At 39.2% G+C, this 71,383-nt stretch overlaps 5 protein-coding genes and 1 long non-coding RNA gene across 10 annotated transcripts; 4 read left to right on the top strand and 2 right to left on the bottom strand.

Moving 5' to 3' along the window:
- Window positions 1-17,402: 17,402 nt before the first annotated feature.
- Window positions 17,403-38,063, top strand: LOC144050960 (chromodomain Y-like protein 2). Its single transcript, XM_077564662.1, has 7 exons — window positions 17,403-17,718; window positions 23,775-24,345; window positions 30,381-30,598; window positions 33,166-33,338; window positions 34,529-34,739; window positions 34,837-34,980; window positions 35,057-38,063. The coding sequence occupies exons 1-7, from the start codon at window positions 17,695-17,697 to the stop codon at window positions 35,213-35,215; spliced, it is 1,500 nt and encodes a 499-aa protein (XP_077420788.1). The 5' UTR covers window positions 17,403-17,694; the 3' UTR covers window positions 35,216-38,063.
- Window positions 38,064-40,302: 2,239 nt separating this feature from the next.
- On the bottom strand, window positions 40,303-42,404 carry cmc2 (C-x(9)-C motif containing 2). 4 transcript variants are annotated; one of them, XM_077562664.1, is made up of 5 exons: window positions 42,163-42,404; window positions 42,032-42,079; window positions 41,839-41,936; window positions 41,687-41,758; window positions 40,303-41,596 (listed from the first exon to the last, which is right to left on the bottom strand). In XM_077562664.1, exons 3-5 carry the CDS (start codon window positions 41,917-41,919, stop codon window positions 41,486-41,488), a joined length of 264 nt encoding a protein of 87 aa, XP_077418790.1. In that variant the 5' UTR covers window positions 41,920-41,936; window positions 42,032-42,079; window positions 42,163-42,404; the 3' UTR covers window positions 40,303-41,485. The 4 variants fall into 4 exon arrangements, with proteins under 4 accessions (XP_077418790.1, XP_077418794.1, XP_077418791.1 ...); XM_077562668.1 differs by having other exon boundaries at window positions 42,036-42,079; XM_077562665.1 differs by having other exon boundaries at window positions 41,839-41,933; window positions 42,036-42,079.
- A 434-nt stretch (window positions 42,405-42,838) lies between these two features.
- cenpn (centromere protein N) lies at window positions 42,839-48,550 on the top strand. The gene is made up of 10 exons (XM_077564025.1): window positions 42,839-43,126; window positions 44,233-44,278; window positions 44,367-44,426; window positions 45,077-45,150; window positions 45,256-45,429; window positions 45,510-45,611; window positions 45,825-45,879; window positions 45,993-46,102; window positions 47,220-47,343; window positions 48,195-48,550. Exons 1-10 carry the CDS (start codon window positions 42,956-42,958, stop codon window positions 48,314-48,316), a joined length of 1,038 nt encoding a protein of 345 aa, XP_077420151.1. The 5' UTR covers window positions 42,839-42,955; the 3' UTR covers window positions 48,317-48,550.
- A 439-nt stretch (window positions 48,551-48,989) lies between these two features.
- On the top strand, window positions 48,990-57,553 carry atmin (ATM interactor). Its single transcript, XM_077563855.1, has 4 exons — window positions 48,990-49,268; window positions 51,882-52,007; window positions 53,829-54,028; window positions 54,102-57,553. The coding sequence occupies exons 1-4, from the start codon at window positions 49,035-49,037 to the stop codon at window positions 55,873-55,875; spliced, it is 2,334 nt and encodes a 777-aa protein (XP_077419981.1). The 5' UTR covers window positions 48,990-49,034; the 3' UTR covers window positions 55,876-57,553.
- Window positions 57,079-64,786, bottom strand: LOC144050519 (uncharacterized). 2 transcript variants are annotated; one of them, XR_013293860.1, is made up of 4 exons: window positions 64,614-64,786; window positions 64,110-64,375; window positions 58,619-58,798; window positions 57,079-58,524 (listed from the first exon to the last, which is right to left on the bottom strand). It is a non-coding gene; the product is annotated as an uncharacterized LOC144050519 (long non-coding RNA). The 2 variants fall into 2 exon arrangements; XR_013293859.1 differs by having other exon boundaries at window positions 64,110-64,742.
- On the top strand, window positions 59,682-68,575 carry LOC144050515 (protein phosphatase 1 regulatory subunit 3E). Its single transcript, XM_077563856.1, has 3 exons — window positions 59,682-59,931; window positions 62,138-62,270; window positions 64,727-68,575. The coding sequence occupies exons 2-3, from the start codon at window positions 62,164-62,166 to the stop codon at window positions 65,835-65,837; spliced, it is 1,218 nt and encodes a 405-aa protein (XP_077419982.1). The 5' UTR covers window positions 59,682-59,931; window positions 62,138-62,163; the 3' UTR covers window positions 65,838-68,575.
- Window positions 68,576-71,383: the final 2,808 nt, after the last annotated feature.

Raw genomic sequence — 71,383 nt, 5'->3', positions numbered from 1 at the left:
ACTGTCGGGTTGTTTTTTGGATAGCATGTAGCAGTAAAAGAGTTAAATATCTTGAACACTCGTGGATTATGTTCGTTCATAGGACAGGGACAAGAAAAGAAATGGTGCATATTATGTGGCACGGACATTTGGAGCGCACCATCATTCTTTTGTTTCAAGGTGCAAGGCTGCTTAGAGTGGATCTAAATCCAGCCTCTAAAAAGCTGTGCGAGACGGAGATGTTTCCTGGGTGATCTGACAAAGGGCATGATGAGTGACAGATCACTTTCACATCCATTTGCCCTTTTCCACTTATTATTCTATTCCTCCTTCTCTTTACAATAGTGAGTATAGCCTACACTATATACAAAACTGTTACTGTACATTATGTGTTACCTTTACTATGAGTTTGAGCAGGGCTGACCAAGATCCCTGATTAATATTATACTAACACAGGCATGTAAATGGTGTCTGGTTATTGTATTAAGCCTCGGCCTCCTGCTCTCTTTACTGGTCCCAGAGGAGGATGGGCATTGAGTACTAATTGGTTCCACAGCGAACCATAACACACACCCCACCTAAGTCTGCCCGCCCAGTTTTTTTTTTTTTTTACAGGACTCTTTAACGAGTGTTTTGCAAACAAAATAAAGGGGTTGATAAGAGGTCGGGTAGGCAATTGATGTGGTTACTAAGTGGTTAATTTGCATTCTTTGAGAATATTCAACAAGGAGAGATGGTGAGTAATTTGGACAGTGCTTGGGGAATTATGGTCATAAATGAAAACATAAACTCAGAAACACTTTTATTAAAGGTTGGGTGTTTGGCTACGTTTGGCATATGTTACAGTTTAGGTTTTCACTTTTGTCAGTTTTGATGGTTCATATATGCCAAAATATTAGCTATTAAAAGTTTACAATTTTTTTGTATCTTAAATTATGTCCATGAATGCAGCGAAACATGTGTGTGTGTGGGGGGGGGGGGGGGGGGTATAAATAATTTTGTTAATTTATCTTGTTGACTGGAAAAGGTGAAAAGCATCTGAGTTGATAATTTAGTGATGTGATTTGCTGCAGGGCAGGATTTCACTGCAAAATACAAGTATACAACATATTAAGCCACGCACTGCTTGGATAAAAACTTCCTTGGCACTCTTAAGATAAAATTAAGATGAAGTTGCTGAGCCTCCCATATGTAGCTGAATCTCAAGAAAATCAAAACCATCTATTAGTGTAGCAGCCACTCAACTTATCAAACTCATCCTGCCGCCTCCCCATTACATGATTCAAGCCAAAGCACACTGTCAGTCTACACAAAGAGATCAGATCCATCAATCAAGGATTTAGAGCAGAAATGAAGCAACATTTGCTGCCCCAGCTGGCCGCCGACAAATTATTATGGGAGCTTTTGACTTGAGGGTAGGTGCTCAACTTTCAGTGCACTTTGCATTATTTTGAACAGCACTAACTTGAATGGATACACACTATGCATTTTTTTCACTATTTAAGACCCCCACGTGTCTTAATAACATTTCTGTACCTATGTCAAAATATAATGATCAGGAATCCCGAAGATATTTTTAGAGCATATTTCTTGCCATGGTAAAAATCACATTTTTTTTCTTCTTTTTTTATGTGGCTCTGTCTTTGGCATCTTCCGGCTCCTCTTCCGCCTTTGCTGTTTTGCATCTGGAGAGAGTGTCCTTTTGATTAACTCATTCACTGCCATTGACGGCTATAGACGTCAAAAATTCATTTGAACTACTTCTTCTAGTTTAACATTTTTTTTCCCACTTTTGTCAACTAGAGTATGAAAACTTAGAATTTTTTTATTGTACATTTAGAACAGATATAACATTTGTGATTAATCGTGAGTTATCTAATGAAGTCATGGAATTAAACTTGATTTCAATAGTTAACTCACGATTAATCACAAATGTCGTATCTGTGGTAAATGTACAATATTTTTTTCTAGGTTTTCATACTCTTGTATGTGGAGAAAAAAAATAACTAATAGAAATTGTTAAAAGGAATTTTTGACGTCTATAACCGCCCGATGCCCCTAATTTTTTATAATTTTTTCTTTTCTTTTTTAAATCGCGTCAGGCGATTATTTTTTTTAAATTAATCGCTTGATTTCAATAGTTAACTCACGATTAATCACAAATGTTGTATCTGTGGTAAATGTACAATATTTTTTTCTAGGTTTTCATACTCTTGTATGTGGAGAAAAAAATAACTAATAGAAATTGTTCAAAGGAATTTTTGACGTCTATAACCACCCGATGCCCCTAATTTTTTATAATTTTTTCTTTTCTTTTTTAAATCGCGTCAGGTGATTATTATTTTTTTAAATTAATCGCTTGATTTCAATAGTTAACTCACGATTAATCACAAATGTTATATCTATGGTAAATGTACATTTTTTTTTCTAGGTTTTCATACTCTTGTATGTGGAGAAAAAAAAATTAACTAATAGAAATTCTTAAAAGGAATTTTTGACGTCTATACTCGTCAATGGCAGTCATTGTGTTAAATATGTCACCCTATGATGTCTGGAAAATACCATTACTACTGTTAATAATTATAACGACTACATAAAAAAACATGCTGTTGTTAAGTACATTCATGAAAAATCTAACTGAACATTAAAGCTCACAAATTGACATGATAAGCCTGTTGCAAAATGCTGCCCCTCTTTTTTGTCTGTTTCTCACTGATCTCACTGGTGATTCTTTACTCCGCTTGTCATTTGAAGAGCCAACAGCTAAATAAATCCCTGTCAGAAGTGAATGAGTGATTCCTACACAGACTCCCGTCCCCTGTGGAAAATTTCCTAAAACATACATATAATTCAGGAGATAATTCTCATCCGATGTGTCCCTGGGGGAAAATTATGCTATAATATCATTAATTGCAAGCATGAAAGTAAGGTCGGTAGTCTGGTTTTAAAAACGTAGCATGATATGTTGATGTAAATGATTGATAGTAGCATGTGCCCGCTTCTTTTTCATAGTTTTACATCATATCAAATTAGAGCATGCAAAGCGTTCTGAAGGTACACCGGCAGGGTAAGTCAATTATTGACAGACACTATGAAAGCATAGAACTGCTAATGCGGAGTAAACATTTCTGACTGGCTAATAGGTTTGAACATATTTGCAAATAAACATATTTAAATGTGTTCAAACGTATTTGCAAGCACATCCGAACGTACTTGTAGGCTAAATGCTAAAAACATTTTTTTTTTTACCATAATGCCATGGCTTACTGACATGCACATGTGCAATTTTTTTTATGCTTTTATTTTTATAGCATTTGAACTACATTTTATCAATACGTCCAAAAATTCCGAAAAGTAACCATTGTTATTGTCATGCAGTGCATGATTGCCATTAGGCATTTTTCCCATAATGCAACTGGGTATGCACATGCACATGTTAACACCCTGCTGCATTGTGGGAAAATGCTATGTTTTTAGCATTTAGCCTACGAGTCACAACTTTTGCAAATACATTTGAACATATTTAAATATGTTTAATCGTATTTGCAAATACCTCCAAACATATTCAAACACATTCAAACATATTTGCAAATACATTCAAACGTACTTAAATAAGTGTCAACGTATTTACAAATGTTTTCAAACGTAGGCTATCTGCCAGTCAAAAATATTTACTCTACGTTGTCAGTTTGGCGCTTCCGCACTACATAGTGTTCTCTACAGTGGCCTGGAATTAAACTTCCCAAATGTAGGAGGAGCCTGGGGGGGGGGAAAAGGAAGTTATTCCTAAACGCTACTTTAAAAGAGAACATGGGGACAAGTTAGAAAGTGGCGTAACGGGACATTCGAAGCAAAAGACAAAACGGTCACATTACGACGTACAGTACAGCCTCGTTCCAGCCGCAACCTCTGAGATTTGGTAATTTTGGAGCCACTTGTGTATTGTTTAATCAGCAGCGTTATCATCACCACTAGTCCTCCTCCCCTCCACAGCAAAAGTGCTGAAGCAGGTGAATTACTAGGCAGAACTTCACGGTCCTCTGGTGCATCTGTCAATTGTGCTACTCGGCTGAATCCACAACCCCTCGGTAACCTTTTATGACCACCTCGACCGCAATATTGCCCCTAAAAATACATGTACCTTGCAAACGCAGCTCTGCCATCGGTATTTATTTTGGATGCCTCATATATTGAACCCTAATTCTGGAATTAATTATGTTTATTGCTTTTGCATGGCTGTGATGTGAGACCATGTTAGTGGTTGGCGAATCATTCAGGGCAATAGCCGCATCTAATGGGGCTATAATGCAGGCTTGATTGGCTCTATCTGTTGGGGGAAATGATGGCCCCCTCCGCGGCCCCTCAGGCCACCGCCTCAGGTTTATTTCGGAGACTGCGTTGCATCATTTCCACTTGTTTTGCATCGCCGACCTACAGGATGATGTCTTTATTGCTGCTTATTTGACAACCCAGATCATATCATGTGTTCTGGTCCTTAAAATCATCCCCCTGCTTCTAATGGGGGGGAAATGGACAGTTATCTTGTAAATCATGTATGAGTGTGACTAGTGTATTACAAAACTACTCAGGCAGACATGATCAGGGGGAAAAGGCAGCAAAATCCCCACTGTGTAAAGTGATGTTCCATCGACAGTGCACTTAACCCTCGAGCAGTGTAGATAAACATGAAATGGCTCCTTTATTTCATTTTGTTTTATTCCTTTATTCGTGCGCCGCTCTCAGAGGAGCGCTGGCATCGATTGCTGATTTAATGAAAGCGGTCGGCCCTTCCTTTCCACCATTCCTCACTCAGGTCTGCTTAAAATGCCTCCGTTAATCAGATTTCTGTTAAAAGCCGTAAATAGAATCAGAGCGTGGTGGTGAGACAAATTTGCTCTCAATGTTCTTCACGGTCTTCATTCTGTTTTGTTTTGTTTTTGGGGGGGGGGGGGGGCATGCGTGTGTGTGATTGTTTATAGTAGGATTCCCCTTTTAAAAGTAACAATAGAAATTAAATGAATAGCCATTTACAGTATCCTGAGGGATACTCTTTCAACTTTTGTGTATCAGACAGTGTGTTGTTGTTTGTTTATTTTGGGACATGCTGAATTAAATGTGGCATACACTCCAGTTAAAATGTAATAGATTTGCATTTAGAACAATTATGTATAAAATTTTAGGATTTTTTATATCACACTCTAAAACCAGTTGGGTCAAAAAATAAACCAACTATGGGGGAAAAAATGGACCGATCCTCTACTTTGAGTCAAGAAATGGGTCTTTTAGTGTAAAACAACTCCTAAATATTGGTCAGATCCTTTACTTGGGTCCAAAAATATGGTCATTTTGTATAAAGCAACCCCAAAAGTTGGGTCAAATTGACCCATAAAGTGGATCAGTTTATTTAGATCCATAACTTTTGACCCAATTGTTTTTAAAGTGCACTTTTTTTCAGACTGATACCAGAACGAGTACTCAACTCTTGAATAGTCACTGATAAAAAAAATATTATTTTTTTTAAAGGCATTTTCCCTTAAAATTTGATTAAATTAATACCCGTATTATTCTTATTTCCTGATACCTTTAAATAATATGGCCCAATACTGATACCTAGTATCCCTAATATTATCAATTTAGTAGCACTCACATTAATGCTCAATTTTAAGCAATTTAATACGTATTACTGCCTATACAGTATAATCAAATACTGTGCTGTGTCATAAATTCTGCCTTTAAAAAGATAATAACGCTCAGCAGTGTCTGCCACTGTCAGAGAGGTATTTAACAACATATTTAACAATGATTGTGGCTCCAGTATTCACTGGTATAAAATTGCACAATATACTTCTATTGTTTACGTTCAAGCATAATTTATGCAAAATAATGTAATTTAAATGTTAGATAAGGCAGTGTTTTGTTTCCAGTATATAAGCAGCTCTTCCATTTTTTTTTCTATATAGGACTAATCATCACATCGTTTCTGATGAATAGCCAGGCAAAATGACCATGCACTACATTACAAAAACTCTTAATTAGCAAGCGCTTCCTCAATCAAGTATCTAAATTACATTTGTACAGTCCAGTGATTACTGACCAAGGCGGCTTCTTAAGCTGCATAGAATAGGCAAGGCCAATAAATGGTCCCATCGAATGAGTGACCACTCAGTGAATGAATCATGTCCTAATAATTAAATTGTATGGCATAGTAGAGTGTTAAGTTTAGTGGATGAGCATTGAGCTGCTCTGACTTCTCAATTGGCTTTTAAAGAAATTAAGGGATGGATCTGGACAATAATTACTCTTTGCCGGATCATTTATTCCAACCAACGCCACCACTCTTCTTCTTTTGCCTCTTCCGGAGCCACTACAGACTTTAATCACTTTGAAACACTCACATTGTGTCTGAACCAGCCATTCACTCAGTAACTTGATAACGTCAGCAACAACAAATGCAACGGTTCTGTTTGTTTCTTTATTGTATATCGTCGCTGTCCTGTGAAAAACACTTATGTCCATTTTTGTCTTTTTTTTTTTTTACATTTTTATGTTTATGAGATGAAACTGGATGCAGACATACAGAAAATGTCAAATAAATAAATAATGGACATAAGTGTTTTTCACAGGACAGCGACGATAATATAGTCTATTATAGTACTTAAAATGTCAAAATAGTTTTCATTGTTTGTTGGCAGGATAGCGCAAAACCTACTTAATTGATCTCCACAAAAGTCTATACAGTGGTGCAGGGCATGAGCCAAGGAAAGAACATTACATTTTGGTGAGGATCCAGGAGTGTCTCAGTAAATAATACATTCATCTTAATTAGAAAATTACAGCACATCCAGGAGATTGGTGTGTGGGAATGCGTACAATTTGTTGGTGATCAGTCCTTCGTGAGATCTTTACTTGACTTAATTCATGCACATCTTTACTCTTTTTGCTTTTCTTTATTTATTTATTTATTTATTTATTTATTTTATTTTTTATTTGTTTTTTCTAACAATTTCTGCATTTACAATTTGGATTGATTTTATGGAATCTCTCTGGTCAATCAGTCCTCCAAAGAAGACTACCTTCTTTGTTGAGTGCAGATTTCCCGAGCACTCTGCAGTCCAAAATTACTCATAAATACTGCTTGGGAAAAAAAAAAAAAAAAAAACAGTGCCATCCACTCCTCAATACAGTACATATCATAAAAAAATTGACTTCCCCAAGTCAAGCAGCCTTATGATAGACGAGCACCTCTTTGCACGAGGCCGCTGTATTGTGCATGCTGTGAAGTTTATTTTATAGTGTCCATGATAGATGTTGTTTAGAGCGATTTAAGCGGCCCTTATGCTGGTGTCAGCATCTGACCCCTCCGCAGTGATAAAGCTATCAGTAAGAGAGAGCCCAACCAGAAGTGAAATATGGAGGGAGGGACAAGTGTGCCAGATAAACTCCTGCATACTGGGCACGCGCCAATTGTGGGACGGGAAAGCATTCGCTCTTATCTGCATAAAACTTGGGGAGTCAGTGGGGGTGGGGATAGGGCGGAGGGAGCAGTTAAATATCCTCTAGAGATGTATTAAAAGGAGGTGTACAGTATTTCAAAAAGAGGACTAAGCATAAACCAAGTCCTCAACATGTACTGTAGCCAGCTGATATTTAAGACAGAATGTTTGTTTTACTGATTCAATAATAGCAAATTGTAGCATAGCTAACGGTGCTCACAAAAATGACCTCATAAATAAGAATGTTCAATTCCACTTTTTTCACCGACACCGGTATGTGTACTGTACTCAACTATAGAGTAGTTACTTATATCCAAGTACGACACCACTAGCACTTTGATGCACATAATTTCCCCCAAAAAAACAATGACAGATAATTTAATTTAATAAAAGAAAGATCTATAAATCCCATTATAACCTTTTTTTCTTAAAATTGGATGAAATTAATGGCAATATTCTATTCTTCTAATTTGCAGCTCCTGATCATAAATCAATCATCCTTGCTCATTAGCATAGAAAATTTATATAGTGCTACCCAAAAAAAGACTGTACATACATTAAATACAGACCATAATAGCCAATGTAACATGTTCATATTGTACACAGAAAATATGGTGTATGTTTTTAATAAAGAACATGATTTTTCTGGATTTTTTTCCAGAAAAAATAAAAATAATAATAAAAAGATGATGGTGAATGTAAAGTGGGAACAATATGACCTGAAGTAAAACAAACAATTAATAGCAATCAAAGCAATGACAGTAATTGATCATATTAAAAATGCGTATCAATTACACCAAGATTTTTTTTATGATTAATTTTACCAAATGTTAAATAGATGTATTCATCTTCAGACCTCCCTTTTTGTGTTAACCAGTGATGCATAGATCATCCTGGCAAACAAAATGCTGATCATAGCAGAACATTTCGGATCAATATAATAATTGGTTGGCACAAAACAATTAAAAAAAAATTCTGATAGGAAAGCGACTGTACACGCCATGAAACATATACTGTCAAATGTAGAAATAAGTCAACAACTTTAAAATTAGGTTTATTTTTCTCCCAAAATGTACCCTTATGCTCACAGTAGATACAATTTGAGCAGAGGATGTCCAAAACTGTAAAGGCTATATAAGCGCAAGGGGTCTTACAAACCCATCGGGACACAAAGGCTACCAACTCAATCTCTCCTGCAAGATCTATAATACAGACACTGCCCCAAATGAGTAGTTGGTGTTGTTGTGTGAAATTGAGACTTATTGGTTGTAATCAGGAAATGCGACAGGCCGGCTTCTCCTCAGGGGGGCAGGTCACCTCTAATCCCCTACACTCTTCCTCTACTCATACTTTTGTGTTTTATTTCACATTTCTGTTGGCCCCCACAAGACTTGTCATTTGTCAACCAACTGAATGATCACTGAATACACTGGTCGACCAAATCTCCTGCCACCTGACATTATTGCGTCTCTTTATCACAACCATCAATACTGTTGGGCAATATACAGTATCAAGATAACCTTGGATTTTGCCTACATATCTGTAACACACATTACATACTGTAATTTAGGAATGGACCACTTAGCATTTTACACTATGCATTTTAGGTTCTTGTAAAGAAAAAAATGCAGTTATTTTTGTACTTTCTGGCCCCTTTTTGGCATGCAATGCTTAACTTTGAGCTAATGTTGCCCATCCTTGCTGTAACTGTAGCAGTTGAATGGCAGTTTTACTTTGCTTAGCATTATGAGGCATTCATTTACTAGCCTCTCTCGTCTATGAATCATTTCAATCACACTCACCCCATGCCTATCAAGCTTCATCAATATGTTTCACAGAAAGAAGAAAGAGCACAGGTGGGAAATCAAAAGATCTTTAAAATGGAAAATAATGTCTTGATACTACTGATTATCAGAATGTAGCAAAATATTGTACCATAAGTACAAAAAAGTGTGAAGAATTCCACAATATATATATATATACATGTATATATATATATATATTAGGGGTGTTAGAAAAAAATCGATTCGGCAATATATCGCGATATTACAGCGCGCAATTCTCGAAACGATTCAATATGCGGCTGAATCGATTTTTAAACATCAATTTTTTATGGGAATATTCAACAAAACGTCTTACTTAGGGTTAGGATTTACACATTAAGCATGGAAGAATGTTATATTAATGGAACATTAAGCCTTAATATTTGATTTTAGTGCTGTTCAAACATGAAACAGACTGCAACCTGAATTTTCAGATAAATACATTTTTATACAAATCTTACAGTGTACATGTACAAGTTTACTGATTAGTATTTTCTAAATTTGACTTTAAAAAAATCACAATAATCAATTTATAGATTCGTATCGGGATTAATCGGTATCAAATCGAATCGTGACCTATGAATCGGCAGGTACTAGGCAATTCACACCCCTAATATATATATATATATATATATATATATATATATATATATATATATATATATATATATGGAATTATTGGGTTCATTTCTATGTCTTGGCACTTGTGCATGTCTTTAATTTCAGGCCAACACACTTGTGGGTTATTTTACTAGCAAGTAGCCAATGTAGCATTTAAAAAAAAAAAGTGCTAATCCCCTAACAAAATATTAAACTATACTATACAGTATTGGTGGCAATACAGTATACACAGTAGTCATTCTACAGAGTAAAACCAGTTGAAAGTACACAAACACCATGCAAATGTAATATAATGTTTAATATCTTGTAAGAATTACAACTAAATCTTCATGCAAATATGTTGCATTTGTCGTAAAAAAATATATATTATAATTCAATGTTTGTTGAAACAAGAGTTGCTCGTTCATGACTGTTTAAGATTTCCAGAGCTATTTCAATTGACTTCAAACACACTGAAATAATCTCCAATGACAGAACAAGTCAGCAAACACGCAGTGTGTGTTGCTTAGAAAGACCATTTTAAACATGGGAGGGAGGTGTCAGTCTCACCACAGGCCTCCTCAATGTCAGAGGATCACTGCACTGGAGGAAGTCACTGTTGACACACTAATTATAGCTGAATTATTCATATGTACTTGCACCTTTAAAATGAGCTCAATGTGGCAAGTTGAACTCTAGACTAACTCGTGAGGATCATTTTCTTTTATTATTATTGGACAATAATGACTTATTCCTATTCAAGTCACATTTTCCGAGACAGTCGTTGCAATTAGGCTGTCAAGACTACAGAATACTGATTAAAAACAAAAACAATTTGAATTCAGCTAAAAGGGAAGTGATCAGCATAGAAAGCCCTATTACTTGGCCAGGATACTGTAGTGTGCAGTTGTGTGAGGTTGAAGGCTTGTCATAATATTTACAGTACTTTTGTGCCCTCTACTGGACAGAGAGTTTATGGTTATGAGGTCATGGCTTGGCCTGTTCCTCTAACGGCGCACTTATCGCTTTCTCTACTCTATTTTGAGTGTTATATTAAATTACAATTGATACTAAATGTAAATATGGAATGTCTGAAAGGATCTGGATTATTTGACTTTATGGCCTGTGAACTCTGGATGTGGATGAGGAGCACCCATTGAGCAAATCAGGGTGCCTTTGCAAGAAATCTGCTTGTCGATCTGTATTGTGCATGGATGGAAATAAATAAATAAATAACTAAAGCAAATAGTTGTCCCCTCATCGTTATATCAATATTGGACTATCTTTGAACTGAAAGGCCAGCAAGGAGGCTTATGAGTCCAGTGTTTCATAAGACAATGTTGCCATCTAGTGAAAGGAACTGCAATTTCCTCAGCCAGCCAGTCAGTCACCTGTGATCAAAAGCGTTTGCATATGGGGGCTGAGATCACCATTAAAAAAAATACTTATGTTTGAGATTTGTCATATTCTCAAACGTTTCCTGCTCTCCTGAAAAGTGATGATATTGAAGGTACATGGATTTACCAGTCACTGCTGTAATGTAATATAATACTTTTAAAGGGACTATTTTGCCTGGATGGCCCAATTTTCAGTCAAAAACTGTGTATATGTATTTTTGGGTCAAGATAATGAAACTAGCTTATATCAATTTGTTGTGGAGAAATCAGTAAATAACTATTCTACAAAAACCTCAATTTCCTCTGCAATATGGAGTCAGCGGAGGAACCGGACACAATCTGTCCATCAAAACCACTGTACGTAGGCTACATCACTTATTGCATACATATAATTCAATGTGTTTTTATGTGAGGGTTGCTAGTTAATTAACATGACTACTATGTCTGTTTAAGTAAGAGTTACAGAATGGAAGAAATTCCAATTGACTTGTAACAAAAATAAATCATCTGAAGTGACAGAAAGGGTCAGTAAACATACAGAATGTGTGCGTTGTTCAAAAGCCCAATTTAAACATGAGGGAGGTGTCAGTCTCACCACAGGCCTCCTCGATGTCAGAGGATCACTGCACTGGAGGAAGTCACAGTTCACACACTAATTATAGCTGAATTATTCATGCGTACTGGTCTGGTACTTGCACCTTTAAAATGAGCTCAATGTGGCAAAAATTGAAAAGTGATCAGCATAGAACGCTCTGTTCGTTTGCCAGGGTAATGTAGTGTGTTACTGTAGTTTTGTAAGATTGAAGGATTCTTATAATACTTTGTGCTTGAGTGCCCTCTACTGGAGAGAAAGTCGAACTTGGCCTGCTGCTTTTCACTAGATGTAACTGACACTTTTGGCTCCAATTTTTATTTATTTTTTTATGTTACTCAAAAATGTTTGTCATGTCTAGTCTTCTCTCTGAATTTTTGACAACACAACAGCATGCCCAAAATGTGATCAAGGTACTTAACGCACCTGCTCTTAACTGGCAGCTTTCGAATGGGCCGTGTGTGCGTGCGTGGATGTTTCCCCCAGGTGGATGCCCGGTTGACCATTCTCCTCTTCATGCCCCAGCTTGTATTACTTATAATTTAGGCCTTATAAACAGAGTAAGGATAATAACAGATTCCTATATATTAGGGGTGTCAAAATTAGTGTGTTAATTTTGAATTCATTTACAGTTCCTTTATTGCCACAAATTTTTAACGCGCAATTAATGACCGCCCCTTATTTGGACACTCGATAACATGGCAACATAACATGGTTTGCAAAACCCTCACCTCAAGTATCAGCTATTTTCAATCAGGAGAACTATGAGGCACTCGAGGAGATTTTTCCAGAGGTGCCTTGCCAGAGAGACCATCCTCTGTGATGTGGATGAAACCCTCTGGCCAAATAGAAACAGGAGACTTGATGTGGTCTAATTCCTCCTGTGAAGGGGGAAGAGGGGGTTGGGGGTGTTTGAGGCAAACATGTAACCTTTTGACTTAACATACATTTTTATTAGAAATGCCTGTGCACTGAAACACTGTAAATAAAACAATGATTTGTTGCATACTTTAAATATTTTTTTATGCTTGAAGAAGTGGGCCAACACGCCCATTTTCCAAAAGGAATAATCGGTAATTCTCATGAGGCATTGCTACTCACATTGTAAATTGCATTTTTATAATTGGCTTTTCAATTTTGCACTGTGTTTTAAGAAACGTGTGTTACGAACTGTGAAAAACTGTAATATGAAAAGAAAAATGCACTGAGCTGTCACCAACGTCTTACAAATGCAGTTATGCCATCTAGTGGCAGAAAAATGACCTCAGCACGAATCAATATCACACTTGCTTTCCACCGTACAGTACATCTTTTTTCATTTTAACTCAAATGTATTAATTATTCTGAAATTACTGCAACAGTGACTAAAAGATGCAGCCATATTTCTATTAGTTTAATGTTTTTTCCACTTTTATGTTAAGATTATATGAAAACTTCGAAAAAATATTTTTATAAAATAATTTTTCTTACATTTTAGTGTACATTTAGAACATATATAAAATTTGTGATTAATCGTGAGTTAACTATAGAAGTCATGCAATTTATTTTGATTAAAAATTCTAATCGCCAGACAACCCTACTATATATACCGTTTCGTCTTCAGCCTATTTTATAATAGTACAGTATTTGCTTCGGTGTTCCTTCCCTATAAGTCTTTTTTGGTTCAAATCAGATGAATGAGTTATTAGAAATAATTACAAGACAAATTGTTCTTTTTTCATTAAATTTATTCCATAATGCACAACGCTGGCTAACTATTCCCATACACTTGTAACCACTTCCTGCTCAGAGGTCGTGCCATAATGTGTGCCTGTTCCTCATCCTGGAACACATCAAGGGCTCCCACAGGCAGGACACAGCAGGTGAAGCTGAGGGAGGCCACCTCATCCACACGCAACCATAAACAACAGGACCCCCCCCCCCCCCCCCGGGACGTGTCCTCTCCCCACTCCTCTCTTAAGGCAAACAGCTGTACCTCAGCACATCCACCTTTTAATTCCACACAGAAGTCTTCAAATCAGTTCTGTTCTCATCCATCACAACTGGTTTGGTGCTGCCACAAAGATGAACAAACGTTGAGTGTAAGTGCTCAGCGTCATATCCAGGTCGTCGTTGGAAAATAGACCAACGAGTGCTGCCAGCATTGCAGAGGTTGAAGGGGTGGGGGAGTCAGCCTCTCGATTCTTAGGCCATATGCCGCACACTGCATCCAATTGGTCTGCATGGCTGTCATCCCAGAAGGAAGCGCAGATGGACTAGAGAATCTAAAATGGAGCCAGCATTGAAAACAACATTACTGTAGAAACAGACAGCAGTAGATAGAAACTTAAAAGTTTTAGCTATAATATAATATAAGAAAAGAAAGGGATAAGTGGCTGCAAATGTGCTCACCTCACCAAAATCCAGGAAATGTAGTGCCCAAAGCCACCTCATTAGGAGACAGACACTCAAGAGGCAACAGTGGGTACACACAGCAAAAATGAAATCAACCTAACTTGACTCTTCCTGAGAGCATAAAAAAGGTGTCCTTTTTGGGAGGATGACCTTTTTTGTGCCATTATTATTATTATGGCAAATGTTGCATTGACTTAATTAACTAAGGCACAAATATATTTGGAAAGTTCTCTTTCAAGACCATGTTCAAATATAAAATTGGTGCATTGTCATTATTATTTTTTTGATAAAATTAAAAAAAAAAAATTGACATTATGTTCTATGCAGTTTTATCAATATCAGAAGGCGGACATTTTGCCATTTGCGGTCGAGTGAAAACGACATCACAGTTTCTCAGGTCTCAGGTAACAACCAATCACAGCTCAGCTTCAGAAAACAGGTGAGCTGTGATTGGTCGTTGCCTGAGACCTGAGCAACTGTGATTGTCATCTTCAGTCGACAGCAAGTGGCAAAATGCCCGCCCCCTCGGATGGATAAAAATGGCTGGATTTTGCTTCATAACTCATATTCCACTAATGTAATTTTGATCAGAATGTCATGTTTAGACTAGTGAGGTCACATGTAACATATTATTGTCAAGAAATGTTTCAGGTTGACTTCCCCTTTCACAAATAAGTCATGCAAAAAACTTTTCCAAAATCAAATATGTGTAATTGTAAGCACAATACATGGTACACCGTATATCATTACCTCATAACTAGTTTTATATCCACAGAGTCAGTGTGGAGAAGAACTGATTCAAATGCGCTTTTACGATATTTGATAATTGGCCTTGAACGATCAGTGCAAAAATAGCAAAGTGGACACACCTAAGAATGACACACCCAGACTGTGTGCACAATAGATGTGATTTCTTTCACTACCTAGCGAGGGAATGCCTTGCAATGTAACCACAGGAATCCAATCTGCGTTCTCCAGAGAAGTCAGAACACGTGGGAGGAATATTACTGCCCAAGTGTGAAGCCCAGTGACAACAAGGGGCAAGGAGAGTGCGGAGGAGTGTTTAAAGCCAAAGAGGGATTGTGGGTATGGATGTAAAGTAGCCCTATATATGTTTTTTTGTTTTTTGTTTTTTTCCTTTAGAGTGGAAACATTTTCTAAATCTATTTCAAATCAACATAACTCAATCCACAAATAAAAATGTATACTAAAATGGGTGTGTCCAAAAAGTTCCTGGACAAGTTTTACATAATCTATATTTCAAATCCAAACTGCAAATTTTCCCCTTCCAAGTAATCCCCCTGGAGTCTAAAGGACTTTCAAATGGAAAAAAAATAATAATAATAATAATAAAAAGTAAGGAGGTTGATTCAGACGGCCATTGTTCCTCTCTGCCAGGAAGTGTAGGATGTTCAGGGCATTGTGAACAAGCACGTAGTCATGGTGAAGCAGCCACAAATTGTTTTGCCACAGCTCTTGCCTCTTCTCGCTCACTGAGCATGCAAAGGATCTCTTTGCAGACGTGTGGGTTGTAAATATACATACTGTACACACTTAGCGTAGGAACCGAGACCCGCTGCAAATAGCCCCCTCGAATAGCTCACTAAAAATATTTATAAGTGCCTATATTAATAGTTTAAATTGTAAATATACATCAAACTGCGATTCCAAAGCGCTCTACCATTTCAAACTAATCGAAAACATTAACCATAAAAATAAATGGCTAACAGATCATTTGATGGGGGGAAAAATGCACATTGCTGATGTCAGGCCGAAATTTCTTATCTCACAATTTGGTAAATTTCAAATTTTTTCAAAAATTTGTTCTGGTGGTCAATATAGGTGTTAATTTGACAAATTATTGACTGATCTAAAGTGTTGAAATTGGCTTCCGCCCTTTGATGATGCAATGAAGAAACATGCTCTTTTGGGGTCTCCTGAAAAATTACTATTTTGTAGGTCCAAGGTTTCGGCCAGACGACAGCAATAAGCTATAATTTAGCATAATGACATAACTACCTCTACAACCCAGATCAAACTTAGCTCCTCACTGCATGATGTCAGTTGAGATGAATCATTTCAACACACTTCCTTGGCACCAATTACTATAAGCCAGGGCTTTGGCACGATCTAATGTTGTGGTATTTTAATGTGTTCAATAGACAGATGAAAATAAAATGCCAGTCGGTGAGTTTTCCAGCAAATGCTGTAGATCAGCAGGTTCCGCAGATAAAAACAAAACTTGAAAACGAAATTGTGAACAACGTAGGCCTAAAATAACTTCCATTGTATAATCATATTGTTATATATTGGGTGTTGATGGAGTTAAAACAAAAATAAGCATTTCTATCTATGACAGGGTTTGTTTTGTATTGGATCCATTAGATTGTTTAACCCTGCAGAACCCACGGGGTCAAATTTGGCCCCTATCAATTCTGCTACTCAAATAACAAAGACCTTTTTTTTTTCTTTACATATTTAACTTCAAAAGTCCAGAGTGCCACTTCTGACCCCTGCATGGGGCCATCTAGTGGATGAATATTGCACTTACATGAGCCAGAGTGGTGGTGACAAGATGGCTAAAATGCAACAAATAAAACAAAACAATTATATTGTTCAATGTAGCTGTGTATTTGATTGATTATTTTTCTTAAATTCTAAATAGTTTACTGACAGTTTTTGTTATTCTGATTTTTCGAGATGATACCCCTAAATCCCAAAGGGTCAAATTTCGCCCTAATCCTAAATTAGGGAATAAATTGAAAAAAACATTGAGAAAACATTTATTTTGGTGTTCAGTGAATTTATAGCAGTCATTTAATGTATAATTCATAATTTTCCAAACAAGAAAAGGGTTATTGGGTTCTCCAGGGTTAAGTAGCCTATAGTTGACCATTTTATTTTGTACACAAAAATATATTGTTGCAGTACAGGCTGAATCAAAGCAACAAATTTGATTAATCAGTTTGCCCTCTAAACAATTGGATTCAAATAGTGTGTAAATATCGTGATTGTAAAAGGACCGCTTTAAAACGAGTTATTTAGAACGCGTGTTCCTAAATCAGGTCTCGTGAACAGGTGGAGTGTATCTCGACGTGGCTCAGCGTCGTCACAAGACACTCCAGTAAGGACGAGGAGGAGGTGCGCGATCATCGGCCATCCTGGCCGTGTGTAAACTCATTTTCGCCGTCGGTTGCCGGCTGAGTAAACAGCACCGCCCGGTGCTTGTTTGCTTCCAGCGCTTGAACGATCCATCGCAACGCGCCGGGCTCGATTGACACTGTCTGCTGATCTGCGTGCTGACTGCCCATCGCTCGCAATAACAAGGCTTGCTCGCTAATTCCCCGTCCAAAGAGCCTCCAAAAAAAGCCCTCGGGGCAGGCGAGAAAAGCTTGTCGCCGTGCCAGCACCCCGCTATGGCTTCGGGAGACCTTTACGAGGTAGGTTGAAGCCACGTCCACGTTATGTTCTCTGTCATTTTGACGAATATAGGAATTAGGAAGTAAAGGGGAGGGCGTCGCGTAGAGTGTGTGTGTCAAAAAAAAAAAACGGTGTCCTGAGCCCTTTTAAAGAGACGAAACTCGAGCTTTACTCGACTTTATGTCGCCCCTGAAACCGTTTCGACCATTTTCAGAGGGGTTGTTGCGAATAAGTGTGGTGTATTGGACGGGTCGAAGTGTTCGGGGTGTCGCCGAGTTGAAAGTGGTGGTAAAGTGACAGCGGACATGCTGAACGGCTGCTGAGGGGAGGGATGGTCGCGGGGGTGCGCGCACATGCCGGGAATGAGCTCCTCACATCACCGCAGTGGCAGGCCATGGATGGCACGGAAAGCCATAGGAGTTTGTTTTTATAGGGTACAGGTAGCAAAAATACCTACGGTTTATGACTCCTATACTCAGGAAAAGAACATGATTGTATCTTTTGGGGCTTGTTATGGGGGGTGGTGCCGTCAATTGTAGGATACTGTTAGAACCCTTCACACTTGACTTTTGCTTGAGAAAGAAAACACCTGTATCCGTTTGCTCCCTGAAAAGAGTCACCTTTTTTCTTTCTTTTTATTTAGTACTTCCAATGTTTCTTTTACTTTTATGGTTTAATGGGCAATAAATCAAATTGAGTCGATTCATCGACATTTCTTAAACTGAATAGTTGAAAATGAGCTAAATTTGGAAATTGTGATGCATATAAATAAATACACTTTTGTCTTCTGGATTATTAAAAGCAGTTTTTCTTTCTTTTTATTTTGTACTTCCAATGTTTCTTTTACTTTTATGGTTTAATGGGCAATAAATCAAATTGAGTCGATTCATCGACATTTCTTAAACTGAATAGTTGAAAATGAGCTAAATTTGGAAATTGTGATGCATATAAATAAATACACTTTTGTCTTCTGGATTATTAAAAGCAGTTTTTCTTTCTTTTTATTTTGTACTTCCAATGTTTCTTTTACTTTTATGGTTTAATGGGCAATAAATCAAATTTAATAAATTAATTGACATTTCTTGAACTGAATAGTTGAAAATGAGCTAAATTGTGGTACATATAAATAAATACACTCTTGTCTTCTGGTTTATTAAAAGCAGTTTTTTTCTCAGTTCTGTTATATCCAAACCTTATTGTGAATTGCAATTTTGCACAGGTGGCAGAATGCTGAATGGGTGGTTTATAAGATGTGTTTACAATGGTTACTAACTACTTAATTGTGGCATTTAAGCAAGTTATGCATAAGATATGAATAGCTATTTTTTGCACTAGTTGTGTTAAGTTTACGTTAAAACCTATTTAAAATTGGTATACTGTACACTATTGTTGTCTGAACATTCTGCACTGGCTTTATTTTATTTTACATGTTTGTTGGGGTTACTACTTAAAATCGATTAAAAACATAATCATGGAGAATGACTGAAAACAATCTAGATTTTATTTTTGGGCCCAGCCCCAGTTCCAGTTCAAGACTGCTGCACGCTTAGTAAAAGTACAGCGGTGCCATGAGATTTTTGTGACTTGACTGAGATATGAGCCATCTTGGAATGGAATAATGCCATTTTCATTTGAGATGCAGTGAGTGTTTTGTCTAACGCAGGGTTCACCGATTCCGGTCCCTGAGGTTTTAGATGTTTCCACTAGCATACCTGATTCATATAATCAGCTCATCAGCATGCCTTATAAACAATCCCGATCTTTAGTATCACGTGTGTTGGTAGGCAGAAACATCTCAAACCTGTAGGACCCTGGACCTCGAGGACCGAAATTGGTGAACATGGTCTAACGAGTGTGGGCAGTTGGGCACAAAATCAATTCAACTTGTATCTCAAGGCATCAATGTACATCATTGTACCTTTTGGGAGTCATCAATGTGGGTGGCTCCTTCTAATACTGCATGCTGTTTTTGTTCCTTCACACTTGACATTTTACAACTTGTGAACACACCTGTACTTTTTTTTTTTAAGAGCGATTAATGTTTTTTTTATATAAAGGGGACCAGTCAAGCAACATTCCAGGAAGAGCAACAGTATAATCTACAGTATGATTTCTTTGTTTTGTTTGTTTTTTTGCTTTCGACATTGAAATAGTTTAAAGCTAGGCAGATCAGCACAATTGCAAGGATTCTTCATCCCTGTTTTGTCACGTTTGCTGGCCACCTGTCGCTGGGCAGAATTCAATCATAACCGCTCCATAAGAAATTTCACCTTGACGTCACAGTACACATAGATCCGGGTGGCAAAATTCTGTTTTCCACGAAGGGGTGGTTTTAGTGTCAAACAAATCCTGTAAAACCCCTAAGTTCATTGGTGGCTGCTCTGTGCATGATGTCATCATGTTCCTCATCATGGTAGTGACTAAGCAAGATTGACATCACATGATACTAAAAACTATTAGTCATGGAATTTTTCAAGCAGCTCTGGTTAAACATGCCACGCATGTCAGAAACAAACTTCTAGATCCAGTTTGCATGTTCAAGTAGATAACGCTTATCTGGCTGCAGCAGTGACCCATGCTCTGATGCATCAGAAGAAGGTATTGACGACTCACTAGCATTTGTTTTTACAACTGCAGAAGAATTTCATGAATGTTATGTAAAATGCAAACATCATCAGTGTCAATTTGTCAAAAAGAGGATCATTCGTAATATACTCCCCACTTTGTCTTGATTGTGATCGTAGTAATTAGGGGTGAGAATCTTTGAATGTCTCACGATTTGATTCGATTCCGATTTTTGGGTGTGTGATTCGATTCAGAATCAATTTACGATTAGGAGCGATTTTTTTATTCAGAATGATTTGATTGACAATGATTTTTGCTTCAATTTATAGATGTTCAAAGAATCGTAATGATCTACTCCAGCCTGACTCGCTAATGCTAATTAGTGCTCTACTCGTGGCACTTTTATCACTCAAAAGAACGGCTCCACGCTGCAAAAAAACAACTTTTATTGGAATAACTTGATCGGGACTTTTTTCTTCTACTCTCTAATGTGGCTACAACTTGACAGTGTATCAGACCGCGTGAAACCACACTGCCCCCTAAGTGGCAAAATCGGGTACAACATGAACAGCGCTCCCAATAAAGGCACACAAACAAAGGGAAGACAGTATAAAATAATTTAAATAAAATCGATTTGGGGACATTTAAAATCGATTCTGAATCGTACTAAATGAGAATCGCGATTCTTATGAGAATCGATTTGTTGGCACACCCCTAGTAATACACTGAAGGGAAGATACAAGCTGATAGACGCAGTCGGAGTAAAAAAGGCAGGTCTCTTTGTACTCATCTGGGCATTGCTGGAACAGTGGAGCATGCATGATCTAGAAAAAAGTTTAATGTTATCTTTTTGAACTGCACAATGCATCTTTAAAGTATGTACAATAACTGGTGTACGTTCTTCTTTTTGGAACATTTACAGGTACACGTCCAAAAATTTGAATATCATTAAAAAGTTGAGTCTTTTCCGTAATTCCATTCAAAAAGTCAAACTTTCATAGATTTTAGCTTCAGGGCCCACAACGCAAGTGATTTCAAGTATTTATTAGTTTAATTTTTACATTTATTTGGGGCTTCCAGCTCAACCCATGAAAACGGGATGTCAAAAAATTTGAATAATTTGAAGAAATCCCCATGCAAACTTCCCAGTGTTTTGCATAGGAAAAAAAGTTGGATGGATGGTATTTTCAAAACGATATGTCAATCTTCAATAACCAATGTCTCGATGCGCCGTGGCATTGCCTGGGGGTCCTGGAAGCCCGGGCTTTCTTGATGCTTGCTGTCAGCTCTTTGTTTTTGGGTCTGATGGCCCTCGTTCTCCTCCTGTAAAACAGTAAGCCCATTATGCGCATGCGCGTTGTCAGATAAGCTGCTTTACTGCCCGCTTTTTTACCATTCAAAAGGCACACGTACAGAAACAACCTCTCAGGACTAACACAACTTGATTTCTCATTGCGCATGCGCGTAACAAGCTGTCGGCTTTTCAGCTCTCCGCGAGGAAAACTGGACAAATTACATAGGAATTTAAGACCAAAACAGTAGAACTAAGGACACTGACGGATAAATATTTTCAATGATTTTATTGAAGGGCTTGGGCATGCACTGCATTAATAGCTTATTATGACCGCTCGCCACTGTAAAAAGTGATATATGGTGGATGGTGGTCAACAGCAAGACTTTTTGTTTGTCATTAAAGAAACACAAGTTTGCCATCAGTGTTGATATTTCCCCTTACAATTTCTACTCAATCTCCAGTCTAACCATTTAAGATAAAAAAAGAAAGGCTCTACTACAATCCAGCATTATTGTTCAGCCTAGGGACTCTTTTTTTGGATGATCACCTAAATGTTTGGATCACTCAGGAAAACCGTTTTAAACAAAAGTGTCAAAGGGCCTTTCTGTCTTAGTTTCAAGCTGTTCCTTTTTCCAAAATGTGACACTTTGGTGTGGGCAGCAACCACGTTGAATCCATTCATCCTTGGGAATCAGGTTAAATGCTTACAACAAATGTCACAAATTAAATGACCTTTACAAAATTATTTCATTGGTGTGGCTCTATTGATAACAGTTATTTAACAAACTGAATGTTCAAGTTCAACTTCAATTTTTTGCATCCGTTTGGTGTTAAATTCTGAATATCTGTCACATTTAATGTATCTCAGACGGTGAGAGAACAATGAGCCTCAAAAGAGGAAATACATATCCAGCAACACATCTCTTTTTATCATTTATTATTCTCGCAAAGAAGGCAGTGATTCATTACGTTGCCTGCAACGAACCTCGACCACAGTTGGGGTTTGACAGGAGCAGCAATTAAAGGATCTTTGAACTGGGAGCATCAAGGAGTGACAAACAGCAGACCACAGAGGTCGGCTAACCACGCTGTGCATCATCAACAGGGCCGCTTTTCAGTTCAAAACCCACCAATTTGCCAAACTTCCTGCTTGTCGTTCTAGTGCTACTAAAGGCTAAATAAACACTCAGCTGTTTTCTATTCTCTGGAGGGAAGCTCACTGTTTCACAGTTTGTCCAACTTTGAAAGCCCGTGAGAAAAGTCTAATATTTTTATCATGTGTTACTGTAGTGGGCTACTGTAGTAACAAGAGTGTATGTGGTTGTGTTTACTTTTTGTTGCTCTGTGGCTTTATTGGAATAACTTGATCGGGACTTTTTCCTTCTACTCTCTAATGTGGCTACAACTTAACACTGTATCAGACCGCGTGAAACCACACTGCCCCTAAGTGGCAAAATCAGGTACAACATGAACAGCGCTCCCAATAAAGGCACACACAAACAAAGGGAAGACCGTATAAAATAATTTAAATAAAATCCATTTTGGGACATTTAAAATTGATTCTGAATCGTATTAAATGAGAATCACGATTCTTATGAGAATCGATTTTTTTGGCACACCCCTAGTAATACACTGAAGGGAAGATACAGGCCGATAGACGCAGTCGAAGTAAAAAAGTCAGGTCTCTTTGTACTCATCTGGGCATTGCTGGAACAGTGGAGCATGCATGATGTAGAAAAAAGTTTAATGTTATCTTTTTGAACTGCACAATGCACCTTTAAAGTATGTAGAATAACTGGTGTACGTTCTTCTTTTTTGGAACATTTACAGGTGCATGTCAAAAAATTTGAATATCATTAAAAAGTTGAATCTTTTCCGTAATTCTATTCAAAAAGTCAAACTTTCATAGATTATAGCTTCAGGGCCCACAACGCAAGTGATTTCAAGTATTTATTAGTTTATTTTTTACATTTATTGTGTTTTGCCTAGGAAAAAAAGATGGATGGATGGTATTTTCAGAACGATATGTCAATCTTCAATAACCAATGTCTCGATGCGCCGTGGCTTCATTTGCCTTTATCAATACAACAGTCTCACCTTCAAATGCCACTGTTTTTGTTTTTTCATTATCTTCCGCTTACCAGGAATGTACCTTCATATCTTAAACTTGACTTGTCACAATCTAATGTTCCTCTCCCTCTTGTCTCCTGTTTTCAGGTGGAGCATATTGTAGACAAGAGGCGGAACAAGAAGGGAAAGTGGGAGTACCTAATCAGGTGGAAGGGCTATGGAAGTAAAGAGGACACTTGGGAGCCAGAGCACCACCTCCTGCATTGCGAGGAGTTCATTGATCGCTTCAACAGCTTGCCACTGCATCCGCACAAACAGCCCAGAATTCCCAAAAGTACGGCCAATGGACAACCGGCAGAAAACCCCAAAGCTCGGTCTGAAGCGCGAAAAAAGAAAAGCAATAGTCAGGCAGCTGTCGGGGTTCGAGGAGTAACTGTTCTAGGGATTGGAAGTAGAGGGTCAGGTCATGTTCATAAACCGGGGAATGTTGGCATGGGGCCCGGCAAGCATGCTCCGCAGGACAAAATGGGCAAAGCCATGACGTTTAAAACTCCTCCAATAGGAGCCCCTCGATTTGTAGCCCAAGTGAGGGAACCTCATAACGGACTTTTGAATGGAGATGCGCAGCCACACATTTACAGGACAGTTTCAAGGTCACACAGAGCATCCTCAAACAGAGTGGATGGAGGTCTGGATGGAACGGAAAGTACTGAATTGGGTAAGAGTTTATGGAAAAAAAATTCTGGGGAAACTTTTCTAATGTAAGAATATCCTTCGAATGACTAGAAAATGTTGTACAGTAATATGCACTGTACTGTCAATACAATCACACAAGCTTGATGCTACACAATTTTATGCTCCTTTCATCTCCTCTGTAGGTCTTTGTTTTGGTTCATGCTGATTGTGATTTTCAGTCACAATGGCTTTCTGTTTCTAAAAACAACTCCAACCCTGCACCAAGTGACAAAGCTGACACGACCGAAGGCTAATAAACACGCAAACAAACAATGGATCTATACCAAACAATATATAAACGTACATTGTTATATTTTCTGGAGGTAGAGTACAGCTAAGTGCCCTTTTGGCAGCAATGTAGTCAGTTTTAAGGATTTATGGTCTGAGTTTGAGTTTTTGCGCATGGAACGCAGATCCTAAAGTTTGTGTATAACTTTGTAACGACAACATCACGGGCCAACGGGGTCTTTTTCTTCAATTTTGATGAATAGGATTTTCTTTTTCATTGATTCTAAGTCATTCCCAAAACAGCTTATTTGGAAAAGACACTGTTATTTGACCCAGATTTTTATTTTATTATTATTATTTCAATGGTCCCTATACAGGATCAGAAACAATTGGATGCTGCCGGTGAGTGGCATTTGTGACTTCCTAAGACCTTTTAGCCTGTATTATTTTTGCCCTTTGTCTTCAACATGTCCTATTTCCTTAATTCAACACATTTGCTTGTGTCATGTGACAAAAACACCTGTGCAAATTCATATTTTCCCAGTGATTTGGTTTTAAAAATGCATGAATAATTTAATAATCAAAGGGGGTGGGGGCGGGGGTGTATGGCAGAAGACCATCTGCACAGTGGAACTGATTTGTGAGTGTCAAAGTAGGTGTATAGTGTACCTACAAACTTATTGTGGTCCTGTAAATTCTTATAAGTATTACTGTCAAGGTTTGTGGGGATGGTTGGCAGAGGGTGGACCCAAATGCGGGGAAACACGACAGGGAGACATGAATGAACGGCAATGTGAGGAACTTTATTAAAACATAGGAAGTAAGGTGAGGGGACATGGACTGCACTGGACGAGAGGAGGCTAGTCGCCTTGACTGAGGCTGACTTGACTGAGGCTGCCTTGACTGAGGCTAGTCGCCTTGACTGTGGCTGCCTTGACTGAGGCTGACTTGACTGTGGCTGCCTTGACTGTGGCTGCCTTGACTGAGGCTAGTCGCCTTGACTGTGGCTGCCTTGACTGAGGCTGACTTGACTGTGGCTGCCTTGACTGAGGCTGCCTTGACTGAGGCTGACTTGACTGAGGCTGACTTGACTGAGGCTGACTTGACTGAGGCTAGTCGCCTTGACTGAGGCTGACTTGACTGAGGCTAGTCGCCTTGACTGTGGCTGCCTTGACTGTGGCTGCCTTGACTGAGGCTAGTCGCCTTGACTGAGGCTAGTCGCCTTGACTGTGGCTGACTTGACTGTGGCTGCCTTGACTGAGGCTAGTCGCCTTGACTGAGGCTAGTCGCCTTGACTGAGGCTAGTCGCCTTGACTGTGGCTGACTTGACTGTGGCTGCCTTGACTGAGGCTAGTCGCCTTGACTGAGGCTAGTCGCCTTGACTGTGGCTGACTTGGCTGTGGCTAGTCGCCTTGACTGTGGCTGACTTGACTGTGGCTGCCTTGACTGAGGCTAGTCGCCTTGACTGAGGCTAGTCGCCTTGACTGTGGCTGCCTTGACTGAGGCTGACTTGACTGTGGCTGCCTTGACTGTGGCTGCCTTGACTGAGGCTAGTCGCCTTGACTGTGGCTGACTTGACTGTGGCTGCCTTGACTGAGGCTGCCTTGACTGTGGCTGCCTTGACTGAGGCTAGTCGCCTTGACTGTGGCTGCCTTGACTGAGGCTGACTTGACTGTGGCTGCCTTGACTGTGGCTGCCTTGACTGAGGCTGACTTGACTGAGGCTAGTCGCCTTGACTGTGGCTGCCTTGACTGTGGCTGCCTTGACTGAGGCTGCCTTGACTGTGGCTGCCTTGACTGAGGCTAGTCGCCTTGACTGTGGCTGCCTTGACTGAGGCTAGTCGCCTTGATTGAGGCTAGTCGCCTTGACTGAGGCTAGTTGCCTTGACTGTGGCTGCCTTGACTGAGGCTGACTTGACTGTGGCTGCCTTGACTGAGGCTGACTTGACTGAGGCTGCCTTGACTGAGGCTAGTCGCCTTGACTGTGGCTACCTTGACTGAGGCTAGTCGCCTTGACTGTGGCTGCCTTGACTTTGGCTGGGCGACTTAACTGAGACGAAGATGACTTAACTGACGTGGGCGACTAGACCGAGACCAAGACAAAGACGACTTTACTGTGATGAGGGCTTAGCTTGATGCGACGAGAAACACAGACTCCCACACAGACTGGACTGAAAGCTTACTGTACACTCTTGTTCAAATACCAGATTTCACTTAAAATCTCCCAATCACGTGAATTTTTTTTTTGTTATGGACCAATGAAACAAAGGTTGAACTTTTTGTCCATAATTCCAAAAGGTATGTTTTGTGTTAACGCAACTTTACTCATCACCAGAAGAATATCATAACAAGGGAAGCGTGCTAGTGGCAGCATCATGAACAGGGGCAGGTTTCGTCAAGGTGTAGAGGATTATGAAATGTTCCAAATAGCAATCATGTTGGCACCGAACTTTCAGACTAGCCTACTAGAGCATCTGAAGTGTATTTAACTCATTCACTGCCATTGAAGGCTATAGACGTCAAAAATTGATTTGAACTATTTCTATTAGTTTCGCATTTTTTTCCACTTTTGTTAACAAGAGTATGAAAACCTAGAATTTTTTTACTGTACATTTAGAACAGATACAAAATTTGTGATTAATCGTGCGTTAACTAGCGATTAATTAAAAATTTGAATCGTCTGACACTCCTAATTTTTAATAGTCTTTTCTTCTTTTTTTATTAGGGGCATACAATTTTTTATTGTAATTAATCACATAACTTCACTAGTTAACTCACTATTAATCACAAATTTTGTATCTGTTCTAAATGTACAGTAAATGTTTTTTTATAGGTTTTCCTACTCTTGTTAACAAAAGTAGAAAAAAAATATAAAACCAATAAATACTTCAAATGAATTTTTGACGTCTATAGCCGTCAATGGCAGTGAATGAGTTAAGGATGGATGGATGTTTTTATTTACAGGTTATAGATCACTTTAATGGTGGAAAAAGGTTTTAAACATTTAATCTTGGTCTAATTTTTATATCACAAAAATGGCATTCGAACACGTCGTGTAGCCTATACTTTTTTTAAATCCACTGTAGAAGGATCCTACCATGGTTCTTTGCCACAGTAGCTGATAACGCCTTCGACTAGGACTACCAGGTCACAGTCCAGAGCCCACACTGCCTTGGTTAATCATTTACAGTATATCATTTCATAATGCCATATCCAATTGAAAAGAGACAATTCAGACCATTAAACTGCCATGCATTCATATGCGCCAGCTACGGCTGCTTGATGTCTATAATGAGAAGACACAACACAACGTGGTTAACAGTAGATGGTTATTAGTTACATTGCTCAAATAGTGGCCCCCAATCTAATTGACATACTTTTTCAATTAATTGCCTAATATGGTATCCACGTGAAACCAACAAGCACCTCAAACAGCTGGCTCCTTTTTACTATCCATCCAACCCACCTGACCCATTTTCTGCAGTAGAATTAAGACTTTGTTGGTACCTATTTTGCTAACCAAAATAGCAGTGCCTACCAAGATGTGAACATTATCTCACACATTGTTTTAAAGCTCCATGGACAGTATTGATTCCTTCTGATATGAAGAGATGGTGATTAGTTCCACTTGACACACCAATCATTGTCCGATCTGCAAGAAATGCGGTACAGTAGCACTATCATAATTTTGTTGTTTTAGAGGGCTTCATGTCACCGTTAAGGCAAATTAAAATACATTTAAAAATCTAAATAATGTGTCTGTACTGAGCATTTCTGAAAACCTCTTCAGAAATCACACATGTTTAAGAATCCCCGGCTACAAATGTAAGATGGTGGCTAGCACACTGGCAGCTATTATTGATGCTAATCTGCTAATCCTCGAAAGACTCTCAGCTCACCTCACTTAGTTCTCTCAGCGCCATCCATTATCCCGCTGCTGTGACAGTGCAGGCTAATAAGAGTGTCTCTGATTGTGCACACACACATCCACAGTACACCTAAAAAAACGACTGTGAATGAATGCAGTAGATTGTGTCTGTTATTAATTATTCCATAGGCAGGCTCTATGAAGCAGTGTATTAACATATATACTTTTATTTATTTATTTATTTAAATAAATAAATAAACATCTGAGCTGCCCTCAAGCTTCCTCTTTGGAGATCAACCTAACCAGATGTTTAATGTCAATCACGTCAATCACGAGTGTAAAGTCCAATTAACTGTTTTTACGCTTGGATTATTCAGTACAATGATTTATAAAGACTTTTGAAATACAATTAAAATATAATTACTTTTTTTTTTTAACATTATATTATAAATATTCATTTATTTGTCTTCGAACCCTTAGAAAATCCACACAAGGCGATCATACAAAAAAGAAAGAGCTGAGTCGAGATTGTGAGGCAGGCGTATAACCACACCGTCCCAAATCTTGGCCCGATTTTGATGATTCGGAAGGCGGGGATACTTTTTTTTAATTTTATTTTTTTTACTAATATTCCTGTAATGTTTACAAACATTGATTTTATTATATTAAAACAATTCATAGCCTCTGCAATTGTCAGCAATAGTTGACTATTTCCACAACAATGGAGTTTATTATTAAATGAGCTTAATATTTATTTCAAAACACTATTCCCTACTAAATTATTTTTTCTTTTTAAATAAAAGATTATGCAGGAGATTTCCTGAAATATTAACAACATATGGAGTTCTGTGTTAGTCTGCTCCTTCACTTCCTTTTCAAATTACATTGCAAACAACCATTTAAATCCAGTTAGGTACACTCAAAGAAAAGTACAGGCAATTACGCATTTTTATTTATATATTAATTTTTTTAGAAGATCCTCAGGGAGCCACTAAATATAGCCACTTGTGACTTCAGAGCCGCAGGTTGCAGAACCCTGTCCAAGACGAAAGCATTCAACTTCAATATTTGTTGAAATAAATTATTTAATTTGACAGTAATATGTTATTTCTTTTCCCATTACAATTTACAAATAAATGGTATAATCAACTTAGGTAGCAGGGTGGCTGCATTATGTTCAACAGTGGAGGAGAAGATTGAGCATGGAGAGTTTGGAATTGACTGTTGATTGGATGGATAGGGAGATGGAGTCCCACCAACGATGCAAAAAAAAAAAAATAAATCTTCGATTTGACTCATGCAGACATGAGATAATTTGGGATGATTAAACCCCCTGATGGGCAGCAAACTTCGTAATGATTAAACAAAATAAAATGAGGTTCAAGTTAGAAGGAATCTTGGTTAGAAGAATTTTACAAGAAATATAGATTTTTGTAGTGTCCTACTAAGAAATGAAGGTAGTTCCCTAATGCAAAAAAAAAAAAGTAGTGTTCCCGGTTGAAGCATAAATAAACATTTTCGGCTGACCTATTCCCCCAAATATTTCATGAAAAACTTTGCTTCTGTTTTCTGCTTGATTTGGAATTGGGTCATGAAAGCAGGCTAAATAGTGTAAAAGCCAAGTGTCCCATCTCCCAGGTAACACACTCTCGCACCAGCGTCTCCTGAGGGACCACTAGGCGTTCCCTGGCCAAACAAGCTCATATCTTCCCCGAGGTCTTCAACTATTTGGACATGCCCCCAAACACCTCCAGTGAAAGGCTGTCATCATCTAGGGCAATACTTTGTTTATGGGCATCATCCAGTATGTTCGAAAAATATACAGTATGAAGTATGGTTTCATACAGCTTGTCATTTTTTTTTTAATTTAGTATCGTATGTGTACAAGATAATTGACCTGCTTTGCCATCTTCCCTCTGTCAGGCTCTCCTCTGGCCAATGGCAAGCTGCATCTGCACAGCTCAGTCAAACGCAAGCTGGCGGAAGAGAAGTGCTACGTGTTTGACAAGCGGCTCAGGTACAATGTGCGACAGAACGAGAGCAACTGTCGATTTCGGGACATCGTAGTCCGCAAGGAGGACGGCTTCACGCATGTCCTCCTCTCCAGCCAAACAACAGACAACAACGCTCTGACGCCAGAGGTGGGAACGACACACAGGGAATGAGGACGTTAATGTTATCTTAACTTGTGCTTTGACGTATTCATCACATTTTTTTCAAGGCGGCAATCATAACTTTACACAGAGACTGATATACTGTGCTAGAATAATTGTGTCCTTTATTCCCCGCAAACAGCAATCAACACACTTCAACGCTAAGCAGCATAATATAATCATCATCAGCGCTTACCTTGACACTAGACCGGAGAACCGACGGTCCGGGTAGAACGAGCTGCTTAACGGCTGGGCGAACGTACGCTTCCCTCAGCTGACTCTACCCAAACCGCGTGCCGCTCCATCTTTTATTCTTTAACAAGTAGAGATGAGCGTGAGAAGCCGGGCTGGCCAAGCCCTCTTCCAGGCACCCTCCCTATGAGTCGTGTCCTGCTTCGAAAACATGTTTCTGAAATAGGGAGGACTGCAGGTGTCCTGCTTCGAAAACATGTTTTTGAAACAGGGAGGTCTGCAGTATAAACAAGGCATTCAACTTAAGAGTTCCCAGGCTCGATTCCGCCCCTGTGCTTTACAACAGTTCAGAACAACAACATATCCTCATATAAGAGGTTACAGGAGGACATATCAAACCATGGTTATTTTTCATTCACTTGTTTTAGGTAAAAGTACAATGAATAAAAAATTGTTGTTTTGTACGTCTTTACTAATTCCTGATATTTTAAGAAACCATTATTCTCTATTTGATAAAGCTTTCCATCTGTAGTAAGGGTTCAAAAGAACCTTGCTGTATATACCTCACTAAAACATGGGCGTTCATTTGCTTTAGAGCTCAAACTTTGGAATTAAAATTGCAGAGGAAGCTTAGAAACGCTTTCAAATTAATAAAATGACTCAATTGAAAAAGTTCACTAGAAGTTGTGAGGTGATCCACTTGGAACTTTCTATATACTCTTGTGCTATACCAGCAGTTAAGAAAAAAAATTGAACTTTTTTTTATTTAAGGCTTGAAGCGGGCCGGTACTTTCATTCAATTGAGTAGAATGCATTGTAAAATCCAGATCATGACTGGTGCAATGCATACATTACAAACAATGATGCCTTTCTTCACTCGAAATATTTTGTTCAACGCACTGAAATATTAGTAATTTTATTTATTTATTTTGACATACTGTACGTCCATCCCTCTGTGTTCTGATTAAAAACTAAATCAGCATTCACTTCTGTCCTTCAAAGAACGCAAATAACATTTGGCCATATTATTTGAGCAGGATTTTGATTCACCTGGACAGAACAAGCCATAAAAGCATAACACCCAGTTAGGTTAAAATTGTGTGCAGATGATGGGCCAAATAAAATATTGATACAGATGTTGCCTTATTAAGATGGTTTAATAATAATAATAAACAAAAACAAGCAAATATTTGAGGCCCTGTAATTAGCCCAATGCTATTAGTGTTATTGAGTTAAATTAATATATTAGCTATAGTATTTACTTACCATATCTATAGTGTCTTTAGTTTCTTTTAATTTTTTGGTCTTCTGAATGTTTTTTTTTTCTTTCTCTTTCTTCCTTAACGACTGTATGTTGAAAGTAGCACCAGGAATATATTGTGTTTGTGTGTGTATGTGTACATGTGGAGTAGGATAAGTGTACGTGTATATATCTGTAGGTTATGTGAATATGTATGTTTCTAACAACTAATAACTAATAATATGTTTTTAACCTCCTCCTACCCCTTTTGAACATATAAACTCTTTTCTTTCTTCCTATTCTTGTTTTCTTTTTTACTTCAATTTATATTTTAGACTTGTAATGTGTTTTCTTGGTGTTTATGTGTTCAATAAAGAACCAAAGTATCGTAACAAGTAACAAGTATATACAGTATGTGTGTATATATATATATATATATATATATATATATATATATATATATATATATACTGTGTATATATTAGTAGTGCTGTCAAAGTTAAAGCGTTAACTGATTAATTAATCACAAAAAATTATTGCATTAATCATGAATTATTGCAGATTAATTGCATTTTAAATTTTAACCATAGATTATCCTTTAGCGTGACAGCGGATGGCTAAGTTTAAGGTAGCACAGGTTGTGTTTGAGCAATAAACATAATTTCATGCATTAAAGTAAAGCGTTTAATGAATGTTTGCGTATCACATTTAGAATATTTGTTTATGTCAAAATATCGGGGTTGTTTCCATTTTAAATTACGCAAGTAATTAACTGATTAGGAAAAAGAGGAGGATGAGCGTGTGCAGTGGATCAAAAAATGTTGAAAACGTCCTCATGACATTAAATGTCAAAAGAATGAACACATAACCGGTGCTCTTCAAATTTGGCGGGGAAAAAATGTAGATAAAAAAGTATTTTTTATTAAGCGATTAATCGTGATTAATCTAAATTCTAAAATGTGATTAATCTGATTAAAAAATGTAATCGTTTGACAGCTCTAATATATATATATATATATATATATATATATATATATATATATATATATATTTTTAGCTGTGGTTTAAGATGGTAACATGATAAGTATGTTTATTTCACACCTGTCCTTGCGTTGCTTTTCAGATAATGAAGGAGGTGTGTCGGGCTCTGGGTAACGCAGCGGCCGATGACAGTAAACTGTTATTGCTCAGCTCTGTGGGAACTATCTTCTGCAGTGGGATAGAGCCATCCTACCTCATTGGCCGTCTGTCCACCGACCGCAGGAAAGAAAGCAGTCGCATTGCAGATGCCGTAAGGTAAGTTAGGGCTCCATTTCTACTGAAAATGGCTTTTCTCATATAGTAGCTGGAGACGTCATTTGGGTTAGTTGTTTATGAACACACCATACACAAAGTGCGCTGTGTTCTTAAGGTGCTTTCACTCCAGCACAACTGAATTCATTTTGGTCAAGTTAGTTTACAGATGGCATGTAAAAACATTCAACCGTTCATTGGCACATCTTTGGTTTAGCACGTCTGCTATTAGCTAAAAGCTTCTTTTCACTGCACAAGGACAATGTACTGTAATGTTGAGTAGTTCTACTGTAATGTTTATCGTAGCCTGCTAGACTTTGATAGCCTGGTAAGCCACACCCACTTTCTTGAAAAAGGAAGTGCGTGTTGATAGGCGTTCATAGACAGTGATTCAGCACCCTGCCGAAAACAGGCCGACTAATCAAATTTGTCTATTAGCGAGACATCGTTTTAACAGCGGCGAGCTTACGGATGAATCTTCAAGTTTTCCCCACAACGACGACATAAGTCATTCACTATTGTCTCTCTTTGGCTAGTAGCCATGTTGGATTTTTACTTTGTCTCCGGAAAGAAAGAAAAAGACTTCGCTTTTCTGACGTCTCTTCGCTCATTGGTTCATTCCACTGTCTGTTAGCTCAGGTTTGCCCCGCCTCAGAAATGTGACTGATAGGGCGGGTTGACCAGACTCACTTTCCGGCAAAGCCGCGAGTGAGTCTGGATTTCCAGGCTAAGATTTTCCAGGTAACTATTAAAGTTGTCAACAAATGCCAGTTTTGCCTGATCTTGTGTTTGATTTTCTGACTGCTGCTTTAGCATACTGAATTTACCTTCAATTAGCAGCCTGGTTTGAAAACAGCATGTTGTTTTCTGACCTGATGTTTGAGACAATGTCTGGCGTTGGTCTTCTTTTATTATTAATTAGATCCTGTTTCAATTGGTAGTCCAGTTTTGGAAGTCAGTTGTTCTCACAAAATCTCCTGAACCTCCCCATTGACACCTCTTCAATTTGCCTGATTTTTATTCGATTCTATCTTTGGATTCCTTCATTTGACATTACAAGGCACTAATAGAATACAATCAGAAAAATTAAAGAGGTGTCACTGGGGCGGTTCTGGCGATAAGATGTGCTAAGTCGAAATTGTCATTGTTGTGTAAACATGTCCTAAAATGTGACTGCTCTGTACCTCATCCAGAGACTTTGTGTTGGCGTTCATACGCTTCAAAAAGCCCATCGTGGTGGCAATCAACGGACCCGCCCTGGGCTTGGGGGCTTTCATCTTGCCCCTGTGTGATGTGGTGTGGGCCAGTGAGAGAGCCTGGTTCCAGACTCCTTGCGCGGCCCTCCACCTCACCCCCTCTGGATGCTCCTCTTACACTTTCCCGCAAATCCTCGGTGTGGCTTTGGTGAGTCCAAGCAAATCTTATTAGGCCCGACTCCAGTTTATGTTAAAACCCTCCTACAAATATGACTTCTTCTTTTTTTTTCTTGTCCAAATGGCAGGCCAATGAGATGCTGTTCTGTGGTAGAAAGCTGACAGCTCAAGAAGCGTGCAATCGAGGTCTGGTGTCGCAGGTATTCTGGCCAACCACGTTTAATCAGGAAGTCATGCTACGTGTGAAGGAGATGGCGTCGTGCAACGCTGCGGTGCGTGCCAAGGCGGAGCCACAAGGTCTTTGTTTGTCTTCAAGAACTGAACAAACCTCCTTTCTTTGCCCAATAGGTTCTAGAAGAATCCAAATGCCTGGTGAGGAGCATCCTCCTCCGTGTTCTGGAGGAAGTCAACGAGAAGGAGTGTCAGATGCTGAAACAGCTGTGGTGTTCCACTAAAGGACTCGAGGCGCTCTTCAGCTACCTACACAACAAAGCGTGTGAGAAGTGACCTCAAACTGAAGAAACAGTTGAAATGTTGGCCTTTGTTTCCGTCCCATCAGCAGAGAAGAAGCCCGGGGTTGAGTTTACTCCCAACAAGACCTTCTTGATCAGGTTTTTAAAAGACATTTTGAAATTGGAATGTCCAGATGTTGAGTCTCTGTTCAAGATGTAGAAAAGGACCAAAAGTGCATTAGTTTCACATGAACTGGATTCTCAGAGGAAGTACAGTTTGTTTCTGTACCAATGTGAGAATCAATCCGGATTTAGTTGGGGGGAATTGATGTCTGATTGCACATAACAAAGTGATAATATATATGAATGTATATATACATATTTGCGTGCAAAAGCTAAGCTTTGTATATAAGATCTTTATTTTAGTTGCCTGGTGTTTTAAAGTGAAAACCAATGTTTGCATGAGTACACTGTTTATTTATCCTTAACTTGTACATTCCTCTCAGGCTACCTAAATGTTCTTGTGGTCAGCGTATCGGTTCCAGCATCTACACTAAACGTGAGTTTTTGTAGGCGGAGTAATCGATCAATTGGTAATTGAGAATTCTGCTGATTGTGTGGAATCGGCACACCAGCTATGTGAAGTTAATAGCTTACTTTATTCACTTAACGTTCACTATTCAGTTAAAGCGGAGCAGATAAATGAATCGGTAAAATGGTGACAAAAGCATGACATTTGGTAGCTTTACTCTCACTCTTTTCAAAAATACCACATAAAATTACAAGATGTCCACCCAAAAATGTGTTTTCTTTGTATAACTCGAAATACATGTATTTTAAGCCACGTAAATGTACTGACGCTGAATATTAAGTTGAGTATTGAGCAGTGTCATGAGATGCATGACTGGTGAGGCGCTGACTCCTTTGGTATCGGATAGAAAAAATATGAACCCAAAATAGAAGATCAGCCTATATTAATTATGACCTTAATTGAAATATTTGTTTTTCAAAAACCTTCTAATGATGCTTCAATTAATTTTACAGTGTTCAACAATGTAATAGTAAGAAAAAGAAAATAATATTTCACGCACACACGCACGCACACACACACACACACACACACACACACACATACATACATACAAAAAAAATATATATATATATATATATATATATATATATATATATATATATATACACATAAAAGGGAGAACAATGATGATGACATGTCAAATGATCAATACTGAGCTCTCCCCAAAAAAAAAAATAATAATAATAATAATATTTCATGTAAGGTCAAGGTTGTTGTTGTTTTTATTAAATTCAAAAGCATTTGGCCATAACTTTATATTTAATGTTGTGAAAGTCCCAATTTTAAAATAACCCACGTTTCTGGTATCAGAACTACTTATTCATTGCATATCTGTTGTTTCCTACAAACCAATCCGTGTCAAAATCGGTAAAGAATTTGACGAGTTATGATGAATTTATTTGACCAAAATGTACACAATAGCCATATTCATATGTGACTTTATTACATTTATACATCTCGAAAAATAGCCATCCATCCATTATCCAAACCGTCAATATATATATATATATTTTTTTTTACTTTTGCATAACTCATAAACAACATAAATAGCTTTTTTTATTCTGTTAAAGTACTTATATACTCTACCTGGATACAGTAATAGATACAGACTTATACTTGGTACCAAAATATCCCCAATGCCAAACTTACAATTTAACTTCAGCACATTTATGTGGCTTAAAATCAATATATTTCGATTCGAAAAGGAAATAAGTTTTTAGGCCGACATTCTGAATTTTGGGGCTGATTGTGTCACGTTTTGAACAATTCTTGCTCTCGGCATTGCAATTACCTGCTCTACAAATTTGGGTTCTTTTCAGTCTCTACAAAACACACTAGAAATGGGTTCTTGTTCTGTCCGTGTGTCTGTCAATGGCGTAGACATAGAAAACACTGGAAGTCTAGCGAACGCTTTTGTCCACGCTTAGTTATAATTCATTTACAGCCTGTAGTGTAAGATCAAGAATGAAAGGATTTGCACTGGATTCCAAGGAAACATGTCCAAATCACATGGCTTCCAGGTTTAAACAGGTTTGAAACGTATGTACAATCATTATATTTATTGACAGTCTGTTATATTTTTTTTAACTGATTATCAAGTAATCCATTTGTGGTTCTACTAATTGTCAGTGCTCCATGTTGTGAGTCGCTCAACGGAATTTCGGTATCAGCACGTGATGACTGAAGAGAGGTTCTATTTTGATGTGTCATGTTTAAGATTTATTTAGTTATACCAAAAATATGAGCTATGTGGAAACTTTGGTGTAGCAAAACAAAATGAAATGCAGTACTATAGATCGAGAACACGTAGACTATCGTACTTGTAACTTGTTGCATGTGTGTGAGATACTGTAAATACTGTGAATGTGTGGCCTGTTTTTTCTGGGTATATTTTGTACCTGCATTGTAAGTAGCATTTGAAGGTGTTGGTGGATGTTTATTTTTGTATTTATTCAAGAAAATGTGTGCTTTGCTCCTCACACACCCTAATTTGAAGTAACACGTTATTAATCATTTGAAATGAAATTTTTTGAACAGAAGAAGTTTGCAAAGTGGCTAAATGATTTAAAAGTCGCGCTATTCATTTTAGATCTGACTATAATTTCCGAGAGTAAATGCTACTGTGCATATAATAATGTGATGTTCACCATTGAGATAAACAATCTTTTGTGAAGTTGTCAAGGCATGTCAACTCATTTCATGTTGTGTTTTTGAGCAAATTATTCATTTATAAGGCAATTGCAGATGAATGTTATCAAGATATGCCCCTCACCCCAAAAACATAAATAAAATAAAAGCGCACTTAAACAAAGTTTAGGACTTGATTTAAGTTATTGTGTGTGGTTTGTAGTTTGACGTGGTGAGAAATGAGAGCCATAAAAATATTATGACCCTTGTCAGGTATCAAGGCACAGTTTTTGATACAGTGCTTCTCACAAAAAAGGTGTACCTAATAAAGTGGATAGTAAGTGTCCAGATATCTGGCAGTTTCATTATCATTTAAATATTGTCGCTACCAAGTATGCAGGGGAATTAATACATTCACATCGACATTGCATTTGATACACACAAAAAGGTTTTGTAGTTGCATGCCTGGTGAGATTTGTCACCAGTTCATAATGCCCGTGAATGAGCCAGCCATTTTTATGTATGTATAAGCAGGGTTGGGAGGGTTACTTTTAAAATGTAATCCATTACAGTTACAAGTTACTTGCTAAAAAGTGTAGTTAGTAATGTAATCCAAGTACCATAATTTTAAAGTAATGTAACTGGATTACTTTTGGATTACTCCAATATTGAGTATGCCCATGAAGACAAAATAAAAATAGATATCACCACAATATACAGTATATTCTCCCAGTCACAAGTTTAGCCGTGTATATGTTGTGTAGGATGTTTAAATAGTGAATTGGTGAGCGGAAGATTTGTTTGGAAGGTGTAACTCGCATTATGGTTGAAGGCTAGCGGGCTAGCTAGCAAGAAGCTACAGCGCGTAGGATGCCGCTGGACTCTCAGTTTAAACTTTCGCTCCGAGTAAGTTCCACTGAATACCGGTCACCATTTCCTCCTCTCGTCCATGAAGCTTTTTCAAACTGCCCGCGTGTGGAGGACACAACTAGTCAGTCCGTTCGTTCCCACCTCTCTGACATGTAGCAACGGTCACACTCGCGCGGCCGTGCACACGCTCTCTCTCTCTCTCTCTCTCTCTCTCTCTCTCTCTCTCGCACTGTGTCTCTCTCTCTCTCTCTTTCTCTCTCTCTCTCTCTCTCTCTCTCTCTCTGTCTCTCTCATCGTATAAATTGTAATCCCTATGTTTAATAAATGTACCTGTAATCTAATTACATGTTTTTTTTCCTTTAACAGTAATGCAATACAGTTACATTTTTCTTGCAATTTAATTACGTAACGGCGGTACATGTATTCCGTTACTTCTTGTCTAACACGTGTGTCTCTCTATTTGTTCAAACTGTCTTGGGCTTTCTTTGTTGCACCTTCCCCTTTATGATGCGTCAAATGTGCTCTAGAAGTGGACTGCAGGCTGGCCATTTCAATACCCGGATCTTTTTCCTACGCAGCCATGATGTTGTAATTGGTGCTGCATGTGGTCCGGCTTTATCGTGTTGAGAAATGCAAGATCTTCTGTGAAAGTGATGATGCCTGGATGGGAGCATATGTCATTCTCCAATCGGAATATACCTTTCTGCATTGTGTGATTGAGTGCTGACAACAACTTGGGTTGTCCTTGTCCTCTTTAGTCAGTATGATATAGCGTCCCAATTTTCCACAAAGAACTTGGAATTGTGATTGGTCTGACCACAAAACAGGTTTCCACTTTGCCACACTCCATTTGAAATAACCCCTGGTCCAGAGAAAGGCCTGCGTTTCTTGGTCTGCTCTAGAAATGGCTTCTTCTTTGTACTGTCGAGTTTCATCTGGCAACGGCGGCCGGCACGGTGGATTGTGTTCACCCACAATGTTTTCTGGATTTATTGCTGAGTCCTTTCTGTGATTTCCCTTACAGTAAGCATTCCTGTTTGCGGTGCAGTGCCGTTTAAGAGTGCGAAGATCACGGGCATCCAGTAAGATTTTTCGGCCTTGACCCTTAGACAGAAATTGTTCCAGATTCTCTGAATCTTTGGATGATGTTATGCACTGTAGATGATGATTACTTCAACCTTTTTTCATTTTTTCGCTGGTAAACACCTTTCTGATATTTCTCCACTATCTTTCTGCGCAACATTGGAGGAATTGGTGATTGTCTACCCATCTTCGCTTTTGAGGGACACTGACACTCCGAGAAGCTCTTTTTATACTCCAATCAAGTTGCCAATGGACCTCATTAGTGGTAACTGGTCTTCCAGCAGTTTGTGTGGTGTGCAATTGACTTTTCCAGCCTCTTATTGCTACCTGTCCCAACTTTTTTTTAGATTTGCTGGCACCATGAAATTTACAATCAACATATTTTCCCCTTAAAATGATACATTTTCTCAGTTTAAACTTTTGAGCTGTCATCTATGTTCTATTCTGAACAAAATATTGAAATTTGGCACTTCCACTTAATTGCATTCAGTTTTTATTCACAATTTGTATAGTGTCCCAACTTTTTGGGAATTGGCTTTGTACTTCCCATTGTTATCCAGCATCAAATCACTCACCATAAATGTCATTAAGTTCCTTTAAATATGAACACACACTTTATTTAAAAGAAATACAATGTGATTCGCCATCCATAGATTTGAGAGCGGTACAGCTGCTAAAATACTTTGTGGTTAAATAAACCTACAAAAATAAATAGATGTACCACATGAAGAGGTGTTATTAACAATTTGCCCTCCATATTTAACAAAGCAAAATATCAGGTACAACTCTCAGTAGGATGCATTGCCGTTCTAGACCACATTTTGTTCTGGCTGCTTGATTGTGCAGGTGAAACTAAAGAAATGTCCCGTGAGTTGCAAATTAACATCAAAAGATTTGGGTTTAAATGAGGCTTAAAGTAGCACTAAGGAGCTTTTCAACCTTAATCAAAAAAAAATAAAAATCATAAAACTCTTCTGATGAAACATTGACTTAACACTAGTTGAATGGGACCTTTGCCATGGCCTGAGGGGGTCTGTATCATTTTTACTGGAACCAAGCAACTTTGAGGAGGATGGTAGGAACACTGCCACACAAAAAAACTACAAATGTGCTGACTGCGTCACTTCCCCCTTTCCCCATTCGTTACAAAGGTGGAAGTCAGTTTGTGAGTTCAAAAACAACGCAATGCGCTTGTCCTTGTGGGAAATTAGGTCTTCCTTCAGGTATTACATTACCGCTTTTGTCCATATGGCGCCGCCATAATCAACATAAACTTAAAGTTCCTTAGTGTTGCTTTTTGATGAAGCGTCCAGGTGATAATCTTATGACGGTTTTATCATATGGGAGTAAGATGTCCATAATTATGGAATTTGTCACTGCTTGGTATACGATGCAAACCTCCGCATCAGTCAAGATTCCATCACCTGCACTTGATATATAAAGTCTACACACCCCCGATCAATGCCAGGTTTGTTTTTGTTTTTTGCAATAAGTAAAAGACCAGTGTGTCACCATTGTATGTCCGTTGTTTCTTTTCATTTCCTCTTCCAAAAGATGTTTTTAATCTATTAAGTTTCTGTTGAGAATCTATTGTGCATATTTTTTCATATGTCCCATTGTATTTGCCGCCCAGCCCCAAACAGCAAGGCATGCTTAGTTTGACATCTCATCATCTATCTTTCGGAGCTGCTCCTTTTGTCTTTCTTTCAGTCTGTTTCTCATGGTTTGTACATCCCGTTTGTTGCGCTGCTGCCTTTCCCGTCTCTATTGAATGACAACATAGCAACAAATTAATGAGTAAGTCATGTCTAAATGTTTCCCATTTTACACACATACAGTAAATGCAATCCTCACCTCATTGTTGAGGCAGTGACGCATGGCGCGGTCAGCTTCGTTACACGTCCCGAAGAACTTCAAGACGTTATGCTGCAGGCGAGGAAAATTTGTTTTTTTTATGATGTGTTACTGTTTATGAGGAAAAATAAGGGAGTGAGCTCTTGACATACCTCCGAGTGGCACTGCTTCAGGAGGTTTATGAGCACATTACACTCATCTGTGTGCAGGTGGGGCGACAGGTCAGGATGCATGCTGAATTAAGGTCCTACTGTGTACAGAAAAGCCACAAACAGTAGCACTCAGTTGAATTAAGCAATTGTGATGATATACCAACATCAAATATGTCCATAAAAATCCAATAACCTGCCTAATTTGGCATTGAGATGCTGGATCCTGTACTAGACAATTTACCTGCACACACACAGACAAGTGTTTAAAGTGAAATCGGTTTAGATTCATGACAACTCACACATTGCAGACCAATGATACCTTACCAGCAGTAGACAGTGAAAAGAAACTTGACCCGTTGTACTAGCTACAAACTAGCAAATGCAGCATAAACACCCTTAAAATTTGCCAAGTGTCGCTTGTACTATATCGTCCTTTTGTCTTGTTCTTTTTGACTAGCAACACGGGGTACTGCAAATCAACACAATGCCTTTTTTCACTGTTTATGCTACATAAATATGGAAGCAAATGGACAAACCGCTGACAGACATGGCACTGGTTTGCGTAACTGAAGGGCAGACGTTTAAATGACAACCAGTAATAACCAATCAGTGACCACTTCTTCATCAATCCACCAATGGAGTTCGTTGTTTTTCGCAGGAAACCGGGCCTTCTGTGACAAAGCTGTTCAGGGGTTGCAAGATGTTTCTCCCAAATACCACAAAAAAGTCACCGAACCCGAGAAATAGATATTGAGATGCTGTTTTGCACGTTTCACGGCCTTAAAACGATTCATAAAATATCCATATATGATTAAATATAAACATATTTACCTGATTTATGGGAGTAGGGTCCAGTAGTGCACGTTTAAATTGCTAAATTCCAAGAAAACTATTATCACTTATCACTTTTTCATGAACTACTCCAGGTCAATAGGGGGCGCTACATCAAGTGCGCTAACTATTTTGCCGTTACCTGATTGGTCAATTTGTTTGATTTTGAAGGCGGGTTGTTTGTTTGAGAGAAGGTGGGCAAGTTAGCTGTAGCAGAATCTACATCGGTTAGCGTTATTATTTCTTCATAAGAATGAGCTAGAAGTCGAATACCGTTTGAGGAACAATGGAGGACCAGGTGAAATATTTGTTGCGTCGGCTTGTTCGACGGATACCGACTCAAGTTCTAAAAGGGACGCTGGAAAAGTGGGGACGTTTGACAGTGGCTCAGCAACAAAACATCGATTTTACGCAAACGAAATGGGCGTTGGCGGACCAACTAATCACCATTAGTGAGGTACACTGATCGATATAAGAAATTGGCACTAAGTGAATATGTAAGGTTTTATATACGTTTGCTGCAAAATGCACGTTTTTTTGGCAGTGAATATTTTTGCCGTGACCGGCAACTCTCCTGCTAACTCTGCTGTGTTGTTTCACTAAGTTTTCCTTTTGGTTTGCCATCGAAAATAGGCTGCTGTCGGCATTACCAGCACAGTCATGCCTCCTAGCAAGGTTATCAGACAATAAGACACAATGTGTCTTCAATAAACACGTGACACAAATCTGCTCATTTACAACTTCTGACTGGCTGCAAGAAATTGGGTAGATGCCACGGACTTCCGGGTTTTACACATCAGCACCGTTTCCGGCCACTGCTGGCCGCGTTCCAACACTCGCACACTCCCACCTAAGCCTAAACGTAACCATAACACTAACCATAGGCGTAGCCATGATCTTAACTCAAACTAACGTTAAGTAGTATTATTTGTAATTTTGAGTATACTTCGCTGTTTTAACTAAGACAACTGTTGGCACTTTCGGCCAACCGGAAACAGTGACCCTCCATTTGAACACCAAAGTTGTAGCGCAGCACCACCGAATGTATCGTAATTGCAATACATCGTGTTTTATACGCTTCACGTTGGATTATCTAAACAACTAGGTCGATGGAATCGGATTTATGTCGTGATGGAAATATTAATTCATAAAAGCGTTAGCCTCCGTGAATTCACGAGTGCTCTACTAGACACGCCAGCAAATTAAGTGAACCATGTCATGTCATGTTATGTACGTTGCTGTACAATTATAACTGTTGACTGAACATTGAGTGATGAAGAAGAGAGGAAAACAATGTCAACGTGACCCAGCATTTTCGGGGCAGCAGTTTTAACCACTATTGCACGGGCTGGTAATAATTTTGTGTATGTAGTTCTCGTGCGATTCACGGCAAAATAACGCTAGTAGGAGAGTTGCCGGTCACGGGAAATCCACTCTTTTTTTTCCTGGTCCCATAATAATTTAATTATTGTTCCCTTGCAGGAAATGGATGGGCCGTTACATATATAGCAACTAAAATTGTGTTGTGGTTGTTTTTCTGCTATTTTGTTCCCTACCTTGCAGGAAAAGGGATGGACTGTTCAGCATATAGCAGAGTTAGAAATGATATGTAAGTCATTGTTACATTCACGTTTCTTGCTCTGCCATCCATCCATCCATTTCTGAGTGACTGTAATGTTGTTTTCTTCATCTCTCAGATGTCATTGACAATCCAATCGAGCGGATGTGGCATGCGTTACAACTCGTGGACCCTGAATGTAAGAGCGTTGGTCTGGTAATAAACATTGTTTGGGTTTCGAGGTCATGAAGTTTGTTTTGGTTGGCCGGAAGCCTCAGTTGAAGCAGGTTCAACGTGTTTTTAATCCAAACTTTGGTTCCAAGTTGACTTTCTCTGAATTTGAAAATCGGGGTTATTCAGTTCAACAACTTTCAATCTGAATTATTTCAATCAAGTCAGCTCTAGACGGGCTACCAAGTAGCATCAGTGTTGTGGTGTTATAACCATTTGTGTCAGGGGTCCCCAACCACTGGTCTGCGGCCCAGGCTGCACAAAGACATTTTTTTTTCACTTTAAGCCATCGTTTTCAAACTCAGGTCCTACATGTTTTAGAGGTTTCCCTCCTCCAACACACCTCAATCAAATCATCAGGATCATTGCCAGCTTTCTGCAGAGCTTGGTGATGATCTGATCCTTTGAATCAGGTGTGTTGGAAGAGGGAAATCTCTTAAAACGTGCAGTATTGCAAGCCCCCCTATCTGATAACCTTCCAAAGTTATGAGTCACCCCCCGAGGTTTAAATAGTACTCATTAAATGACAGTATACAACAGGTAGACATCTCATGAAATCGTGGGACTTTGATTTGGTGCTGATCTAAATTTTGTCATCTTTCTCTTCACACTATTCAGCGAATGCTGCAGCTGTGGAGTTGATGCAGTTCAAGAAACAATTCAAATCTCACCTCAATGAACTCGTAAGGCATGTAAGTCGTACGTACTTTAAATTTGACTGGTTTTGATTTTCTGTCATGATTGTACCCCGAATATTTTCAGAGTTTTTGACATAATCTTCACGTTTGACATCCAAGGTGTCTGTCAAGATAAAGAAGCACACGGATGAAGCGGTTTGGATCCGCATCGCGTGGGGGGACAGATGCTCTCAGCCAAACAACTTGAGACCAACTTATGTTGTTCACTACCTTCAAACTCCTTACGTGTTTGTGACCGGACTGACGTCCAAGCGAAAACCACTGTTGTACCAGGTGGAAAAAAATGAGCCAAAATTGACATTGTGTGGGGACTGTGACTTGCTTTTGTCTCAAAATCCAATTTTGTCTTCCAGGCTCTGATTATAGCCACCCGACATCAAACTATTAAGGATGCTAACCTCAGCGGACGAAAACTCTCAGCAATTCGGGACTTGCTCATGCAGCAGTATGAACAGGTTAAGTCCATGTTCTGTCATTTCATTGGTCACTTGTGACGAGGCTATGGGTAAATCTATTGGTGGCTTGAATTTCATCAGTAAGAAAACAACGACTAATAAACCACATTTTAATAAAAGCTGCAGGGTTTAAACAAAAGAATGGGGGGAAAGTAGCAGTATGTACTGTACATCACTTTATTGTCATTTCTAATGCTGTGATTTGTTGTGCAGGTGTTCTCTGCTAAGTATCCCAGCCATCTTGTAGAAAGGAGTCAAAAAGCCTCGCGTATGTACATTCATGTGATCGTCACTCTTTTTGTAGGCTTTCACACATAAAAATCTTTATTGCATTTTTCAAATGCAATTCTTAATCACGGTCAACTCACTTTGGTTTGACAGACCCCCAAATAAAGCGAGAACATGCCGAGGCTGAGGTCAACCGATTTCAGATGGCCTGTGAAGCGTTTGGCGGCGGCAAGTTACCCCAGCTGCAGTCTGCCGTTTACAAGGTAATCGAAATTTTGCAGAAAATCTTTCATTCCAGATCATTCGCACAACAGCTGAAATTTGCAAAGTAGAAACATTAGATATTTTATTATTTATGTACATTTTTAAGCTTTAGTCCTAATACTATATCAGGGTTTCCGCAGGCCATTAAAAAGCATTAAGTCTTTATTATAGACTGCTAAAATTAAGGCCTTACATGACATTAAAAAGCATTCAATAAAATGTCCATAGAAAAAAGGCGTTAACAATTTTAATACAATTAACGTAAAAACATTGTTGTTCATGCTTTATTTTTGTTTTTTATACAACATTGTGCAAATGAGTCACTATAACACCATTTAGCAATAATAAATGTGTTAAAACATATATGCATTTGTGGGGACTGGTGACTAGTTGTAATTTACAATGAACAAAATGGCTTGGAATCCACGAGTTGCTTCATGTTGCAAATATCAATTGTTCTGAATTTTAAAAGAAAAATGTACTGTTCATGTCACCTATGTGCAACATGAAACACTAAAGCCACCTAGTGGGAGTAAATTATAGTGTTGTTCCGATACTGTTTTTTGGCCCCCGATACCCAGCTTTACAGTATCGGCCGATACCATACCGATACCTAAGTTTTTTTTTTTTCTCACCATGAAAAAGCTGTCCTGGCATTGGTTCAGAGCATTCACGGGCCAATAGGATATCTTAGCTTGGCATGCAGTGAACATGTCGTGCATGAGCAAGACACAAGATGCTGCATCCAAAATCCTATATTAGCGTCAGAATTAATGGTATCGGCATGTTACTTGTTAGTACTCACCGATACCACTGTTTTAATGCAGTATCGGGGCTTCTGCCGATACCAGTATCGGTATTGGAAAAACACTAGTCAATTACCTCATCACAAATCTATGACTCAATGTTTGACACTCCTTTTAAATGAGTGGGCATTTCTTAATGTTAATGCCTGTTGTTCGTATGTGCACTCAGCTGGTCCGTGGTCAGCTAGCATAGCGTTAGCGTCACCATAAGTGAGTTAAGTGCGAAACATCACACCTCCACTGTTATGAGTTTGTGAACTAACTGTCCTTGGACGGACATTAATTGTGTGATATGTTGACTTTTCGGCAGTTGGAGACAAAGTTCAAAGACCCAACAAACCAGGTGATGGCAGAATCGGAGCAACCGTTCCGATGTGTCGTCACGTTTGCAAGCACAGATCTGTTAGAATCATTACGGCACTGCGCTTCTTCAGGTAACAACACTTTTTTGGCCACACAGAAATATTTAGGAATACATTTACAGTAGTTATAAAAAGTCTACACACTCCTTTTAAATGCTAGAGTTTTGTGATGGCATGAAATGATACCAAGATAAATCATTTCAAAACTTTTCCCACCATTAATGTGACCTGTAATCTGCACAAATCCATTGGACGGAAAAAATAAGTCTCTTTGAGTTTGCGTGTACAAGATTATCCTTGATTGTGACTGAAAAGATTTTCTCACCTCTGGAAAATTACATAATTAACATTTAACGCATTACAGTATATTTATGCAACAGACTTACATGTATTTTGTGTTGAACCAGTTAATATGAAAATATTAACTAAAATCAATTTTCAATTCATCCACAAGAGGGCGGGCATGTACAAACTATTTGTGGGAGCGTCTGTATTGAGATGATCTTCCCAATTTAACAGATTGCAGTATAGCATTAATTTTTTACTTATTTTTCCCCCACCTTACCATACATACACACAAATGTATGCTATGATGAAGTAATTGATTGTAATTATGTCAATGTGACAGGGAGGTTATTAGTGTTACAGGTTAAGTCCTCTACTGTCTGCAAAACCTGGGTTTTAATAAATAGTCAAAAGTATTGAAGTGACGTCTGACCTTAAGATCTTTTTGAAAAAAGGCTCAGAGCAAGTGACATGCTCTTACACAACAACTGCCTGGTAAGAAGAAATATTAGCAGACACAGATCACAAATATTTGTTGCCTTGTTTTTTTTATATATATATTTAATGTTAGTTAGATTTTAGGTTTTGCAGTGTAGTTTAATTTTCAGTAAAGCATATTTATTTTTTATACTTTTCAGGAATTTCATCCACTCCTGTAACACCTCTGCTTTCTTCGATCCCTCGAAAAGGAAGAAATTATCTTGTCATCACAGACAAAGTCCCAGGATCTGACTCACAAATTAACCAAACTACACATTGACCTTTTTTTATTATTATTTTTACCTAAACTGCATTCACTGAAATTGATGTTTTCTTTTTAACTCTTGAATTAAAAAAGAAAAAAAAGATCTGTCACAGCTTTAAGGGTGTCATTGTTCATATGATTGCACCATGATGTTTTTTATGTGGTTTCTGAGGTTTTGTATGCACAAATATGCTGGTAAATGACTATTGTGTGTATGTTGTTCAAATTAAAGTATGTCTTTATTTTCTATTTTTTTTATTAGGTTTTATGGTATAAACACACACCAGCCACAACAAGACAAGTGAAAATAGAATAGTAATAACAATGAAAAAATATATGACTACTATTACTACCAATAATCAATTATAATATAATAATAAAGCAATAATAGTAACTATTATAACAAACAGCCCCAGCAAATTAAGAACATAAAATTAACATAAATTAACTGATATTTCAGGGGTAGGGCTTATATCTTGGTTACTAAATACTGATGTTTGAAAAAGTGTCTAAAATCAAGGACCAAAATTGTGTCAACTTTAGGCATTCCCAAAACAGACGGGTAGCTGTTGCTATTATTTTGAAAACCGGAAACGTGGTGCTTCTACCGGTCCTGCGTCACGTTCGCGTCCCTCCATTGGTCGAACAGGCTGTCAGTCAAAGCTTGCGGACGTTATGTCACGGCCCATTCAATCGTAGCGTTGACCACGGGAGTGACTGTCAACACAGAAACATGGCTACCTCTTCAGCAAGCCACAAGGCTCGGAATGGAGGTAACGCAGCCAAAGACAACCCCGGTTGTCACGAAGAGCCCGTGTCGCAGTCACGAGAGATCATTAAACCTTCCATACTGGAGCTGACCAAAGAAGTGAGGACGAACATCCTGTGCACGGTTGAAGGCTGTGGCAAGATCCTACCCAACACACCTGCATTGAACATGCATCTTGTAAAGTCGCACAGAGTGAAGGTAAAATGGCTTGGAAACCACTGGAATGTTCTCAGGGTGCAGCGGTGAACTGGTGAACCGAGCTAACTTATCTAGGACTCCTGAAAACAATGCATTCAAAAACGCAAGTCATCCATCCATGCGAACTTCGGCGTGTAGCTAAAATGTAGTGATGCTTCAGAGATGACGTGCTGCCGTTTGGTTAACCTTAGCAAGAAGTTCCAACATGCTTGACGTGAGCAAAGGGGCAAAACTTAAGTTTGCCGGAATGGTAACGTTGCTGTCTCTGATCGAGTGACGATTTGGTGCACGACGTGGGTTTGGTCCATGCGGTGTCTCCTGACTGATTTCTGAGTCCGTTCTTCGTCACTCAAAGGCGTTATTCATTGTTTAGCAGTGTGGAGGCAGTGAGTGTGGCGATCCACGATCAGAGGCTCATTCGTAGGAGGCAGTGATTCACTGTCTCCACCATTGAAGGAGGTTTTCGTATGCAAAGGATGCCTGTTGTTCTGCAACAGGCCAAAGAGCTCTTTGTTAAAACGGACTCAATGGGAATGGAAATTACGCCCATCAGAAGGTAGATTTTTAAAAGGTTTTCATGAACTGTGAAGTACATTAACTGGCAGATCTAAATAAGCCGTTTTCAAAATCAAGGAAGCATTAAGGTGCCAGTCTTTAAATTTGGAAACTGATAGTTGCTCAGGCACTTATTTAATTTGAGGGGCGGGCTACCCGGTTTGATATGCACTTAAGAAACAACACAATTGCTCAAACTACCTTTAATTCTGTTATTATTAATAATTATTATGACCAGGGGTTACCTCCGCCCTAAATCATCTACTCTAGGGATCTATATCCAATGTTTCCCAACCTTTATTAAGCCAAGGCTCCCAATTTATAGTATAAATATTTTACAGGACGTCACCAGACAAAAATGTTACTCAAGTATGAATACTAAAATAATGACCATCTCGTCACAAATTGCCTTCGTGTGAAATGTGTGCCTCTTTAATTGAACGCAAAACTCCTCGTAGGAAGCCGTAACTTCTATTGACAATTCCGAGCCTACGTCACAAGTCAAAATGGCGGTCTTACTCGGTGAAGTGTCCCTTTCTGTCCATTGGAAAGCATTGGACTTTGGATCGTTGTAATAGGATTATTTCGATATATATATTTTCATTATAATTTTACTTGTGTGGTTAGTTAGTTAACTAGCTTGATTTGTTTAGATGACTGATTGTTAGCCTCATAAAGTATTGTGGTGCAACCAACCATCATGTGGTGTGACCTTTGTAGAAAGCTTTCCATAATAGATGCATGTCCTAAATTGTAGATAATAGTAAAATTGTAGCTGGTCCTAATTAATGGTAAATATGATAAATATTTTGTTTTTGAATTGAATCATTATGGACTACTTTGAAAGAATATATGCAATGTTGACTTACAACAAAATTTAGGACTGAAACTTTGTTTTTGATGGAAGACAAGGTCCTCGTTTGCTACTGTATTAAATGTTGGTCATGGTGGTACTTGGAGAGCCAAGTATTTACAAGTATAGAGGTGCTACAAAGTGCAACAAGATTAAGAGCCACTGTTTTAGAACTTTGGGATTTGGGCAACTTTCAGTAATGTATTATTTATTGACAAAATTGAGGCATGAGAGGGAATTTTTATTTTTATGAATGTTTACCATTCGATGCTGATTCAAATGGGTTTGTTCATCCTTAGTCAGGATTCTGGCTTGACTTAGTGGCATTCTAGGTTCATACTGTATTTATATATAGTATTTTTTTCCCCCTAATTAAAATCAACTCACACATTGAGCGAGAGTACTGTTTCACAACAGCCCAATTTGTACCTGCGAAGAATGTCAGATAATAAAGAAAAAAAGACTCCATCAGTATGCTAAATGTGAGACAGATTGTGTTGTATATAATCCACAATGAAGTGGCAGTTTTGTTAGATGCAGTAATTGTTCTCTGGTCGACATGACTGAGCGCTTTTAGATGCTCAAATTGCTCTGTATGCGTCGTGCGCATTATTCATGAGGTTCGACAGAGAGAATGATGTGTGTGTGTGTGTGTGTGTTTTTTTTCAATCATAACCCCTTTCATGCTGCATTTGCTCCACCGGATCATTGCATAACATCAATGTATCTGCTCATCTCTGCAATGGAAGCCTTATTTAACATGACTCTGGCTTTTGCCTTCAAGCATGGGATTCTGTTCAAGGCGATGGCTAGCGCATTCATTACATGAGATGTTGCTAACGCATCATGATAAACCTGAGGGTGCGTTTCAGCTTTTGCTTCTCTGCTCCCTCTGGTGTTGGAACAGATGGAGGTGACCTTGACCACATTCTGGCTGTAGCGTTACCAGTGTTGTGAAGCCTCAATAATTGTCAATTTTCTTCTGTAATGAGTATCAGTGTTGCTCGTTTATCATTATATTATTGCCTTTCAGGAAAGAGAGGCCAAACTGCTGTCATCTGTTAGTTTTCTAGCTTCATATTGTTGGTCATACAATGTCTTAAAGCAGTAAATAGTCTTAGGTCACTCTAGCTGCAAGGTAAATGTAGACGGTATCACTATCTCTGTAAGAGAAGACTTGTCTCATGTGTCCTCTGTCTCTCCAGGATGGTATTGTCAACCCCACAGTCAGGAAGGACATGAAGGCATCAAAAAAGCTTTACTGCTGTCCAATTGAAGGCTGTCCAAGGGGGCCGGGAAGACCCTTCTCCCAATTTTCCCTGGTGAAACAAGTAAGCCTTCACAAAGCCTAAATCTGCCCATGAAATCATATTTTTTATTTGATAGAAACACTAACCGTGTTGCATTTTTTCAAATGCAATGTAAACAGTCAATATATGCAGTCGCCGATCATGCAGTGGTTTGCTCGTCTGACTTCAGCATGGGTATGGTTTCCACTCAACCTTGAACAGGATTAGTAGAATTTGAAAATTAATGTACACACAAGTCTTATTTTCTCTCTTTGTACATTATATTAATAATGAATACTTTCTAGCTGACTGTGCTATGAAAATAGATACCTTAAACAGATCCAGTAGAAAGGAAACCTCATACAACACATTTCTTGTGTGAGTCAATTTGTCAAAGCTTCATGGTTCCATCAATAAATGCACATGCCTACACGTGGACATTTTTTGGGGTTCTCCTATGGCAATAAAGGAAAAACACACAATGGTGACTGAAATAATTACAAAAGTAACAATAAATGTGTTTTTGTTGAAAATTAGAAAAATAAAAATCAGCCATTACTTTTGAATTGTTGTTCAACAGAATTATTCAAACAAACAAAACACTAATGTTGCAGGTCATGGGTCTTCCCAACAAGATAATGGCCTAAAACACTCAAATGTCTAAGAGAAAATCATTGGACTTTTCTGATCTGGCCATCTATGAGTTCAGATCTAAATCCCATTGAATATCTGTGGAAGGAGCCGAAACATGCCATCTGGAGGAGACACCCTTCAACTGGAGCAGTTGCCTTTTGACAGGTGCAGAAGTCTCATTAACAGTTACAGAAATTGTTTGATTGCAGTGATTGCCTCAAAAGGTTGTGTAACAACAAAAAAATACATTATTTTCCATAATTCTGTTGAACGACAGTTCAAAAGTAAAGGCTGATTTTGATTGTTGAACTTTCAATCCCTTTTTGATTATTTTTTATTTGCACAATAAGCTAAAATATGAAAGACTCTTCCGGTTGTGTCTAATTACTTAGACGGGTGTCCCGCCTCTATTTTATCTTGGAACACCACTTCTTTGGCCAAAGTTGCTGTCATATTCAGCCAACCTGGAACATTTAATAAACAACAAATATAAGAAGGAAGACAACATTTAAATTATTTTTGCTCGCGAGGAGAACAGACTGCGAGTGTACGCAGATAAGAGTCTGTTTTCCGCTCTGGACACACTTTTACTGCTCCCTCTCTTTTATTGTATTTTCACTCGTTGCATAGTAGTTGCTGTTCTAAAGGGGAGGGTGAACACTCAACAGCAACTTCAAATCATCGTGCAGATAATAATGTAGACATGTTTTTCTTCAGCACAGAAAAATCAAAACTTCAAAAGTTCAATTGCAAAATATTCCAGTTGTCATTTTGCGATAAGACCACAGTTCTTCCTGGAGAAAAAAAAAAGACCACAGTTCTTGTTTTTGAAGATTAAGGAGCATGAGTCATATTCCCTTTCACAGAATAAATGCTTCACAATACTTCAATGTACATTAATCCTAACAGTTGCCCATGTTGTTCTTAGTTTGTGTTTACATTTTGTCTGGAGGGGTTCTGGAATTTGGTTTATATGTGCAGGGTTGGGGATTCCAGGTCCAGAAAGTAAAAACCCTGAAACAGTTTGGCTTTAGTCACAGGTGCTTCTACTCAACAGGTGGAGAAGAGCTCGTTTACCTTTCAGTTGAGTAGAAGCACCTGGGGCTAACGCTAATCTGTGGCAGGGTTTTCACTTCCTGGACCTGGATTCCCCAACCCTGTATATGTGATATTTATCCAACTTAACTTTAACTTTGTTAGAAACATATTGGTGGTCCTTTGTTTTCCTAGCACTTTATGAAGATGCATGCAGAGAAGAAACACAAGTGCTCCAAATGCAACAATGGCTACAGCACTGAGTGGGACCTCAAGAGGCACACGGAGGACTGTGGAAAGACTTACGAGTGTACGTGTGGCTGCCCCTATGCCAGTCGGGCTGCGCTTCTGTCGCACATCTTCAGGACGGGACATGAGATTCCTACTGAGCACAGGCATGCATTTACTCTATCGCCATTAAAGTGACAGAAATAGCGCCGTTATTAACTATCTTTGTTTTCATTTCAGAATTCCACCAGTAAAAAAGCGGAAGATGGAAAAACTGTCCACTAGTTCTGAAAAGGTCAAGATCACTGACAATGTGATTATCCCCTCTACTCGTGAGCTAATAGAGGATTCTTCATCTTCTGACGTCATCATTCAAAGTCCAGACTCATCCAGTCAGATGTCCAGTGGCCATAAGAGCCTCCAGAAGCATCTTCTACCCAAACCCAACATGGCATTGGTCAGCGTGCCTGTAATGCAGCTGGCCCACCTCCCTGTTCTCCTTCCGTCCACAGAAAGCGGCGCTCTTAGGTCCGTGGTGTTGGCGGTCAACAGCCAAGGCTCTGTTAGCACCCTGCACCTTCTACCACAGGCCTCAGGAGCCGTGGTCCCCCAGATGGTTGCCAAGAGCTTAGGATTCCAGGATAGCATGCCGACGTCTCGCTCTGGCCTGGGGCCCATCAGCACAGGGGTGCAGGTTGGACTTGACAGTCTGGTTACACACGACTCAGGCAGCATCCTGGGAGCACAGCGAGGAAGGAGCACGTCTACCAACATTCAGACCGACAAGTCCTACCTGTCAAAAATGCCTACGGGGCTTGAGGAGGGGATCGGATTGTGTTCTGTGGGCGAGTCCTCTGTGTCGTCCTGCTCCCAAACCGACATCAGCGTGAGTGCCCAAGTCCTCCTGCCAGTCAGTGTTCAAACCCAGACGTTCAACACCCGGGTTAGACCCACATCCACTATAGGCGCTCAGACAGACAGCCAAACCTTGAACCAAAGTATTTTCCCCTCCTCTTCCTTAATTGCACCACCAAGCAAAACTAGGCAGACGCAGACCTACTTCACAATCCTACAGTCGAATGACAAGACTCAGGATCAGGTCATCATGTGCTCTGACCTTTTCAGCGGCGATGCACTTAGTGTTTCTACCCAGACTGCTGTGCACGTAGAGGAGCCTCTGGCAGCCACAGAAAGCAGTTTGTACGAGGCTGCAAAGGTAGCTGGAGGCATGTGCTTCGGGGTTCAGACGGATTTGCTGAACTCCAACAACGTGGCAGACAACCAAACCCAAACCATGACCTTGTTAAATGACCTGGAACACATTCTCTCTGACAGCATGTCAGGCCATCAGGTGCTGACTGATGCCGCAGCTGGGTGCGGGTCGAACCTGGGTGCTGTTCAGGAGCAACACAGCGCCATTGACTTTGACTTTGAAGAGTTCCTCAGTTCTGTACACATTCAGACCCAGACAGAGGAAAGCCATCTGGAGGGCCTGAACGGTGACACACCACTGGAGTCCTTAGACATCCAGACCCAGACCGACTTCTTCCTGATGGATGAACTGGAAGAAAGCGAGGGACCAAGTCGCACCCAAGCCAGTGACTTGGAGCTATTCGATACTCAGACTCAGACCGACCTCAACTTCCTTCTGAGCGCTGGGAGTCACATGCCCCTGAGCAGCATTCTGCGCCAATCAAGCTTTTCCATTAGCACAGAGTCCTCCGACACAGAAACACAAACCGACCTGCATTCATTTGCTCCCTGCCTCTCTGTTCAAACCACTCTTGGTCAGGGGGAGCCGTCGAGGCTTATAAACAGCACGGAGACGCAAACCAGCCAGGCGGAAGGCTTCGGACACCTCTTCCTTACAAGCAACGAAACGCAAACGGTCATGGATGACTTCTTGTCGGCCGACTTGCTGTGGAACGTGGATTCCCATTTCAGCTCAGTGGAGACGCAGACGTGCCAGGAGCTTTGCGCTCTCTTTGAACAGCCTGAGAAACCAAACAGTTGAAGTTCTTCTTAATGATGCGGCCTAAATCTTTACGACACGTTGCATGTGTCCTCTATCATTGGAATGAGTGAAGGACGTCCTCCAGTGGCGCAGCAATGAAGGTGGACGAAGTCTGTGAAAATGTCTTTGAATCATTCCACTAGGGTCATCTTGTCGAGTCAATATCCGACTGCTTTGTGCACTTTATTAGCTTGATGGGCAGGATGTTTCAGCTCCTGACAGTTTACGGATTTACTTGCACATCCATCTAACATAATGTGTCTTGTCTGAAATGCTGTTTCTTATTTCAGTGTTAGCCAGTGTCATTTTTTTGGGTGTTTGTCCTGAAACCTGCAGATTAAAACCTAGCACATCCGTTCAAAATCTGCTGTTAATACAAATAACTGAATTTAGAGAAGCATTGTCTGCATGGAAAAAAAAAACAACCTAGCTGTACAGTTAGCGCAGTGCAGTTGCATTTCGTTTGTTTAAAGTGTGCATGAGCCTTCAATTTGTGAACAGTAAATATTAAGTCAGATTTTGCGCATTTAATGGCTGCAGAGCCAGTCTAAAGTTTCGCACACAATTGCAGAGCCGTATGAGTGTTACGGTTTCCATCTCAAGCCTAAATAGGAGCCGAAATAAACAAGGAACTTTTTTTGGGGGGGTTGCACAAGAAAAAAAAAAATACTGTCGTCAGTTGTACCTTTTTAATAGAAAGGAAGCGTGGTCCTTGTTATAGAAAACTCTTCAAATTGGCTGTCTTTGTCGTTTGACTTATTCATTAGCTTGGTGTACGCTGACAGTAATCCCGATTCATCACTTTTTTTAGATCTACTGCATTACTGCACAGAAACACAGCTGATTAACATTAGCTGCTATTTTGTTACAAAGTTAACACGTGTGTTCTAAGAAAGTTATCAGTTTCATTCCTTTAATCCTGAATTGAAACATTTCTGAGTTTTTTTTTTTTTATTTAAGTCATTCAAAACCTGTTGATTTAGTTTTACTGGGTTGCACAGTTACCTCCAGTTGACTTACCTCAAATTGCTGAGGCACACCAAGCAGCTAAAGCTGTACGTCGGGAACAGAGAGTGATTACATGTAATTTATTTTTACTTTTTTGTGCCTTAACCTGAAGTGTTTTTTTTTTTCCTCTTACACTTTATGTAAAGTGCGATAACTGTTTTGGAGGATCAACATAAGAAGAAGATGATCGTTGGCATGATTATATATTTTTTTATTATGGTTGCATGATGTTCCTTGTTTCCGTTCGAAGACTTGTGCTGTGTGACTTGAACATGCAATGTAGCATTGTAACAATTTATTTGCTGCCGTCCCCATTTTCATGTTTGTAGAAGCTGATGTACAACATGGTCTCTTCACATCTAAATGTTTTGACAAAGGCGTGCTTGTGTTCATAATACTTGACAGATTCAATTATGACATTTGACCGTTCAGTACTCAGTTTGTGTTTCTTACAAAGCATAATTATGCTGATGTTTTGCTTTCAACTACGCTACATGGAGATGTTTTTTTTTTATTCTGAACTACCAAGCATTATTTCCTTTGGAGATTGCATGTTGTCACGGCACCAAATGCTTTCTGTCGAGTATAACTGTAGAATAACTGTTGCCTTGATTACATGTTGCAGCGTAACTACAAAAGTTCTTAATAAACTGTTGGAACTGGAACATAATTATTGTGTGCTCATTTTCTCATTAGAATACTTTCAAAGGGCCTTATGTGCTCTTCAATTAGTTGTTTAAAAAAAATCTGACATGCTGAAAGCGTTTGGGAGAAAAAAGATTCCCATGATGAGACAATTTTTGACTTAATAGGCTTATGTGATGATATGGCGGGTTTACTTTTCCACGCAATTTGTGAGCGCTCACATCCAATTTAACGTTGCTTAGTAACTAAACTGAGAAAGCACACAGAATAGCTGGTAACTAGAATCCCAAATCAGTCATCATAGTTTAATATGCGTGGGCAGTAATCAACAGGACAGGAAACATTTGTACTGCTTATTGTCATTCCAAATCAGTCTTCATATTTTATAGCATGTATTTTGTGAAGTAAAAACAAAACATTGGCACATGAGATCATTAAAAAAAAATGTTGCTGACATTATCTTTGGTTTGATCCGGAAGTCCACATTTCTTCTCTCAACCAGCAACAATATAAAATGTTCCAAGGCTATTCATGGCTTATAGGTGAACTTTGGCTGCCCCGTCATTTTATTGGAGGTAAAAATGTGAAGTTTGTAATGGGAACAACTTTGCTTTTAGTTTGGCGTTTTGTGGGTTTGGCTGGCCTGCCCTTGCTTGTGGGTAAATGCAAGTGCAACGGAATTGCACTGAGATGCCCCCTCTCTTCATGTAACAGATGCGACGATTCTTCTTCCGCGCCATCCAGTGCGTTCAATTCTGTCGAGTCGGGCTCCAGTGTGGTCTTCTGGCTTGACGATGTGGATTTCTTGGAGTAATGAGGGCTTGACTGAGACTCGCTGCATTGCTCTCCACTCATGGCTAATGTGTCTCCATGATATGTTGTCTCTGCATGCAAGGAGGGTGGAAGGTCTGTCTCTTTACGCGGCTTTGCTTTCTTGTCTCTCTTTTGAGGAAGAAGAATGCAACTAACTGGAGCAACTCTGTCCCAGCCCCGCACCTACCGCAGAACAGACATTAACATAACATTTTGATGTGACTGTCATCAGAACTACACTCTGTAAAAAATCTCTTAATCAAAAGAAAACACTTACGGCCTCTTCCCAACCACAGTAGCAATGATACTCATGTGGCTCCAGTTCTTTTAAAAAGGCCTCCTCACTCATCTCGAGCAGAACATCGACATGCATCCTTTGTGCTTTGTAAAGCTGCTCCTCAACAGCATCTTCCTGATCAGGAGTTGCTCCATCTGATCCATCCATTGCTGTGGGGTCCTTTTGTGGCATATAAAGGTTACAAAAATTAAGGTGTTTACTTATCACATGAATTTTTAAATTTGAACAAAACATCAAATGAATATGTGACTAACAAACATGGATAGAATTTTTGTTGTTGCGTTTTTTTATATTGCAAAAACAACAACACGCATTAAAACAATAGTTTAAGTAGACATTATGGAGCACATGAGGGCCATTCCAGAATTGAAAAACATTTTCTGTACCACCTATAAAATGAATAAATAAATTCAATTATTGTAAATTATTTATTCAGCAATATTTTAAAAATGTTTTCAGGTGCTGGAATATCTAACAGGGTTGGCAACAAACAGCAAAAATATATTTGACAAACATCTCATAAAAGAGTGCTACTGTGCTGTTGTTGAACTGAATGAGTCAAACTAGATGTGTTTATACCGTTTTGTTAAGTTTTTCAAAACAGGACAACAAAATTACAAATGGCCCTTTTTTCAAATATTTTGGTGCCTAAATTATCCTCCAATTGTGGAATGAACTAGGAAGGTAACTTTAACGAACTAGTTCCTCAATGAACGCAATGCACTAAAAACTAATGGCAACCTAATGATTAGAATACGCACAATGTTTTTAATTTGCAGCTCACGTGAACATTATCAGATGATAAGCACGCCCGAGTCTGTGCAGTTACCATTCATTCATTCAGACATACACCTTGAACATTACATACAACTGCAGTAATACGTTATCACATCCATCCACTTCATGTTGACAAGAAGCCTTCCGTGCGACGGATGCGTACGTACAGGCAGACGTTCGTGTGTACCAACGGCCGTGATGACGTACTGTTGCTTTAAACGTTACGTAAACGGCGTGTGACGTCACGGCAAAAATGCGCGGGTGTTTGGCGCGCCGGCGTCGAGAAATATGGCGTAACCGGAAAACAAGGCCGCATGACAAAACTTTCGAGCAAAGAAGCTGTTGTTAGATAAGTTCCAAGTGGACTGTCTTTCAAAAGGTTTCCCACCGCGAGGTAGATTTAGTTAGGTCCATACGTGTTTTAGATATAATGTCTGTTAAGGCCCAACTGTTTGGATAACACGTTCGATACCTTTCCCAAATAGTTGCTTGAAAGTATACTCGTTCACATGTTGGTAAGTTCAGTTTCCATTTCCTTCAAACAATATTAGTTTCAATGCATTCGTCTTCAGATTATTATATCAATAGCATTTTTTTTTCAGCATCTGCACACAATTTATGAAAGAATTAAAATTTGTGATTGCAAGTGAAGTAGGCTACTTGCACCAAGGGATTCAAGATCCATTTAATGATGATTATAGTTTGAATACGATATGTTTTATTAAAGTATTGTTATACATTATTAACATTTTAATTCTTTATATTAACCATGTTGAAATGTTTTATAGATGTGAAGTAGGTAAAGTAGTTTTGAACTCAGTATAATTTGACCTTAAACTGGGACACATTGTTTGGTCTAGAAGTTCCTTCTCTGTGCGAAAACACATTTCTGTTCGTGAGAGCGAGCGCACACTTATATAACAACTTGTTTGTGAGATTTTGTTATGGGAGAAAGTACTGAGAAGTGCCTTGAAAGTATATTTTGACTAGAGACGAATACAGCTGTATCTGTGTGCTGAGAATTCTGTTTTTCAATCTGTATTTTTCCATTATACAGACGCTCCCCTACTTACGAACATTCGAGTTGCGAACAACGGTACATACGAACATTTCTGCGCGTACAGTATGTCGAAAAATGTTTGGAAAGAAATGCTGTAAGTTAGATTTTGTATTGCGCGTAGTGCTTCTTTCCGCCGCTAATACCGACGATTGCCGCTGTGAGAGCTCATTGGAGGCTGAGCAACGTGGCGAGGAGGAGGAGGAAGAAAACGCCGGTCCCCATGAAGCAGGAAATAACTTTTGAAGCCGATTCCAGCGACGACGAAGAATCTCTCATGATATAAAATCCTCCTCTTCCTCCTCCTCCTCCATCATCTCCTTAAGCATCGAGTACATCTTCCAAAAGTAAGTTAAACTTCATTTTATTTATCTTATTACGTACATGTACATACTGTGTGTGTCTCTTGCTCTCTCTCTCTAACATACGTAGTACAGTACAGTACTGTACGTATTCTCTCCATTTTATTAATTTTTTTTCAGTACAAGCCAATGCAGGTTACTTGTACAAGCCTTAAACATACTTATATAAACCTTCAATATACTTATATAGGCATTAAACATAAATTATAATACAAAATATAGCACTGAAGCAACTTACGAACAAATTCACCTTACGAACGATCGTCCGGAACGTAACTCGTTCGTAAGGTGGGGAGCGTCTGTATAACACATTTACTTATTCATGAGGGGCGGAGTTGGAGACACTGTTCTTGCAATTTGATTGTAATAAAGTGTGGGCCCTTCGAGAGAGGAGTGGCATTATTGATCTGAAACTGTTTGAGTTTTTTCAATGATGTAACGGAGATCTCCGGAATAAATCATCCTGCGCAGGAACTCTGTTCATTTCTTATCTCACAATTTGATTTATTGGACACGCAAAAGTATGGATTTTTAATATACCTTCTTCAGTATTTTAAAATATAACAATACTAAGATTTAATAGAAACTATGAAAGGTATGAATTTACCGATATGTATTATTGTGCTCATAGTTTGTTAGTTTTTTTGGAGTAGTGTAGATCAGTGTTTCTCAACCTTGACTGAACCAAGGCAGCCATTTTACACCACCAAGCAAAAAGTGTCAATTATGAAATAATGATGATCTTGTCTTAGTTTACTTACTTGGTGTGAAATCTGGGCCTGTTTAATTGATGACAGACATGCCTGTTTTTATGAAGGACAGTATGTTAATTGTGCCTTCTACAATCTAATGGAAGATCATTTAATTGTTGACATTATACACTCCTTACCTAGGATGAGCAAAAATATATTTGTATTTAACAAATGATAATTTTCAGAAAATGTAGGTCAAATTGGATAATTTCCCATAGTACCTCTGATAATCTATTTAGAGGACATGAATGTGCCACTGGTTCACAGTACGTGATGCATTGTAACCTTTTATTTGTTCTGAGTGGAGGAAATAAATCCCACAGCAAAGTGATACGAATGGGAGTATAGGGGTAGTGCAATTAAACGAAATTGATATATGAATGGCAAATAACCTCCAAAGTGATTCTGATTTAGAATACTAATTTGTTAGTAAGAGTTCCCTAAAACAATAAAACACTGCTTAGTTATTTTGTTCAAGTGGCCATAGTATTGTGCCAAGTTAGTGTACATGGCGACTGCTTCTTTGATAATTTCTCCCTAATTCTCACAGAAAACGGTGACAACAGCTGATGAGGAATGTTCAAACTAGGCCCGAAGCAGAATCCGTCTACATTGATTACAAAGCAGTTGGACAGATCGAAGCAGCTGAAGTTTAGGAAGGTGGAATGCAAGCAGAAGAGGAGGTAAGTGGACATATTAGCAGGCTGATGTGGGATATAAAGTGAAGTGATAAAGAACGGAATGTCAGAGTGATTGTGCGAGAACAAGGAGCTGAGGTGTGAGCTGAACACTTGAGATAGGCGGATTAGAGCTTCTTGAACGATAATGCAGTCGAGGGAAAGTGTTCTACATGGACGCCACATTTCTCCCCTCTAAAGCAATATTCTAACTGGGCAGTTAAGCCTTACCACTTTTAAAGAAGCTGACCCTGTTCCAAATGGTTTTATTGACTCCTTTTTTTTTTTTCTGAGGGCTTTTAATCTTTCTTCCGGGCCAGCACTTTCCCCGTCTGTTTAATGTTTCATGTTGTGGAACTTTTTCCACTGCTTTAACTGACACCATAGAGACGTCTGTTAATCCCGTGGTGCCTTTGGCCCACCTTTTTTTACGAGTGAGAACCTTATTTAAGGACTGACTATGCGTAACATCACAATGTGATGCTTTATCACCTTTACTTTTAAGCTACCAAGTGTAACACGGTTCATTAAGTACTGCTTAAATGGTTCCTGTTCTTTGTGTATGACTGAATAGGTTTTATTTTCCTTGCATGTTTCAGCAAATACTTTACATTCATCTGAAGGTGAACAACAGCTGAAGACTCATCACTTGAGCCTCTGATGAAGGAAACGGTAGTTTCAGAAACATGTTAGGTAAATCCAAAAGTTTCTTTTTCCGAAACAATATTAGCTAGCACTGTGAAAATGACCAATCCACCCCTTGACTAAAAAGTGATCAATTTTGCCCTTAAAAAAATAATAAAGAGAAAAACAAAACCAGCTAAAGAGAGTTAGTTTTATGTTTGTCTTTATTTTTTTCTCTCAGACTGCTGCCCCCCTGTGGGAGGACAATTTTGAATGATATCCTACATGGTCAATGTTTGTTGTCTTGATTGGCATCTGAACGTGCTCCTGCCACGTAATCCGCCTTGCGTAAATATGGCTCGGTCTTTTCCGATTGTGAAAAAACAGCAAAACCGAATGGCTGCATGCTGTGGTATTAGGACATTCAATACATATAAATTAACCACCACAGGCTTACATAGTCTTAGCCCTTAAATTGTTTATATTTTTTTATTTAAAAAAGAAACCCCTAATAATACTATGACCATTGTGTTCCAATGTCCCAATTGTGATCAAAATTCATCGTTTTTGCAAGATATCACGTGTTTCCCAGGAATGTCGAACCAACTCATAAATATTGCTCTCTCCCAGAACCTGCTTTCCTGGACACCACCGTGCATGAAAACATTGAATAAAAGTACAGGAACTAAACATTAACTCTCATTTGCTTTATTAAGATTTGCCGGAGCTGATGCCAGTTGATTTTATACAAGGTAAGATGGTAAAAACCATGACATAGTATATATATTGTGTAAAATTAATGAATAAATCAGACAAACCTTTCACACTCGACTCATTGAGGGATACAAACTCTCAGTCTCAGCCTTGGTTGAATTGAGTAATTTCACAGGAACAATACCAGACAAGTGAAGTGTGGATTGTAGACTTTGTATGTAGTCTCAGTCTTGGTTGAATTGAGTAATCTCACAGGAACAATACCAGACAAGTAAAGTGTGGATTGTAGACTTTGAATGTTATGACAGAAATGTCAAATTTTCATGATAAATATTGTGATTAAAATGGCTTTAAGATTTTCTGCTTAATTCAAATTCCACAAACGCAATCTTAATCAGAATGCCGTGTGTAGACCAGTCGGCACACACAGAACGTACAAAGTCAATACTTTACTTGACTTCCCCTTTTAGGACAATACATAATAAAGAAATAGTCATTGTAACTTACCGCCCTGGATGGACGTCTGCACTAGTACACAATCCTTGCGGCATACATGTTGCAGTTCTCTTGTCAAACAGGTTTGTATTTACTATAATTTATACTCGCGTCAAACGGTCTTTTGTCTGCTGAGCGAGTCGTTTCACTTTCAGTCCACTGTGCGGCGGAGTGACTGCTAGTCGGTAGCAACGCTGTAGCCATGGCAACCCCTCTTTTGCAGTCTGACGCAACAAAATGGGCGGGGCGGAGCAGAGGCTCCCCTGCTGCAGCTCGGTCTATAACAGACGGCAGAATGACAATTTATTTAACATTTAGTAGCACAGCAGTACACATGAAAGCTTTAAGGATAAGTATGCTAACGATAAAACTACTACATCCCAGACTGCACGTGCACGATGACATTATATCCTAAAACGTGGGAACCATTTTGTCTCCTGCGAGGCAACGTTCAGATCTGCACGTACACTTCACAGTTCACTCAAGCCGCGTTCTGACGTCATATAAAACAATTACCACGCGAGAGGGCGGTCGCGGTCTTTCTACTCGATGGAAATGGTTTGAATTTTGAAACCTCAAGACTGAAGCCTTTTCTTATCAGCCGCCTCTTTATACATTTTAACTGACAGATCTGATGAGGCAAACAACGCTCAACAACAGCCGCGTCAATTGGTCCCGGGGCCCGAAGCCGACGTGACGCAGCCACGGCGCCAATCCCCGAGTGGGATACTGACACCTGACGGTTCGGTTTCCCCAGTCGCCGGTCTCCGCACGACCACCGAGTTCCTCTCTGCAGTGCAGGGGCTGCAACGTTGTATGGAAGCAGAGCGTGCGCGCCCTACCGCGGACATGCTGCCCCCCAAGACCTGCCTGCCCAGGAACTACAGCTGCATCGCCGGACTGTTCGGCAGCCTGGCCGCGGCGAACCCGCGCCTCGACGATGGGGACGATTTTGACATCATGAACGGCACCTGCGAGCCCGCCGAGAGTCCCGTCGTGGACGAGAGGCCGCGGGGGCGGGAGACCTTCCTCAAGCCCCCGCAGAGTCCCAGCCTGCGCCGGAGGTGCAAGTCCCTACCCACTCCCACGGAGAGGGCCAAGTTGGAAATCTCCCGCAGCAGAAGTCCAACAAGTCAGAAAAAGGTGCGCTTCGCCGACTCTCTGGGTCTGGAGCTCATCTCCGTGAAACACTTCGACGACTCGGACGAGCCGGAGGTGCCGGAGCGCATTTTGGCCAAGTTACCCAAATCCACGGACTTGAATCACATGGCCGCTACGAAATTCCCACGACCCCTCGGACAGTCTGTGTTCATGGAGCTGCAGTTTACCAACCCGGGGACCCTTCCCCGGTTCGAGGAGAGGGTGCGGGAGGTGAAAGTGCTGCTGGAGAACGTACAGACGGACGAGTTCAGCCTGTCCGGCTTTGTGCGCGTTTTGAACCTGGCCTTTGAGAAGAGCGTCTCTCTGCGCTACTCTCTCAACAACTGGATCACCTTTATGGAGAGTTTGGCGTCATACGTGCCCCACTCGAGCGACGGTGCCACCGATCGGTTCTCCTTCAAGATGGTCATGCCTACCTACATGGAAAACGGCGGCACGTTGCAGTTCGCTATAAAATACACAGTCGACGGCGAGGAGTTTTGGGATAACAACGACGGGAATAACTACAAAGTGCGCCGTCACCGCTTCAAGATGTCTCCGCCGAAGGAATGGGAGAACGGATGGATCCACTTTATATAAGCTCAATCACACGCGTGCGTAAAATTGTGCGTACTTTAATTGACCCCCCGGGTACCTTTTTAAAATGACTAACGTGTATAAATGGGCGTTTTACTTCTGCCGTAATTGGTGTATGTGTGTGTGTGTAGGGGGGAGTACAAACTAACAATTGTACTTGTGAGCATTTGAGGTGCCCGGTGAGGGTAAATTTGCCTTGATGTCATGGCTCTGTACAGCTCGGTGCCCTTTGGGAGGGCACGTCCACATTATGTAACGTGGAAAGTGGGAACACGTGACAAGTGGGGAAACGTGCCGGGCCATTCCGACCTCGGGCATCATTGCTCTTTTGCAGGAGATGCCGCAACGTTAATTGTTGTGGTGAGGTGTCTACTTTTTGCACGGGTGCAAACGTATTGCTCATAAATAGGTAGGGAACACATATTGTGATGTCGCTGCCTTGAAAGCGTACTGGGGTTTGATTGGGCTGGGGTAATAGAGATTTATCTGACACTCTTCCAAAGTTAATAATACTATCTCATTCATCTATTATGTGATGCCATTAAATGCCTTTGTAAAGCTTGGTATGGGAAGCAGAGCATTTATAGTTTGTTTTTTTTTGCTCACTAAGTATATATTTTCAGTGATTACTACTTTCCCTCTAATACAGTATATTCATTTTGTCCATTCCATTCTAATCAGAGATAGCGTATTTCTAAAAACACGGATTAAATTGCCTCTTAACTCCCTTTTGAAAGTATTGCGAGAGGATAAGTAAACCTTCAAATTCCTCATCTTTTGAATTGTTGTATAGAACAGATTATGTCCCCCCAACAAACACTTATTTAGTACATATTTCCACTTGAAAGCTATTTTCACAGGTGATGTTCTTTGTAATGTTTGTCTATAGAAACAAAATGAAGTAGCTGTCTAAAACTACTTTGTGTACTGTCTAAGTGCAGTACTCTCAATATTGCCTGCACTGTGACATTTTTATCAGGGGTTCCCGAACTTTTCAGCTCACATTCCAAATGAGGAATATAGCTCCTCCTTTGACCCAAGTTGACAAAATTTCATCACAAACTCATGATGGCAAACTTCTTTTTTTATTACAACAGTTTGAATAAAATAAGCAATTGTCCAACAAATTGACTTCTTGATAATAAAAAATAGATTGCAGCAATTTAATTCTGGGTGACCCATTAAAAATGTACTTTTGTCCATATTCATTTTGTTCCAACCAAAAGTTTGGTAAACCCTGATATATATATTTTTTAAAGGAAAGATTTCTATTCACTCGTCTTCCGAGTTAGACTTCATAATATAAACTGGCTTTGCTCTCATACTGTATTGGTTTCTGTGTTGCTCACAGTTGGTGTGTTATCTGTGTGTGAAGCTAGCATAGTTATAAGTCAGAGCACTTTGGAATTATCTCTGGCTGCAATATGAACATCACTTTGTTTACATTACAGCAGTCCCAAAAGGGAGCGCTTCATTTAATGATGCAATCTGGCTGATGTGCACATAAACAACAACAAAAAAGTTTTCCAGTAAGCACTTAGCTTTTGGAGTACTTCCGCTGTGGAGCGCTCTCGGAAACAAAATGTTTCGCGATTCAGTATAGGACTGCTAAAATGAGAGCTAGGCTGTCTTGAGATGACATTTGCTTATATGTCATGTTATCTTGCACAGAGCTCTGTCATTTAAATATGAAAGTCGTCTGCGGGTTGTGTGTTTGCACATTGTTAATGTTTGTAGAGACTGCAAGGGATGCATCAGTGTAGCAACATGAGCGGCGGTAACATGCAGACTAGCTCAAACACTTTATACGGTTCATATTTGACAAATTGGTGATATTGAGACGTGATTTGAACATGGCATCATCCATGCTTGCCAGCTGTCGTTACTGTCGCATCCCTAATGAAGGGCTGTTGTCGGATTCGGTTTCTCATTTAACTGTTTATGCAATGCTACTCATCAGCGCTCACTGATAAATGTATATAGGTATGTATTGTAATTGTCAATGTCTCATATTGAATGTCTTCATATTACTGTTTGTGACGTGTGTAGAAAGCATCTTAAAAGTGAATTTGAGAGATGCAACTGGTTCACTTTTGTCCTGTGACGTTACAATACAAAAACCCAACTTAAAAGCACACAATCAGATCTTGAAATAATTCAAAGGAAAAATATGAATTGTAATTAGACCTTTTGCAAATGTACGCCGCCTTACCGTTCTTAGACTTGACTGTATAAAAGAGGTGGATGCTTGTAAGTGCTTGCTTGTGAAGAAAATGTGATTGCAGATGGTTGGAAAAATGTCTGGTGACAATCGCCAAATGACCTTTGGTCTTTGGTAAGGAATATGAGCGACTTATGATTGTAGCTATTACTGGGCGAGGTCACTCGAAGCCACATTATTGCACTTTGGAGGAGGACAAGGAAAGAGGACAGGGTTGGTACATGGGGAAATAGCTTTTCTTGTGAAAGTAAGTTTTGCAATATGGTCCCTTTATTCACTGCTGTTTTCTCTCACTAAGTATAAAGCCTTGACATATATTTTTGGTCAAATATGGAATATTGTATGCTCGTGATTATTTTCCTATCAACCATTTTAATGTCATCTGCTTAACCTGTACTGTCTTCTCTGAATGTTAATCATATTTGCGTGCATGCACAACTGAAACCTTTATTTTTCTGTTAGTTTAACCATAGAACCACTATTTTTATTAATAAATGCTCAATAAAAATGTTGAAACAAATACTCTTTCATCGTTCTTTCTGAAAAGGGTATAGTCAAATATTCTGTGCTAATGTTTGGAGTGCAAATGTGACCCTGTCTGGTCATCCGAGCACATCATTTTCCAAAGCCACCTGCTGGTTCCTTTCGGTAAAGCTGTACATGCTCTGCAGTGTGCTGTCGCCATTGCTGACATGGCTGCAGACATGTCCTTGAAATGATGGCGCACTCCTACCAAAATGGCTGATGACGTGTAGCCCTTTGTTTACATAATTTCTCGGAGCTGAACAAATATTTAGAAAAGATTTCAAGTGGAAGTTTATTAGACAGATACACAGTTTCTGAGTAAACACTAAAAACATTAGTCTAAAAGTAAAAGTTGAGCGTGTTGAGTGCAACCTTGTGTATTTCAAACAATCCTACTTGTTTCTTTTGTAGAGTGGAATACATGTTGAACCATGTAAAGTAGTAGCAAATGGATGAAAAATTCAGTGATGTCATGTCTTACTGAGTGAGAATGTTTCCATAAAAATAAATAAAAACAATGCTAATGGACATATGCACTTACAATATAAGATATTGCCACAAAGGTGTAAGTTATTTATAGTATTAGGATGGTGACGTGTGTCATTGGAATAGTCAAATAATTCCCTGGTATGTTGTTGACCTGTGTCTTTAAAGATGGCAAATTTTTTGTCTCTATCAAGTTGATGAATATCCACGTTCACTTAAGCGTTTGCAATTGGATGTGTAGCCAATCAGACGTCAAAACACACCATGTAAAAGCATTTTGTGAAAAGCACTAAGCATTGTTGCTACGCAGCAGGTTAACAGCTGCATACACAACCTCTGTTTGTGGTTGCAGGACGGTTCTATCCCCGAGGGGTCCGCGGTCACTCACATGCAAGTATGAAGGTTTTTTTGTTGTTGTTGTTTTTTTTTTTTTTTTTTTTACATCTCCCTTCATCTTGCATATTGAATTGTCCTTCAATTTTAATGTCGCTCCCAAGTTGGTGCACGCGAGCTCTCATAATGTTACTTGAAAGGATTCACATGAGGCATCCAGTGAATTTTCTGTTCCTTGCCTCAAAAGGCAGCAGTGCTCATCCCCGCTGTGAGCACTGGACCTGAATGATTACATTGCAAATGGATCTTTTACAACCTTGGATTGGAAATTCTCTTTTTCTTTCCTTCACATGCTCTGAGATAAATTTGAGGTGATGTTGTAGTCTGACTGAATCTTCCTCCTTTTATACATCCCCACCTTTAGGTGCAAAAGTACTTTAAATTATTTATTTATATTTTTTGTACAATTGGACAAAGTGTTTCTAGCACCCCTCATGGCCCCCGGGCAAGAAAGACCACAGAGGTCCCCCTATAAATTAAAAACCCAGACGTTGGATAAAAAACACTTTTTTTATTTTTTTATTGAATGATTGAAATGCTATAAAAATGAAAACTAAAACCTACAATTAAGGCTGTTTGTCGGACATCCCCACTGGGGAGATTATCAAATCCTGAAATGTAATTTTGTCTATGCGGTTTCCAGATGTGTTGTTTATTAACCAATGTTAGTCGTCTCTTGGGGCCCCCTACAAGCCACCCACCAGCAACAGCTGCATGGTAAGGGGCCGTATGCGGAGGATTCCCATGGTCTATTTTCTAAAACAGTGCCATTGTTTTGTTATTGATATATAGACCTTATCAGTCTGTCAGCCATCACTCGCTCCGGGCCCAAGGCAAGGACATTGTTCCCACATTTACTTTTCAAAAAATGACCCCCCAAGAGTTGAAATCCATAAAGTCGTTAGCTTTATTTTTTATTTTATGTTTTAATATTGTAAAACCTCTTATTACACTTCTTTAAATTAATGAAAAGGCATATCGATCAATCAGCCCGACTTGACTTTAAAGCTACTGAGTGCAGACAATTCAATTTCGAATCGCTATTGTCACCTGTGGCCGAAAAATGAAATATGCACACACCCTATTTCACATGCACAATGCATACATGACGTCACATCCTCAGACAGAGGGCAGTAAATTCGAACCCGAGTCCAGTCTGAAAACTATTGGCCAGAGGCTTACAGGAGTAACCATTGTGAACAGCTAAGGTGTTAATCTACTAATTAGAACACGTTTCAGTGGTCAATGGTTAAGATACTTTTGGGCAAATTGCTACAAAGAGCAGCTTTGAAGCCGGCCATTTTAACTGTGTCTTTTGGAAGACATCCCGTCGCCCTAATTTTGTCATTTTTTTTGTAAAAATATTACCTAAAATATTTTCCATTCTCCCTGATATGATAAAGGAACTAAATTAGATTTACTCGCCAGGAAACGCCTCCTTAACAAAACAATTACCATGGCATAAAACCAGGAGCACGTTATTGTGAGGATCACTTCTCCTGTATTCTGCAAGGGGGAAGGAAATGTAAGTGAAGTTTCTGACGAGATTGAGTGACCTCCCCGCGTCCTTGTATTCTTCAGACACAATGCGCAGGAAGTCGGACGATTTATGAGTTGCGGATACGTGACTTGTAAATTCACCAGATTTTTCCTCAGAGAGTCTTGATGCCCTCTCCAATAATACCTTAAAATACCCATCCATCCGTTTTGTATTGTGCTTGCCATAGTTAGGGTTGTTAGGGTCAGTAAACTGGACATTACCTCAGCAGACTCTGGGCTGGTTTCCAGTAAATCACCAGTTACAAAGAGACCAAACACATTCTCACACTTATGTGCAGATAGTAGAATTTCCAATGATGCATTTTTGCAATGCGGGACCCGGTAAGCCGGAGTACCTGGAGAAGTATAGGGAGAACTTTCAAAC

This window comes from Vanacampus margaritifer, chromosome 4 (assembly GCF_051991255.1).
Source record: "Vanacampus margaritifer isolate UIUO_Vmar chromosome 4, RoL_Vmar_1.0, whole genome shotgun sequence".
NCBI classification, from domain to species: Eukaryota; Metazoa; Chordata; class Actinopteri; order Syngnathiformes; family Syngnathidae; genus Vanacampus; species Vanacampus margaritifer.
Note: the sequence above shows the minus strand (reverse complement) of the source record. Positions and strands in the feature narration are given on the sequence as shown.

Bases quoted from the DNA above. Each gene is read 5' to 3' on its own strand.
- LOC144050515 (XM_077563856.1), top strand. From the start codon at position 62,164: ATGTTCAAACTAGGCCCGAAGCAGAATCCGTCTACATTGATTACAAAG. The intron at 62,271-64,726 runs GTAAGTGGACAT...TTTAACTGACAG, and splicing joins GAATGCAAGCAGAAGAGGAG to ATCTGATGAGGCAAACAACG.
- LOC144050960 (XM_077564662.1), top strand. From the start codon at position 17,695: ATGGCTTCGGGAGACCTTTACGAG. The intron at 24,346-30,380 runs GTAAGAGTTTAT...TCCCTCTGTCAG, and splicing joins AACGGAAAGTACTGAATTGG to GCTCTCCTCTGGCCAATGGC. The intron at 30,599-33,165 runs GTGGGAACGACA...GTTGCTTTTCAG, and splicing joins ACAACGCTCTGACGCCAGAG to ATAATGAAGGAGGTGTGTCG.
- cmc2 (XM_077562664.1), bottom strand. From the start codon at position 41,919: ATGCATCCTGACCTGTCGCCCCACCTGCACACAGATGAGTGTAATGTG. The intron at 41,759-41,838 runs GTATGTCAAGAG...CCTCGCCTGCAG, and splicing joins TGAAGCAGTGCCACTCGGAG to CATAACGTCTTGAAGTTCTT. The intron at 41,597-41,686 runs GTGAGGATTGCA...GTCATTCAATAG, and splicing joins GTCACTGCCTCAACAATGAG to AGACGGGAAAGGCAGCAGCG.
- atmin (XM_077563855.1), top strand. From the start codon at position 49,035: ATGGCTACCTCTTCAGCAAGCCACAAGGCTCGGAATGGAGGTAACGCA. The intron at 49,269-51,881 runs GTAAAATGGCTT...CTGTCTCTCCAG, and splicing joins TAAAGTCGCACAGAGTGAAG to GATGGTATTGTCAACCCCAC. The intron at 52,008-53,828 runs GTAAGCCTTCAC...TTGTTTTCCTAG, and splicing joins AATTTTCCCTGGTGAAACAA to CACTTTATGAAGATGCATGC.
- cenpn (XM_077564025.1), top strand. From the start codon at position 42,956: ATGGAGGACCAGGTGAAATATTTGTTGCGTCGGCTTGTTCGACGGATA. The intron at 43,127-44,232 runs GTACACTGATCG...CCTACCTTGCAG, and splicing joins AACTAATCACCATTAGTGAG to GAAAAGGGATGGACTGTTCA. The intron at 45,151-45,255 runs GTAAGTCGTACG...TTGACATCCAAG, and splicing joins TCAATGAACTCGTAAGGCAT to GTGTCTGTCAAGATAAAGAA.